Raw genomic sequence first — 72,089 nt, 5'->3', positions numbered from 1 at the left:
TTGGAGTTCTTGACCTTCCGCACTTGTCTGCTTCCAAGATGGCGCGGATCGGCTTTGCATTTGGCGTTTCAGGCATTGTTCGGCTTAGCCGAAGAAATAATTCATTTTAAGATAGGCTGTGATGTATTGATCTGTTTTACTTCCAGTAATTGTCATAAATATAATCACATATTGGTCTTTGCTTGTGGGTTTTGGTCTTTCAGTCATTAAAAGTTTCATTTTTCTGCAATTGTAGTGGGTAAATTATGCATTTTTTTACTAAAAATTGCATATTTTTAAAGTAAATACTCATTTTGATACATCATTTTTCAAGATAAATAAGCTTAAAGTTACATAAAACATACTATAAGCATTAACTAGTGATATCACAGTTGATTTCATGAAAATCTGATTGAAATTTTCAGAAGGAAGGCAAATTTTGTAATGTGCCTTTTTTCTTCAAAATTCCGGTTTCCGAGCCAATTTCTCCGCAAAGTAGGTCTAATGTTTGAAATGTTTCTGCGGGACAAAATTTTCTTTGCGATGACAATGTCTTGTGTAACTTTTCTCGCAAAACGCTAAGTTACAAGATTTTTTGGAAAAATTTGGCCTAAATTAAATTTTGATAAGATTTAGGTGTCACCCCGTGTAGAAGTACTCCGGGTCGTTGTATCCTAGAAAGTAGTTCTTTGAAATTTTTGAAGTTCCCAATTTAACGCTATCCTGACTTTGACATGTTATATTCCAAATGTATTTATTGATACGTGTACATTTTTGTCATTTCTGATGTCTTTAACAGTTGTTTTATGTGTGTTTTTCAGGATTACATTTCTGTGCGGAAGGATTAAAAAACTACACCAGACTGGTGGCCATGACAGATGTCAGTGGGAAATTTAAACATGGACTAGATACTTTGATGTGTAGCAAAAAAGTTCATCGTTGATGGTGGTGTTTTTCTGTGATATATTGACTGGGATAGTATTACTCTTCAGAAATACAGAGCTGTCAATGCTGCAATTTTGTTGTGAAATTCACAATCCATGTCCAAAAGTGCTTGTTTTACTATACAGCAAAGAAGGAGAAATTGTACCGGGCCGACACCTTAAAGTAGTAATCCGTATCAGTCCGTACCAATCCGTAAGGCTCACGTACGGATCGATACGGATTACTACGTTTGTATCCGTAGCTAGACGTAGCTATCCGCGCCGTATGTGTGACAGGGGTATAAAGGAAATGCGCAGAAAACCGTCACAGGTCTGCAATAAGCAGTGTTTTTGCTTCTATGTTTCTAAAATAGGTAGTGCCTGCTTGAAGTTTACATTTTTAGTTCCACTGCCTATACTTACTTCTAAATGCCAAATAGCTAATCATTATTGCCAAATGATAAATGCTAATGCATATACTTTATGATCTGTATCTCTTTAAAGACCTGCCCCACGACTATTCAAATTCTATTGTGTGTATGCAAATCATGATTACAATAGGTAACAGTTAACGGCCACGCGCCATACTTTAGCACGAAAAACCACAGGTATTTTATATAGAATTTTATATAAAATAGACTATTTTTCACAGGCGGCCCTATAATCAGCATTTTCATGCTTTTTCGGTAACAATTTAAGGTTAAAATGTAGGACTGGAGCAGGTCTTTAAGTAATGAATGTAACTTGAAAAGATATAAATAAATGTTTTATTTGTCTGATTTGAACCAGTTGCTTGTTTTACGGTCATTGGAATATTGGGCCTTACATTTTACCGTAAAATGTTTTAAAAAAAGTTTAAACAAGGACAAAGTTATGGAACGAAAGCCAAACACCATTCAAAACATGTATTTGGCCTTTGATATGTTCATCTCTTTATTTGAATAAGGATTTAACAGAATTAAGTTTTTCACATTAAACAATTAACGATCTGCATTTATAATTTGACATTTACCATTTGATAGTCAATATTCGACATAAAACACTTATTGAATTATTAATAGACAGCAACATTATATCTTGACAATTGCTGAATGCATGAATAAAATGTACAATAAAATAAAATAAAATAAGCCGTGCCATAAGAAAACCAACATAGTGGGTTTGCGACCAGCATGGATCCAGACCAGCCTGCGCATCCGCGCAGTCTGGTCAGGATCCGTGCTGTTCGCTTTTAAAGCCTATTGGAATTGGAGAATCTGTTAGCGAACAGCATGGATCCTGACCAGACTGCGCGGATGCGCAGGCTGGTCTGGATCCATGCTGGTCGCAAACCCACTATGTTGGTTTTCTCATGGCACGGCTCATTAATAAGATATCTGTGCAAAATTAACAAAAGAATGGTGATACTTATACTCCATATTCGTAAACATTTTCTGCGAAATTCTAAAATGAAATCATTTGCTGCGGTATAGACAAGATGTATTGCATTCATGAATTTATATATAGAGAGAAAAAGTTGAAATTTTTACTTAATCTCAGTTTCCCGACGTAATCATATAAGAACGGTGACGTTATTACACGGATACGTTAATTTTATTAATAAAAGGCATTTCAATAGTGCAATCAAATGAGAAGTGTTCTTGGATCTTTTCAAAAAAATTGAATGTAAGTGGCATTATACGCATCTTACTGCACATAGTGTGTTTTTGGTGAATGTTTTATAAAAGCAATTTTCGGTTGCTATGCATTTAAATGTGTTAAATTAACGATAATGTCACATTAGTATTTGAAGTAAATGTTTTAAAAATAAAGAAATCGGGCTAATAAAATAATAATAATTTCTTCAATCTTCTATGCAGTGATCTACCTTACCTATAGGAAGAGTTTTCTGAAGTGAAAGGTAAGCAATGTTTACGTGCAGGTTGACTTTTCTTTGTCCCAGTCAAAATAAGAAAAGTCATATTTGGATAGTTATTTCGTACTGGTAACAGGAAGAGTTTGGGGTATTGGGTTCAAAGCTATAATTTTCTCCACTCTTTTTACATACAATTTTTTTTTCAGCTGGATTTTTACTTAATAGAAAAAAATGATCATTTCGGCATTTTGTTCGAAAATAGCGTTACTTTCCTTTTTTAATTTTCAGCTCTTTAATTTCTTGTTCAAGCCAGATGCGTATGATTAAAGACATGAACATGTTCTGGAATTCGGCCTTTTTAGTGCCAATGCTACTTTGTCAGAAAAGTTTTGCATTTACTTATACAAGCAAAGATGGTGTCAAATTGAGCTATAACTTTAGATTCAAACAATCGTGTCGTGGTGAAAAGGATAGAATTAGCATATGGCCAGGAATTGTACTTCCGGAATGTGTAAAAGAATGCGGAATGCGTCCGAATTGCGGAGCTCTTAATTATAAAAGACGATACAACGCTTGCTATCTTTATTCGTCGGAAGAAAACGAAGGAGACAGAAGTAAAGAGAGTTGCGTAGAGGTCAAGGCATCAGACATTGAAATTATAGAGGTAACTTTTTAGTATTTTAGGGTACATGTATAAGAATAATATAAACAGTCATAATAGCATTTTAACAGATTGAATTTCAAAGCTCAATGTGTACGTGTATACGTCTGTACGTTATGGCAACCTTTATTTGAGCAGCGCCGTGATAAAACCAACGTAGAGCGATAAGAGCGATTTTCCTCATGTGTAGGATACCTAAGTCAAGTAGGCTCGCCATGCTGTGATAGATTTCCGACTTTCAGCATTGATTATTCACAATTGTAAGAAATGTTGTTGTTGTTCTTTTTTAAATTAACAATATCTTAGATAAGTGGTAAAATTACTGTGATATATTTTATTTGAGCCGCTCCATGGCAAAACCAACATAGTGCATTTGTGACCAGCATGGATCCAGCCTGTGCATCTGTCCGTCAACGGTTTCTCTAATTGCAATAGGATTTGAAAGTGAACAGCATGGATCCTAACCACAAAAGCGCAGACTGGTTGTAATTTTCCGCGCAGCTTGGTCTGGATCCATGCTGGTCGCAAATGCACTATATTGGTTTTCTCATGGTGCGGCTCATTTAATAAAAGGTTGCTGTTCATGAGGGTATGAGGTTTTGAAAACCATTTCTAACTATGATATAAGTTGAGTTGACTTTAAAATACACTTGCGGTATCTAGAATATAAGTAGATCGATAATTCATCAAATGACATCAAAATACTGAAAGACTGCATACTTACTGGATGGCTTGTTGTTTAATATACCAAAACTTTTTGCCCAACGTCAAGATTATTACATGACATCAGAAATAGATTTCAAGGACCAGCAGACTTTTGTTATTTACAGACAAGTCAATAGTATAAACTATGGAACGTCGATTTATATAAAGACTCAATGTTTCCCAGTAGATTACTGAAATATAACGATTTATAATGTACTGATTAACTCACTGTTCTAAACAAAAGCCTAAAATCTAGGAGATATACTCAAAATATACCCTTATATCAAACAATAAAAACAAAGTTTTGGCGGTAGAGGTCTCTTTATTGTAAGGGACGACCACTTTGCAGGTGATTGACAGGAGACGACTGTCAATCACGCAAAATAACTGTTTAACAAGAAAAAAATATGTTTATGAAATACAGAAATACAAAAATAGAAAAATTAAAAGAAACTTATTAAATAAAATAAAAACAACGAATCAAAAATTTGACTCATATTGAAATATTTGGAACAACAACATTTAAATCAAAAATGATTTGTTTTGTACTTTGGTAACTCTAATACATACAATACATTGTTATTATCATCATCATTATTATCATTATACAAGATTTATGTACATGTACTGAACTTAAGGACATATCTTGCAAGTATAAAGTTTTGGTGAATGCGTCTTTTTTCTTTGTTTTCTCAGAAACCTAGTGACGCTTGTACTGCAGACACGACCCCTGACTCTAGCGAACAAACGTGTAATAAATACACAGGTATATAGTTTACTTTTTCGTCCTATGAACACTCTATCTTTCCGGTGAATAAGCATATACTTGTTTATATGTCTATTTTTTCGATGTAAGAATCCCTGTATAGTATTGTGATATTTTCCTTTGAACCTTCAAAATGATGAAAGTCTTTCAAAATCAGTATAAGTCTTTTAACTTTGACTCCAACATTGGGACGAGCTGTGAGAGAAAAGCGGCGTTTCTGAAGTGTTTAAAGCAGCATGCCTCCAGATCGTTCGACAACAACAAAAATATATTTTTTAGATATCATGAAATAAATGCTTTATTTCTTAAGAAGGCTTTAAAACTTAATTACTGACAAACTTTCTGTTTCGGAAACACTTGAGAATTTGCTGTTTACTACTTTTTACGGTTTAAATAGAGAAGCGTTTGTCACGCTTTTACTCCAGGTAAACGGTCTCTATTATAAATATCTATATTTTGAAGTCATTATTCACTACTTCAGTTATAGCGCTATTGGTTACGCTATTGCCGCGGCGTCCGGGGTTCGATTCCCGATGCGGTCATCTATTTTTCTTGATTTGGAACCTTTATAATAGGTTAGAAAGAAAAATTCATATTCTAATGTTCATAATATGATCAAACTTCAATTTGAAAGAAAGATTATTTTTTTGGCAAATCTGGAGGCATGCTGCTTTAAACTGTACATGTATAAGATATTGAAATTATTGAAATTTTGGTCTTGTTTTTCAATTATCTATTTCTCTCGACGTACTGACAAAACTACGTTAAACTTAGGTGACTGATACACATGTTTTCAAGGCAGAGGACATTGTCTTATATTTGCAAACTCGCCGAACAAGTCACCTTTATTGTAAAAGTGGAAAATGCTAAAAAATAGAATAAAAGTTTCCGACCTTCAGGTAAATCTCGCAGTAAAAACTGTCGACCGATAATGAAACAAAAACTTAACTGATGTCGTATTGATAACTTGTTTCATCCGACAACGTGTCTTCGTCGACATCTTCTTTTGGTGCCTATCGATGTCGGTTTATACAGGTTCTCATGGAAAGTGAATTTTCATTTTTTTTCTGCACAATGCATGTACAATGAACTATCATTAAATGGTAAAGTTATAGGAAAGATGAACGATGTTTGTGACAGCATCAATATAAATGTAATTTATTTTCTCTTTTTATTCAGAATGCATGTGAAATTAACTAAATTAAACGGTAAGAATATAAGAAACATGAACGGTTTTGGTGACAGCATAAACAGAAATGTGATTTTTTTTCTCTTTTTCTTCAGAATGCAAGTACAATGAACCACCATTAAATGGTAAGATTGTAGGAAACATGAACCGTGTTGGTGACCGCATACAATATAAATGTGACTTTTGTTCCCTTTTTTCTTCAGAATGCAAGTTCAATAAACCACCATTCAATGGTAAGATTGTAGGAAACATGAACTGTGTTGGTGACCGCATACAGTATAAATGTGATTTTTGTTCTCTTTTTTTTTCAGAATGCAAGTTCAATACACCACCATTAAATGGTAAGATTGTAGGAAACATGAACCGTGTTGGTGACCGCATACAGTATAATTGTGATTTTTGTTCTCTTTTTCTTCAGAATGCAAGTTCAATGAACCACCTTTAAATGGCAAGATTGTAGGAAACATGAACGGTGTTGGTGACCTCATACAGTATAAATGTGATTTCGGATATGAGGTACCAAGAGAATCTGAATATGCCGTTTGTCAGCCTGACGGAAAATGGAGTGTGATTGTCGATGAATGCACAAAAAGTAAATAACCATGATGGTGGCAATTTTCTGCCAACCATATATTCGCTGAAAATAAATCAAGATATCATTTAACATAAGTGAATGTGTTGGTGGCAGTAACAGAAAGGAAAACTACCCGTTCTCGAAATAATTATTTGGTTTTTCCCTACTTCCCGAACGGGGATCTTGTTACATCTTGTTACTAAATATACACGAGGAAGTGAAACTTCCCGTTCGTGAAATAATTATTTGGTTTTTCCCTTCTTCCCGAACGGGGATCGTGTTACTAAATATATAACAGAAAGGGAAATTTCCGGTTCGTGAAATAATAATTTGGTGTCTCCCAACTTCCCTAACGGGTATCTTGTTACTAAATATAGATCGCCATAAGAATATACAGTATATCATTGCATATAAAGTGCGCTACTGTTAACCCAAACGATGCAACTAAAATCCTATTGTCCAACATCCTAATAAAAATTGTAATGAAACAGTTAAAGATTGGCCTGATTTCAAGGACAAAATAATTTATATTTACAAATCTTTAACAGTTATTTAAGGAATTTCAAATATATTTATATTATTGTTTTTTTCTCAAAATTAACATGCCCGAATCCATTTCATGCAATAGCAGGGGGTCAAACGTCTGCTAATTCAGGCACTTTTACTCTGGGTAAACCGGTTCGATCTGGGTAATGATCAAACTTGGTGAAAGTAAGGGGAGCGGTGGTTTAGTGGATAAGGTGTCGGCCGCTCAACCCAGGAGTCGTGGGTTCGAGCCTCACTGGGGTCACGACCATGACTTCTCATATGACACCAGTACTGTTTTTTCCAGGAAGCGGGCTCGAGAGTGGTTCCAAAAAGCTTGAAGCTTTCATCACAATCGAGCTAAAACAAATTAGTATAAACTAAACTAAAGGCTAGCAGAGATAGTTTGAAAACGTGGCTGCTAGAAGTGGCTTACCAGAAGTAGAAATATAAAATTATAAACCGTATCATATAACCCATCTCTGAAAAAAGTACGTTTGTACGAAATGGTGAAAATAGTCAAACGTATATGTCACATTTCTGATATGTGATATTTTCGGCCGTATTTGTAACAAATGTGTGAAAGCACTTTCTGTTCACGAAAATATTTAGAGTTTTAGTAATTTTGTAGTAAAATCCAATATGTTATCATCCAGCAATAGAACCTGGTGTACGCTATAATTCGTAGAAGCTGTTGTTTTTATCTTAAAAAACAGCAGGCCGTCTATTTAGTATGATAAGTAACGCCAGATCATAGAAAAGCGGGTACATATGTACCAAACTGTGAGTTTTAACAAAGTAATTCTCCGCGGAATATAAAATTTTATAAATTAACGATATACAAACAGTGTCAATCAGAAATACTTTTACATTAATGTTTAGGTCACCCACAAATAGCGTGATATTCTACGGCAATCTATCATTAACAACAGCTTTAGAACATATCATTTAGAAGAGATACATGCAACCAAAAGATAATTCATATAAATTATGATTCGCCCATTGATGAAATGTAAAACGGTGATGAAAACCGAAAAGGCGACGAAATGTTAAAAGACGTTGAAATACGATAAAATGTAAAATAGGCTATAAAATTTGAAAATTCAAAGAAATATCAGGTTTGCGTAAAAGCATTCTTTTAAGAAATGGCGATCAGCTTCTGTAACGTCTCGATATTAGAAAGCAGTTGAGCATATACTGTAGAATAGAAGTCTCTACTTGCTGACATACATTTTACTTTCAATTTATGTTGAAGAGACAAATGTTGCCCTTGGGAAACAAACTGTCATGTCAAGCGTACACGATGACCACGATGGTGCAAAAGGCGTAGATGGCAATACTAACCAATATTTCGGGAAAGACTCTTGCTTTCATACTGAACTACAAACAGACCCATGGTGGCGAGTGGATCTTGGAGATATTTACGATATTTTCCATGTAACATTATTCAATCGCATTGGTGATGAATGCGAGGGAGTCGAATGTAGTAAGTTAGCTCCCTTTGTTTCTTTCCGTGGATTATATATTTACAAATATTTACAAAAAACTTATATTAGTTGTTTCCAAATCTGAGGCTCTAGTAACCTTTCCCACTGGCACTAAAACCGCAAATTTAGCTTTGAGTGGCCTATTTTTATAAATATGTGCATTATTTTTCAATTTATAAAGAAATATAAAAGAAATGGGGCCTTCTTATATATTACGTCCCACCCTCTGTTCTTATATTGAAACATGGTAATGAACGGAATCCGATATCGCTCCGTTTCCCCGGTCATAACTTTCCATAGAAATAAGCTATCGCTGATACTCATGTACTGATAGGAAGGTCTTACATTTATTTAACAATGACAACAAGAAATCCCCACCAAATAACGCTATTTTTGCAGAAATCAAGCGAATTTTATCGCTTTCGGAATAATTTACACCTCGATAACCCATCAACTTCCGCTTTTTTCCGTCATTGGACGGAACAAAAAGAGTCAAATGGCGCGATATTTGAATGTAAAAAATCCAAACAAACCAGAACAGTATATTTTTCTGTATAACTCCTTCTGGAAAAGTCATGAATGAGAAAATATCCAGAACGATTTGTCCAACAGAAATAGTATAGCTGTATTCTGCTTTTATGAATAAAATAAGATAATTTTTCAATTTGATTTGCCATGGTATTATGATGTAATTGATTGGGCAAATACAATTGAAAAATTATCTTATTTATTCATAAATTCAGGATACCGCTGTACTATTTCTGTTGGACAAATCGTTTTGGATATTTTCTCATTCATGACTTTTTCCAGGAGTTATACAGAAAAATATACTGTTCTGGTTTGTGTGGATTTTTTACATTCAAATATCGCGCCATTTGACTCTTTTTGTTCCGTCCAATGTGATCGCTCGCACTGGGTAAAAGCGGAAGTTGATGGGTTATCGAGGTGTAAATAATTCCGAAAGCGATAAAATTCGCTTGATTTCTGCAAAAATAGCGTTATTTGGTGGGGATTTCTTGTTGTCATTGTTAAATAAATGTAAGACCTTCCTATCAGTACATGAGTATCAGCGATAGCTTATTTCTATGGAAAGTTATGACCGGGGAAACGGAGCGATGTCGGATTCCGTTCATTACCATGTTTTAATATAAGAACAGAGGGTGGGACGTAATATATAAGAAGGCCCCATTTCTTTTATATTTCTTTATAAGTTGAAAAATAATGCACATATTTATGAAAATAGGCCACTCAAAGCTAAATTTGCGGTTCTAGTGCCAGTAACCTTTCCTAACATTCCGTTACAGAGTCGCCATCAAGGGTGGGAACTTTTATTTAGTCTCCCATAGATATTTATAAAAATGTACAGTGTTACAATCAAACGTTAATGGTAAAGATATTTTAAGAGAAATTTAACTTTTCACACGTTATGGGAATTTTGCATGACAAGCATGTTAGACGTTATCAGTTCAAACAAGAAGGCCATGGTGGTCCTAGATCGCTTAACTCTAGAGTTATACATCACAGAAAATTCAGGGGCGGCAAATTCAATTGTCCGTATTGCCCAGATTTTCCCAAAGCTTGTACGGACAAGTGAAATTTGACCAGAATTTACTATATAACTATCATACGGACAATTGAAAATAGCAAATGACAAAAACGGACAAGCAAGTAAAAATCAGATTTCGCCGCCCCTGTCTGAAAAGTTCCAATTATAGTAGTGAGTCATACATGATACATTACTTTGAAGTTCTGAAGGCCTGCAGATTCATATCAGATTTTTTTTTGGTTGGATTTAACGTCGCACCGACACATGATAGGTCATATGGCGACTTTCCAGCTTTAATGGTGGAGGAAGACCCCAGGTGCCCCTCCGTGCATTATTTCATCACGAGCGGGCACCTGGGTAGAACCACCGACCTTCCGTAAGCCAGCTGGATGGCTTCCTCACATGAAGAATTCAAATCCCCGAGTGAGGCTCGAACACATCGATTAGGGGCAAGTGAATTGAAGTCAGCGACCTTAACCACTCGGCCACGGAGGCCCAGATTATTTTCAAAGTTTCCAATACTGTCATATACAAATATATAAACCGCCTTGTTGGCAGTGTTTTCTTTTCTCCTTTTCTTTTCTTTTCTTTTCGGGGGCGGGGGAGGGTATTATTGCTTTTTTGAAGAACCAAGATGTATGAACAATTTTAGTAGTTGATATCATTGGTGTAATATATGTCGGGTGTGTTTTAAAACTGCCATATTTTTTACATTAAATCCATCAAAGACAACAGACCAAATGAAATAGAATTAAGCATTCCAGGAGATAAATATGCGTTTTGCAGAGATAACCTTTTCATGAAAACGTAAACAAAGTTTACTGCCGGATTGTGGATAACCGACTTCAAAACGAAAAAGCAAGTATCCAAAACTACTGCTCAAACAAGTATATTTCTTGCCGTTTTATGATAGGTCTTGGATCGTCCTTTCAACATGGGTAGATTTGTTAAAACCTAAAATGTTAGGAAAGGGTCATAACAATACTATATAAGGTATACCTAGGGAAACTGAGTTTTTCCTTTTATGTAAGTTTTACTCTGTTAATTCATAACAATGTATGTCTGCCTTGTATCACGTTTGTAAAGAAGTATGTCAAATAGTTTGTGATTGGGAAGAGTTTATGGACATTGTTGGCAGTCGGCCAGGTCAGGTTGACGACTTTATACTTATTAGTTACATGTGAGTAGAACAAGAACTGTTAAAGAACAAAATCTGTGTACACATTTCGGGTCTAAATGTTTTACAGATCGTCGGGCCAGCGACTTAAGGTTGAGTATGGGGATGACACTGGAGTCATTGTACATTGTTGGCACTGTGCCAGATCAGATTGAAGATATTCATACCTTCCATTTCCTTGAGGGTCAACAAGCAAGATACGTTAAAGTGACACTTGAAGGAGAAAAAAACCTGCATCTTTGCGAAGTGCAAGTGTTTGGATTTCCAAGTAAGAATTTAAAACATTTGCACATATATCGTAAAAGCTATTTAAATGTAAAACTTGCCTACATCCGTATAAGTAATCTCAAAGCATATGTTTGGTAACAAAAGACAAAATTTAAAATCCATTTAGTAGCATTATATGTCACTCATTCTTTACTAAATTATATTAAGGTTATGGACCTGTAATGACACTCGGCAATTTACGTAATTTCCAATTCTGCATCGGTATTCATCGGCTTTTATCGCCGCGGCTTCTCGAACCAGCAGGGAAATGGCGATATCACATATCGAAAGTGCGTAATCGGAAATACCGGAATTGCCTACTACAATTACAGGTCCACTACCTTAAAAAAGAAAACTGTATGATGAATCAGAAGCCATTTCCTGCTAATTCAGGGACTTTTACTCTAGAAAAACCGGTTCGATCTGGACAATGATAAAACTTGGCGGGAAAAAAAATCGCTTGGCATGAATGCATTACATGTACATTTAAGCTAGCAAAAATAGCTTAAAATGTTGCCACTAGATTGTACTAGAAGTAAAAAAAAACGTATCATATAAGCAAGCTCTGAAAATAAGATACGTTTGTACGGAATGGTGAAAGTAGTCAAACGTATATGTCACATTTCTGATATGTTATATTTTCGGTCGTATTTGTAACAAATATGTGAAGGCAACGCACTTTCTGTTTACGGGATTATTCAGAGTTTTAGCATATGTGTTGTGAACTCCGATTTGTTATCATCTCACTGAGGCAAACCAGCAAAAAAGGGGCAGACTGTCTATTTAATTAAGAAATAATAAGTTCCTTAGCGCGGTTTATCGTTTTGAGGTTTTACGCGTAATGATATATCACGGCGGCCGTAGGCCTGAGTGATATATTGTTTCGAATAAGAACGAAAGCTCGGGTAATTCTACGATAAATCACACTTGGGAACCTATTATTTCGATTCTAACACGACATACTAGTATCAACAGTATTAGAAAAAAATGGAAACTACTTTTTACGACTTTTTGCACTTGGATCGGATGACGTCATTGCACGTGAGTGTTTTATTGCAGAATAACCCGAGATAGGTTTTGCTTTACGTGTCTGTAGGTTTTTTGGTTAAATACAGCCAGAATATAAAACAGTAGGTACCGGTACATTTGCACCAAACTGTATGTAGAATTTTAAACAAAGTAATCCTCCGCAATTTAAAACTTAATATAATTAGCGATAAACAAAAAGTGTGAGGCAAAAATACTTTTACATCAACGTTTAGGTCACCCACAAATAGATTTATCTACTACGGCAAAACTATCGTTAACAGCAATTATAGAACGCATCATTTAGAATAGATGCATGCAACCAAGAGATAATTTATATAAATTATGATTCGTCCATTGATGCAATGCAAAAAGGCGATGGAAACCGAAAAGGCGATGAAATGTGAAAAGGCGACGAAATGTGAAAATGCGATGAAATACGATGAAATGCGATGAAATGTGAAAAGGCGATAAAATGTGAATATTCAAAGAAAATCAGGTTTGCGTATAAATAATTTTTTTAAGACATTGCGATCAGCTTCTGTAACGTCTCGATACTAGAAAGCAATCGAATATATACCGTAGAAAAGTAATCTCTTCTTTTTGACAGACATTTTACTCATGATTTCAGTTCAAAAAAAAATGTTGCCCTAGGTAAACAGACTGCTATGTCAAGCGTAAGTAACGGTCGCGATGGAGCTAAAGGCGTAGATGGCAATGCTAACCAAGAATTTGACGAAGATACTTGCTTTCATACTGACCCTGGCACACAACACACAGGCGCACTGAACCCATGGTGGCGAGTCGATCTTGGAGCTATGTATCATATTGTCAATGTAACATTATTCAATCGCATTGATGGATGCGGGACTGGTGGATGCGGTAAATTAGTCCCATTTTGTTTTCATTCAGTATATTATGGGCTGGTTTGATTACTTAATATTGGTTAAAGGTCAGTACTGAAAATCTTTCTTCGTAAGATAATTATGAAAACGACAATTTCATGTAGCATTTACGTAACTTATAGAACGTATCTTTTTTTTCTTCGCCTATTTTTTCATGAAATCAGCGAAAGAATGAAAGGCAAATAAGGAGTTAGATAGTTCCTACTGAAATGCCGGTCAGTGGTGGCCTGCTGCCCTGAAATGTGGCATATTTGCTCTTGTCATCACAATAAATCCCTACTTTCGACTTCGATCTGCAAAACTCGCCATCTTTGGAGTATATACATGAAAACCGTCTCATTTCATGCAGAATGTATCCTAGCAATGAAAAAATGTTTAATTAAAGCAGTCGTTCTACACGAATTTGCGCAAAAAAAAATTGGAAAATTAGGATCTAGATCTATTTACTCTGGACTCATTTCAACTTCACCACGTAAGCACAATTTCGACCGAATTACTAAGTAAACCTTATTCCTATAAGAAATATTTCCTATCAGATATCGAAACTTTTTCAGCATTATTTTCAGAAAGATGTAATACCAAACATATTACTAAGTGTCATTGTAAAAATTCTAGACTTTACAGAAATAATGACATTAAATTAAAAAAGAGAAAAGTGGAAACTTCACAGGTCGCCCAACACGACAAAAACGAAAATGTTGCGGGCTCGGTTTGATTGAGTCTGTTCATGGACGGTAGTGGAAATGCATGCTACCGTCCACGCCCTCTAGCCCCGGGTTGAGCAGAACTCAACATTTAAACATGTTAAAAGTACAAAAAGCAATTTAGAGACATCCGCAGATGTATTCAAACGGCGGTGAACATAGAACCTTCAATGATACACATGTAGAGGCGTGTAATTTCATGAAGAGCGGCGTTTGGTCCCCAGATAAAGTAAAGGGTTTGCCCCAAACGAGAAAACAATGGGCAGAACTAAACAAACTGGAATTTAGAAAGGGGATCTGAGGCTATGAAGCCTGCGTATCACAGGAACTGTCAAAAGACAAAATTAAAAAGCAGGCACCATATCCAAGGGGTGATTATACAATACCCAAGGCTATGAAAGCGGGAGTATTGGAACCACCCAGGCCGAAATGGTCATGTTGAGAAACTAAACAGTACCAAAAACACGACATAAAAGTCGTGCTGAACGATCTGAGAAGATCAAAATATAACAGCCCTGATTGAATGTACGGGGAGACTTTTTACGGCCGCAAGCCATCGCTACCCATTTACTACTGTAGATTAAGGCTCTATGGTTGTTTTACTGTAAATTTAAGTAAGTTTCAATTGTTTGCATTATTTTTTACTTAGGTTCTGAAATATGATTCATTCCGTCGAGAATAAGGCCCGGTCAGGTTGACGACTACATACCTATCATTTCCCTGCGGGTCAAGCAATATATGTTCAAGTGACAATTATAGGACTAAACTTTTGTGCAAGTTTGGAGACTGAGGTAGTGAACCCGTAGTGGAAGTCGGCAATTTCCGTGTGATTGCCTATTCTGGTATGCCTTTCGGCATCCTTCGGCTATAACAGAAAACTGCTTTTTCCTAACAACCGGATCATGCCGAAATAGCATACGGAGAAATACGTAATCGAACGGAAAATACCGACTGTCATTACGGACCAACAACCTTAAATGTTTTACAGGTCGTCGGGCAAGTGACTTGAGGTTGAGTATTGGGACGTCACTGGAGTCTATGAATATTGTTGGCAGTGTGCCAGGTCAGATTGACGATATTCATACCTTTCGTTTCCCTGATGGTAAACAAGCAAGATACGTTCAAGTGACACTTGAAGGACAAAACAAGATTCTACATCTTTGCGAAGTGCAAGTATTTGGATTTCCAAGTAAGAAATTCTTAAAGTTCCACAGATATACTGAAAAACTTTTAAAATGCAACAAATAAGCAACCAGTTGTCGTCAAAAAACTTTTCGTGTACCTCTCAATCGTAAATAGTTTTAGAATAACAGTAACCAGTATTCATACTCATTGAAATTTATTGAAAATCTAAGCTTTTTAAGCTTGTGTTTTATCCTTATTAAAAGGAGGCTTAAAATATTTCACCAGAATATTAAAACAAGTCGTTTCGTGTAGAACCTAGGAATATATTTGAGCCGCACCATGAGAAAACCAATGTTGTGAGTTTGAGACCAGCATGGATCCAGACCAGTCTGCGCATCTGCGCAGTCAGGTCAGGATCCATGCTGTTCGCTTTCAAAGCCTATTGCAATTAGAGAAACTGTTAGCGAACAGCATGGATCCTGACCAGACTGCGCGAATGCGCAGGCTGGTCTGGATCCATGCTGGTCGCAAACCCAATATGTTGGTTTTCTCATGGCACGGCTTAATTATGTCCAAATTAATGCAGTTCACTCCATATGTGCTTCAAAGTGGAAAAGTGTAGAAATTCCCCTTGTCAATACTTTAAATGAAATAAGAGTTTTCAGAACGGACAGTCGCAAGAAAAGTTATTCTTTATTATGTCATTCTTAGTACATTGTACTAAATTCATCGCAGATCGGAAAACATTATATTAGCGCTAAATATTTTTTTCGTTTTCAAGCATAAAATATTTTAGATTTAAACCGTTTAAATAATACGTTTTCTTACATTAAGAATAATGCTACTTAGAATACTCACGATAAGTTTGCCAGAACTCAAAATGTATTGCGTTTCCAGAAAAGTTTCGTTATCTACTAGTATTATGCAAATATAAGGTCTACTAGTCTAATTATACTTCAAGCTACTGGCTGAACGGGGCTAACATATTTACGTAGTCACTTTTGTTTCTTTTATTTTACGTAAAATAGTATAAATATTAAATACCTTTATAGCTTGTAAGCTCTTTCACTTATAGTACATTTCTCGATATAAATACTTTAATAGGCATTACACGGATTTTACTGCACATAACGTGTTTTTGGTGAATGTTTTATAAAAGTAATATTTCGGTTGCTATGTATTTAAATGTGTTAAATTAACGATAATGCCACATACGTATTTGAAGTTGATGTTTTAGAAATAAAGAAATCGGACTAATAAAATAATACTTCTTTTCTTCAATCTTCTACGCACTGATCTCCCTTACCTATAGGAAAAGATTTCTGAAGTTGAAGCGAAGCAGCTCTTACGTGCAGTTTGACTTTTATTAAAATGACTGCCTCAGTCTAAATAAGAATAGTCATATTTGGAAAGTTATTATTTCGTACTGGTAACAGGAAGAGTTTCGGGTGTTGGGTTAAAAGCTATAATTTCCTCCACTCTTTTTACACACACATCTTTTTCAGCTGGAGTTTTACTTAAAAAATGCGCACATTTCCACTTTAAGAAAAAAAACAATAAAGGATGATTTAACGTCATGAAAAACAAGAAAAAATCTTTAAAATCCAAATATGCGCATATGCATACTCCACACCGCGGATGAAGGCGTACTAAATCTCTTTAGATGAAAGATGTGTAACTACAAGTCCATCGTGTCCTCTCTGGAATAATCAAAGCAAAGAGAGTACTGATGGAGCTGTGGCCTCTCTAGAATAAGTATCAGAAGTGTTCAACTATAAAGGCAGTTGTTAAGTACATGTACCCCTGACGGAAACTGTTCTTCGTCGAAAAAAATGACAGATTTAAAATAACATTAAAAATTTTGCCTCATTAAATATAAAGTAATTTAATTAACGATTCGATTTTCAGGTTTTTATAGTGTTGAATTGTGAATCATCAATGTTAACATTTCCTTTTTTATATAAAAATCTAACTGTTTGGATAATTTTAATACCAATGCTTTTTTCTTTCTTTCAGTTCACTAAATTATTCAACGTACGATTCAAAATTGGAGGAATTGGCAAGCTGGACTTAAATTGACTAACTATAGGCTATTCGACGCCTTTATAAAGCAACCGGATTTTTAATTGGACGTGTGGTTTTAAGCACTGAACCAGACAACTGACTTTGATATTGCACGAATTAGGACAGCGACATCCTGTAGTGTAATTCGAATAATTATATAGAACTTGCCCTGGAAAATAAAGTTGTAAATTACGTTTTATGACTGCAATATGGAGTTCCTCAAATAAAACATTGTATAAACTGCGCTCTGTATCCCACGAAATTCTTTTATATTTGCGTACAATACCTCGTATAAATTTACTTAAAGATTTGTTCTTGTACTTCAGCGTAAATATTTGGAATAAAAAACCTGCTGAAATTAAGGAATCTTGGACATAAAAACATTCAAAAATTTCAAGCAACAATTGTTCGTTCACTCCTCCTATCGCCCACATACTTTCCCCTTGCAATTTCGCTCCCTTGATATGGCATCCCCTCCCCCATTACTATGAGTAAGTTATCGTGCTCACCTTAATTTTGGCTGCCCGAATCCTAAGGCGGTGCCCGATTTTTTTTCCTGCTTATATGTGTGCATTTGTGTACTTGTTCGTCTGTGTGTCTTGGGCAGTTCTCTACGGTGTTGTTTTTTCTTACTTGTTTAATTATCTATGTAAGTTAGCTGTGTGTATGTGTTTGTCTTTGTACATGAGTGTCTGCGCTACTGTGATTTACGTTGTAGTATAGCTGTGATTAATGAACGCAGCATTCCCTTTGTATATTCGTCCTTGTTCTACTTTCCCGTTCAACCCCTCCCCCACCCCTTGCTACCACGTACCCCTTCCCCATCCTCCATCTGTAAATTACACGAAATCAAAATGTACTTTTTGGATTTTTGAAGCAACTTGTCTGTAATATTTTTCCGTTGCAGCTTCTTTTTGTTGTGGGCCTTTTTTGTATTTGCTTGGCTCTGAGACTGTGTTTGAGGTGTTCTGTGCTTCCGAGAGCCTATTATCTTTCGTGTTTCCTACAATTTCTAAATGTTAATGTTTGTATACATATAATGATTTTTGTTGTTTTTCTCTCTCTTTTACATATACGAGTGTCTGTCAAACGAATAAATGGGAAGCAGTATAATATAATTATATACTGTTGTTTTTTGTTGTTGTTTGTTTTGTGTGTTTTTTTTTTGCAAGTGATTCGTGTAAATGTAAATGTTCGTATTCATGCATATTGTTGTTCTTGTTCTTGCTCTTCTGAGCTGAAGGCCTTCCTGGAGATAGTTTGTATTTTATTTTAATGCTATGTACACTCTGCATAACCTTTATTGGATAAAGATTTTACATTATTACTATCAATATTATTATCATTAAAAATGTGTATAAGAGCTTAATGTTCCTATAGACGTTAACTTTTATATGAAGAATAGATATAACAGTTGTCTGAATAGATCTTACGCATAATTATATGGTTACACAAGAACTACTTTTAAAACTGCATGATAAACGTTAGCAGCCACATTTTCAACTATGGCATTATGTACATTTAAAACAATTAAATTCAAATTATCTTATAGAGCCCACTGAAATGCATTATGATTCTTTTAAAACAATTAAATTTTAATTATCCCACATTTTTGTTTTGTTTTGTTTTTGTTGGTTTTAACGTAACATCAACACAATTATAAATCATATGGCGACTTTTCAGCCTTTGTGGTCGCGGAAGACCCAAGGTGTCCCTTCACATTTTTGTCATCACGGGCGGGCACCTGAGTAGAACCAACGATCTTCCGTAAGCAATCACGGTGGCTTCCTCACATGAAATATTCTACACATGTGGGATTCGAACCCACGTCGGTGATGGTCAAGTGACTTAAAGTCAGCAACTACTCGCCAATGGATGCCTCTAAATATCTTATCGAGTTCATTGAAATGCATTTTGAGCCTTAAAAGCAAATTATCTTACAGAGAGCAATGTAAGGCTTATTGATTCTATCAATTCAATTTCAATAGTTTATTTGGCAAAACATTTACAATGTTCATCGCTAGTCCTTTATGACCGTATTGTGAAAATGCAAAAAAACATGAGCATTGCATGAATGTGTATGTATTACAATACAAATACAAAATTACAGCCATCCTCTTATAGCAAATGCTTGATAATAATACTACTTAGACAATCACTAACAAATGTTAAAACTTTAAAAAATAGGCCACTGACAATAAAAGTTTTGTTGGCAAATGTTTCATATATCTCTGTAAAATGGACACACTAACAGAAAATGATATTCATTCTTAATTGTTTTACATGTCAAACCATATGTTATAAAGCAGTTAAATTAAAATTATCTGATAGATCTCATTGAAAGGCATCATGAGCCTTTAAAGCAATGAAATTAAAAATATCTTATAAAGATTATTTGAATATATTATTTTTTTGTAAAGTTATCAAACATGAAGTATCTTACATAGCTCACTGAAAAGCATTATGAGCATTTAATGCAGTTGTACCTTATAGAGCTCATTGAAAGGCATTATGATTCTTTATGTAGTGCGGGCATAATGGACGGATGTAAAATTTTGTGCTCTGGAAAAAATGGACTTTAACGTGTTGCAATAAAATTAGATAGATGTAAAATATACCAAATTAAATCAAAAAGTTATGCTGATCATGATGCTGGAACTATTTTTGTAAAATGATTTGTTATTTGGAAGTTATTTGGGAAAATATGAAAGACAATAGTAAACAATAGTGGTGAGCGATTGTTCACATTCAAATATCGTACACTATACAATTGCCAAAAGCAATAAAATACGGATTTGAATGGACATAAAGGACATAAAGGTATATGTCAGTTATAAAAGTTTTATAAATGTACAGTATGTACATGTAAACTGTTATGCCCAAACGTAAAAACAGTGGTAGTGGCGGCCGTAGACGTCGTAAAAAAAAACATTTTTACACTGGTTCCCAATCTAGCAGTTCTGGTAGTAGTACAAGTGTACCGAGTGTTAATGATAGTGTAAGTGAGGCTTTGCGTGGTGCACATAGCGTTTTACATGCAGCTTCGGTCTCAGACTTTAGTGCCCTTGATAACTCTGTATTTGACACTAGCACCGATAGTAAAACAGTCAGTAAAGCAATGGATGGCAAATCAGCAACAAACCCCTCACCACCAACACCTATTCCCGTTGATGCCAAGGGAGTTCCTTCAAATGCTGACATAATGAATTTTCTCAAGGTCATGAATCAGAAACTAGAAAAATTAGACAATCTTGAGGTGAAAGTTAGTAATGTTGAGTCGGAGCTGAGTAAACTTTGGCTCTTTGTGCAGGACAATACTAAGGCTTGTAATGAATCCGTGAATAAAGTTACTGACAGAATGGATGGTTTAGAATTCTCTCTTGGGCAAGCCCGGAGTCATATTGAAAAACTTCAGAAGGAAAAGGTCGCGATGCAAGAAACAATAGAATACATGCAATCCCAGTCAATGAGGAATAACCTGATATTTTCTGGCGTCGAAGAATCTGATTCGGAGAAACCGGAAGTAACTGAAGGTAAATTGCGCGCAGTACTTGTCGATAAAATGAAGTTAGCAAGAGACTACGTGGATTCTCTGAAACTCGAAAGAGTGCATCGTACAGGCGATATGTCAGCGTCCAATCCAGGAAGGAGAACTCCAAAATACAGAAACATTGTTGTTAAATTTACGTTCTTTAAAGATAAAGAAATTGTCCGTCGCGCGAGCTCATCGTTGAAAGGTACCGGAATATTTATCAACGAGCAGTTTCCCAAAGAGGTTGCAGAGCGCCGGAGGGCACTTATGCCCCTGTTGAGGAATGCACGTGAGGAGAAGAAAAAGGCTTGGATCAGTTATGATACCCTTTATATAGATGGTGTCAAGGTGAAAGTACCAGAAAGCGCCAACGTAGCAAATGGCGCGAGCAGCTCGAGCGAGACGATGTCGGCATAACGGGTTGCGGAGGCTGAACTAAAGATTCTGTCATGGAATATAAACGGTCTTAGTAGACAAAAATTAAGTGACGATGATTTTTTAAATACTCTCTACAAATATGACATTATATTTTTGTACGAATCTTGGTCAAATGAGCGTTCACAACTAGATATTGAGGGATATAAATGTTTTAATTTCTACAGGAAATTTCAAAATCGGCGATCAAAACGGTGTAGCGGTGGTATTGTGCTGTATATAAAAGATTCAGTAGCAAAAGGTATATCCATAGTAAAAAACGATTATGACACGATTATCTGGATTAAAATAAATGGTACATTTTTTCGTTTAGATAATGATATTTTCCTTGCGGGAGTTTACATTTGGGTTGAAAGCTCTCCTGCGTACACTGTTGTGAATGTTAATTTATTTGATATTTTGCAACACGATATAAACACTTTTCAAGAATCTGGTAAAGTAATTTTAACAGGCGACTGGAATGCACGCGTGGGATCTAAAAGAGATTTTATTGTTTGTGACAGTAGTGTTTCTTCTTTAAATGACGATTGCTACAGTCCTGATAGTCAAATGGAACGGAATTCTATGGATAAAGGATATAATACACACGGTTTGAAATTAATTGACTTGTGTAAATCGTTATCAATGCGCATTGCTAACGGGCGGCTGTCAAATGACCCTGACGGGTGCTTTACATTTTACAACAATCAAGGATCAAGCACAATAGATTACCTTTTATTAAACGAACAAGATTTTTGTTGTATAGAAAACTTTTGTATTGAACCGCTGTCTGAATGGTCGGACCATTGTGCGTTGTCGTTTGGTATTATATGTAATTATGATGTAACATTACAATCGGAATATGAGAAAGAAAGTATTTATTGGTCAGAAGATAAGAAGATGTTGTTTAGAAGAAATTTGATAGGGAAATTACCGGTTTTAAATGATATAATATCGCAGGTTAATACGTCTTCATGTAGTAAAGATTCAATTAATATGTGTATTGAAAAATTTACAAATGTTATAAACGAGGTTGCTAAACCATTGTTTAGTAAAAATATAAAAGTAAGTAAGAAACAAACGTTACACAATAAAGACATTTCGAAACGGTCAGAATGGTTTGATACTGACTGCCGTGAAGCAAAATCAGCCTATCATGAAGCTTTGTTAATTTTTAATATGTGTAAGTCTGATGAAAATCGACTTAAGATGCTTGATTTGAAAGGGTTTTATAAAAAGCTAGTTCGTAACAAAAAGAGGAAATATGAATATGATAAAATTAAACAAATCGAACATTTAAGGCACTCAAAACCAAAAGATTTTGGAATTTGTTTCGTAAGAAAAAGAAGAATACTGGCAGCTCTATATCTGTTACAGATTTTTATAACTACTTTTATAGCCTACAAAATGACGTAACAAACGTGATTAATGAAGAGGCAGAATCATTTGCTAAAGACCATATTTTTGATAGCGAAGACTGCAGATTTGAAGAATTAGATCGTCCTATTACAATGGAAGAGTTGCAATTAGTTATTAAGAAATTAAAATCTAACAAGGCACATGGAATTGATAATTTAATAAATGAATATTTTATTGCAAGTTTTGATATTTTGTCGTCTCACTTGAGTGATTTGTTTAATGCAATTCTCAATTCTGGTCATTTTCTCGTCCAATGGTAAAAGGGAGTAATTGTACCTGTTTTTAAAAAGAATGATCCTTGTGAAGCTAGTAATTACAGGGGTATAACTCTGGTGAGCTGTTTATCAAAAATTTTTACAAGTGTTTTAAATAAAAGAATAAATGATTGGACTGAAAATAACGATATTTTGAGCGATGCTCAATTCGGTTTTCGAAAGGGTCGGTCTACTGTAGATGCTATCTTTGTACTAAATGCTATTATTCATAAGGTTTTAAATGAAAAGGGTAGACTGTACTGTGCTATGGTGGACATGAAACGTGCCTTTGATAGTGTGTATTTGAATGGCCTCTGGCTAAAATTATACAAATCTGGCATTGATGGGAAAATGTTGAGAATTGTTAGAGATATGTATGCTCAAGTCAAAGTATGTATAAAGGGATGTAACTCTTACTCAGAGTATTTTGAATGTGCTGTAGGCTTAAAACAGGGCGAAGTTCTCTCCCCTGTTTTGTTTTCATTATTTGTTGATGACCTAGAGTTATTTTTACAGAACAATCCCAGTAGTGGTTTAAATATTGATGATATAACATTTATACTTCTGTTGTTTGCTGACGATATGGTTATTTTAGGTGATACAATTAATAGTTTACAATCCAGTCTTAATTTGCTGTATACTTATTGTAATAAATGGGGTTTAGAAGTCAATACTTCTAAGACGAAAATTGTTGTATTCAGAAAACGTGGGCCAGTAAAAAACGATGAAAAATGGTATTATGGTAATCAGGAATTGGAAGTAGTAAATGATTTTAATTATCTAGGAACAGTCTTTAATTATACCGGTACTTTTGTATTACACCAAGAAAACTTAGCTGGTAAAGGATTAAAGGCGTTTAATGTATTACAAAATAATATTAGATATTTGGATTTGAAGCCGAGCGTAGTTTGTCAGCTTTTTGATGCATTTGTCGGAGCTACTTTAAACTACGGTTGTGAGATTTGGGGTTTTGGAAAAAGCAGTGAAATTGAACGTATTCATCTTAAATTTTGTAAGCAATTGTTAAATGTTAAATCTTCAACTAGTAATATGGGTGTATATGGTGAGCTTGGACGTTACCCGTTATATAAATAGGCAAGTAAGAGTAATAAAATACTGGTGTAAAATTGTTACTTCAGAAAATATTCTTATAGCCAATCTTTATGATTACTTGTTAAAATGTAATAAAAGAAACAATAATTGGGCATACAATGTAAAATCACTCTTAGATAACTATGGTTTTTCTTTTATTTGGGATAATCAGTTTGGATTAAATTTAGATAAGTTTCATTTAGAATTTAAAGAACGCTTATTGGATGTGTTTAAGCAAACATGGTACCAAAATATGTATGGGTGTAGAACATTATTTATTTATAGACATGCAAAAGACAATTTTGGATTAGAAAGATATCTTGATGTTTTGCCGCGTAAATACAGATATGTTGTATCAAAATTAAGGTTATCATCACATGCATTAGCTATTGAAACTGGACGTCGTACTGGAATTGTTAGAGAAGAGCGTTTTTGTACATTATGCCACAGTAGAGATATTGAGGATGAGTATCATTTTGTATTAGTATGTCCAGTGTACAATAACCTTAGGCATGTTTATATCAAACCTTATTATTACCGTAGACCAAGTGTTCAAAAATACGTTGATCTTCTTAAATGTGATAAGAATAGAATAATGCTCAACTTAGCAAAGTATATCTATTATGCATCATCCTTAAGATCAAGTTTATTGTAATACTTGATACCATACATTCTTAATGTATTATTGTTTACTCAGAAACATTTTGTAGAACATATGTCTTATAAACATTATGTCATTTGTTCACCCTCCATCTATTTATTTATTGTTAAAACTGTCCGCATTACATGTCTTTTTGTTGACAAATATTTATATGTATACATGTATCACAAAAAACTGTATAGTTTACGTGAATAAAATTATCTGTCTGTCTGTCTGTCTTTAAAGCAATTAAATTGAAGGTATCCGATAGCGCTAATTGAAAGGCATTATGAGCCTCTAAAGAAATTAGATTGAACTTATCTTATTGAGTTCCAAATGTAAAAAAAAGAACATCTTGCAAAAATGAAATAAAAAGATGACTGTTATCAGAACATAAATGATTAATTCTATGCTTTGTAAAAGACGGACTTAAAGCATTTAATGTTTTAACTTGTTTTTCGTCTCACATGCTTGTGGTACATATAACTGAGTACACCACTGAATAAAAATAAAAGTCTCAGCCTCTGTAAACATGGTAATTACTTGGAAAAAAATATTACCTTTGGCACTTTTTGCCCCAACCCCACCTCGCCCTGAATAGAAACGGATCCACCATTTCATATTACTAATTTTCCCGCTGAATTTCCAATAGAGAATGCACAAGTTTCAGCATATACGATTCAACTTTTCCATTTAATAAATGCAACTTTTAAATAGTTATACACAATGAGACGCACCCTATCGTGCGATATGATGGTTAAAAATGGCTATTGAAATATTTATGATTATGTTAAATAATTCAACATAGGTACGAACTGTTTTAAGATGTGATACAGACCAATTTATTGCAAACAAAATGAACAATAAACTAGCAGAAAAAAACTGTTTTATTAGAGGAAAAAATAAAACTCATACATATATATGCAGCATGACAGACTCACACAGTCTGTTGAGATCAAGTAATCTGTAATTAATTTCTTTCTTCATACTGACACTGATACTTTCTCAAAACACCATTTACTCTCTAGGCACATCTCATCACCGGCAATGAGATTAATGGAACTATTTGAAAATCACCTGTACCAGATATTTGATTTTTTGTAGAAAAAGAGATAAGAGATATTTTATTTTTTTCCAGAAATTGCTATTAAAGAGGATTTTATGGTGGAGATATTTGTTTTGAAGAACTCTAACGACTGATGCCAGTCTAGTAGCATAATTGTTGTTCTGCGTCTAAAGCAAATATAGCAATTAAAACGACGTCAAGACATTCTATTCTTGGACGCCGAAGTATTTATTTGGCCACCAACATTCCCACAAAAAGTTGTACTATGCAATAGGCAGTTATGAAACGTGGGGGCCTCCGTGTCCAAGTGGTTAAGGTCGCTGACTTCAAATCACTTGCCCCTCATCGATGTGGGTTCGAGCCTCACTCGGGGCGCCGAATTCTTCATGTGAGGAAGCCATCCAGATGGCTTATGGAAGGTCGCGGGTTCTACCCAGGTGCCCGCTCGTGATGAAATAATGCACGGAGGGGCACCTGGGGTCTTCCTCCACCATGAAAGCTGGAAAGTCGCCATATGACCTAAAATGTGTCGGTGCGACGTTAACTCCAACCAAGGAAAGAAAGAAAGAAAGTTATGAAACGAGGAACTCTTTTCAAGATATATTTGCTTTGTATAGTTAGCCCCTCGTGCAACATTGACCAAAGTCCATATTCTATGGCATTGAAGATCATTTTGCCGCGTCTATCGGGACTCTTCTGTTCTATTGGTCAAGACCCATGTGCTCTGCTGACTGAAACATCTATGTAGTGCTGACATAGATCTGTTTGTTTGTCGTCAAGGACGACAAAAACCATGTGCCGCGTCAACCAAGAATCCTATATCTGGCCGCCCAGGGCCCTCATATCGAGACACACTTGTCGTGCCTTCTTTTTTGCCGACTAAGACTCCCTAGTCGTCTGCTCGTTTCAAGCTTTTAAATATATGTGGATTCTAAGATTCCAGTATTAAGTATCAATTATACCTTGGAGGTTTGATAGCTGAGTTGTAGGTGTCTGGGTCGTAGGTGGCGGAGTCGTAGGTGCTGGAGTAATAGATGGTTGCGTTGTGGGAGCTTGCGTTGCCAATGGAGCAGTCATTAAAGCTACTGGTTGTTTAAGTGTGGCATGAGTTCTCGCTGGAATTATTTACAGCATTTATCTTCACAGTTTCAAATATACTATTAATTAAACATGTAAAATATCGCTTCATATAAAACACTGTATTTGATATGAACAATGTGGTGTTTTATTATTCAAAGTTCAAAAATGTCAAATCAATTGACTGATTCAAGCATTTCTATTTATAGTCTTTATGGATTAACACATCAATATCATTTCTACAATGTTCTGTTAGTGAATAGAATGTTAATAATTTCTCGCTAAGTGGATGGTAAGCTCATATTAGATACTAAACTTGTTTATATTTATCTGCTGAACTACCACGATTTTCTAAGTGATTGATTAGTACAAATGGGTTGAAATGTTTGCCTTTCTGGTATCAGGGAATCTAATATAATTCAAGCGTTTTAGACTCTTGGCTAGTTTTGGAATGTGACTTTATTAAAAGACAAACGGATGTTAAGTATAGGCTCTTTCAAAGTGTTGAAAGTAGACTAAACTAACACTACACTCTATTGAATTTATTTACCTGTGGAAACTTTTGATATAGACTATAATTGGGGAACTCTTATAATCATTGGAAAACGGACAATACAAGAGTTGTCCATTTTGCTTCAGATATTTTGAGAAAGTCATTTTTTAAATATCAAATATTTCTATTTTTACATGGAGAAGAGGAAAACTAAAAATATATTTAGTAAATTGGTGCATTTAGCTTTCCTTTTACTCTGAAAAAAATCTGTAAAGGTGAATTTGAACATTTTAGCCATCTCTAATTAAGTGTTTCACATTACGCAATTAACGATCTGCATTTATAATTTGACAATTTCCGTTTGATAGTCAATATTCGACATTAAACACTTATTCATTTATAACTATTTCTGATTCTAACGCACGGATACATATAATTTATTAATATAAGGCAAAATAATACTATGACAATGACTGAATGCATGAATAAAATGCACAATAAAATTAAATAAGATATCTGTGCAAACTAAACAAAATAGTGATATTCATACTCCATATTTGTAAACATTTTCTGCGAAATTCTAAAATGAAATCATTACTGCGGTATAGATGAGATATGTTACATTTCTGAGTTTATATATAGAGAGAAAAGGTTGAAATGTTTACTTAATCTCAGTTTCTCGGAATAATCATATAAGAACGGTGAAGCTATTATACGGATACGTTATTAAATTAATTGATAGCAATTCAATGGTGCATTGGATGAGAAGTGTTCTTGAATCTTCTCAAAAAAAGTTGCATTAATAGAAAAATTGATCATTCCGGTATTATGTTCCGGCATTTTATTCGAAAATATCGGATATTGAAATTATAGAGGTAACTTGTTAGTATTTTAGGGTACATGTATCAGAATAATATAAACAAACATTAATGCATTTTAACTGACTGAATTTCAAAGCACGTCAAAGAAGTCTGTACGTTACGGCAATATTTTTATATAGTACTCAGAAAAAGCGTGTAATGAGAACTGTGCAAAAACACGTAAAACTTAAGAATGAGGTTTTACGGGCAAGTTTTAAAAGCATGTGATACTGACCTGTACAGACGTGTTCTTAATTTTGACACCTTAAACGTCTTACATGTAACCGTACACGTATGTAATATCAGCAAAATGAAAATTATCTTGATGCACTCATTGTGTGAATAAATTCCTAAATGCTTCTATTTTAAAGGCACTAGTCTCCAGATTTTGGATAAAAATGATCTTTCTTTCAAATTGAAGTTTGGTCATATTATGATCATTAGAATATGAGTTTTTGTTTCTAAACTATTTTAAAAATGCCAAATCAAAAGAAATAAAATGACCGCGTCAGGAATCGAACCCGGACCGCCGCGGCAATAAGAAGTTTTCCGCTGTCGTTTTTATCAATAACGCTATGAAGGATTTAGTGTTCAAGGCGCGTTAAATATATATATTTATAATCGAGGCAGTTTACCTCGAGTAAAGCGTTACAAACGCTTTTCGATTTTCATCGTAAAAAGTAGTAAAAACAACTAATTCTCATGTGTTTCCGTAACATTTTGTTTGCCAATAAGTTTCAAAGCATTTTTAAGAAAAATAGCATTAATTTTCAAATATCTAAAAAAATATACTTTTTTTGTCGAACAAATACAAACGTTGAAAATTGCTCGATTCACATAACATTTTTACATATAAATTCTCTATTACTTGATAGATTTTAGTAAAACTAAAAAGCGCCGAAGCGCGGGAAAATGCGTGCTTTCTGTGCCACAAACGTCTGTCAGACATTCCTGATATTTTTCTGAAATACTAAGCCCAAATATTTTTTCTCGGACTAAATGTATAGGTAACATACACACTGGAATTTGGGTGAAGTGTTTGAAGAACGTATTGACAAAGTCTGGCAGACTTTTTTTTGCCAAGGAAATTTTTTTCTGCCTTCGACGCTTTTTATGTTATTAAAATTCATCAAGTAACAAGAAAATTACGAACACAAATGTTACATGAATGGAGCGATTTTCCCCATGTGTCCGATACCGAAAAGTCAAGTGGGCTGGCCATGCTGTGATAGATTTCCGACTTCTAGCATTGATAATTCACAATTGTAAGAAAAAGTGGTGTTTTTTTTAATAAACAATCTTAGATACGTGGTAAATTAACTTTATTATATCTTATTTAATAAAAAGTTACTGACCATGAGCATGTGAGCTTTTGACAACCATTTTATCCTATGAGATGACTTAAAAGGATACATACGATATCTAGAATATGTGTGTTTTTTTCGGGCCCTACTTAAAGGTAACCCCATTTATTTGCCTCGTCAAGTGGCTAGTAAGGGTCGAAACACATCTCTTAGTAGACTTACAAAATATTATAACATTATAACATAATAGTAGATACATGTTATGTGCAAATAATAGGGTTTTTATTCTTGCTTGAAAAGAAAAGCAATAGAGCCCAAATTGTATTTTTCTAATGATGAAAGAAAAGAAAATTAAAACATTCAAACACACTAAGTTAATTAATTTCTTTTCTAAAGATATGTCTATGTTGAAAAAAAAATCTCACACTTGTCTGCTTTATCACTATTTATATATTAACCCTTACCCTGATAAATTTCTATAATGAACTTGTCCATCCTTCAATTTGGACAGTAACATTATTTGTAAAAGGTTCATCAAATGATATTAAAATACTGAAAGACTGCACCCTTACTGGACGGCTTGCCGGTCAATATACCAAAAATATTTGCCCAACGTCAAGATTATTACATAAGATCAGAAATAGATTTTAAGGATTTCGACTAAACCCCGGTAAATCTTTGTTATTCATAGACAAGTCAATAGCATTAACTATGGAACGTCGATTTATATAAGGATTCAATGTTTCCCAGTGGCTTACTGAAATATAACGATTTAATATAACCGGATTAACTCACTGTTCTAAACATAAGTCTGAAATCTCGGGAGATACTCAAAATATTCTCTTATATCAAACGATGAAAACAAAGCTTAGTCGGTAGATGTCTCTTTATTGTAAGGGATGACCACTGTGTAGGTGACTGACAGGAGACAACTGTCAATCACGCTAAACCACCGTCTAATGAGAAAAAAGAATGTGTATGAATTGCAAAAATAGAAAAGAACCAACAAAATAAAATAAAAACAACGAATTTGACTCTTAGTGAAATATTTGGAAAAGCAACATTTAAATCAAAAATGATTTTTTTTGTACTTTGATAACACTTATACATACAATATATTATTATTATCATCATCATTATTATTATACCCGATTTATATACATGTACGGAACTTAAGGACACATCTTTCAAGTATAAAGTTTTGGTGAATGCGTCTTTTTCCTTTCTTTTCTCAGAGCCCTCGTTGCGACTGTACCGGAGACAAGACACTTGACTCTAGCGAACAGTCGTGTAATAAATACACAGGTATATAGTTTGCTTTTTCATCCTATGAACACTCAAACTTTCTGATAAATAAGCATATACTTGTTTATATTTTATTTTTAGATGTAAGAATCCCTGTATAGTATTGTCATGTATTCCTTTTAACCCTCTTTTAACTTTGACACCAAGATTTAGACGAGCTGTGAGAGAAATGTTTCTGAAATGTTTAAACTATACATGTATAAGATATTTAAATTAAAATTATGTTCTTCTTTTTCAATTATCCCTTGATCTCGACGTACTGACAAAACCTATGTTAAACTTAGGTGACTGATACACATGTTTTCAAGTCAAAGGACATTGTCTTATATTTGCATACTCGTCCAACAAGTCATCTTTATTGTAAAAGTGATAAATGCTAAAAGAAATAGCATAAAAGTTTCCGACCTTCAGATAATTCACGCAGTAAAAACTATCGAACGATAATGAAACAAATACTTAACTGATATCGTATTGATAAATTGTTTCATCCGACAACCTGTCTTCGTCGACATCTTCACTTGGTGCCTATCGATGTCGGTTTTTACAGGTTCTCGTGGAAAGTGACTTTTCTCTTTTTATACACAATGCATGTACAATGAACTTTCATTTAAAGGTAAGATTATAGGAAACATGAATTGTTTTTTGACAGCATAAATATCAATGTAATTCATTCTCTCTTTTTATTCAGAATGCATGTGTAATTAACCGAAATTAAATGGTAGGATTATAGGAAACATTAACGGTGTTGGTGAAAGCATAAATATAACTGTGATTTTTTGTCTCTTTTTCTTCACAATGCATGTACAATGAACCACCATTAAAGGTAAGATTGTAGGAAAATTAATGGTAAGATTGTAGGAAACATGAACCGTGTTGTTGGTGACCGCATACAATACAAATGTGATTTTTGTTCTCTTTTTCTTCCGAATGCAAGTTCAATAAACCACCATTCAATGGTAAGATTGTAGGAAACATGAACCGTGTTGGTGACCGCATACAATATAAATGTGATTTTTGTTCTCTTTTTCTTCCGAATGCAAGTTCAATAAACCACCATTCAATGGTAAGATTGTAGGAAACGTGAACTGTGTTGGTGACCGCATACAATATAAATGTGATTGTGTTCTCTTTTTCTTCAGAATGCAAGTTCAGTAAACCACCATTCAATGGTAAGATTGTAGGAAACATGAACCGTGTTGGTGACCGCATACAATATAAATGTGATTTTTGTTCTCTTTTTCTTCAGAATGCAAGTACAATGAACCACCATTAAATGGTAAGATTGTAGGAAACATGAACGGTGTTGGTGACCGCATACAATATAAATGTGATTTTTGTTCTCTTTTTCTTCAGAATGCAAGTACAATGAACCACCATTAAATGGTAAGATTGTAGGAAACATGAACGGTGTTGGTGACCGCATACAATATAAATGTGATTTTTGTTCTCTTTTTCTTCAGAATGCAAGTTCAATAAACCACCATTCAACGGTAAGATTGTAGGAAACATGAACCGTGTTGGTGACCGCATACAATATAAATGTGATTTTTGTTCTCTTTTTCTTCAGAATGCAAGTTCAATAAACCACCATTCAATGGTAAGATTGTAGGAAACATGAACTGTGTTGGTGACCGCATACAGTATATATGTGATTCAGGATATGAGGTACCAAAAGAATCTGAATATGCCGTTTGTCAACCTGACGGAAAATGGAGTGTGATTGTCGACAAATGCACAAAAAGTACGTAACCATGATGGTGGCAATTTTCTGCAAACCATATATTCACTGAAAATAAATCAAGATATCACTTAACATAAGTGAATGTGTTGTTGGCAGTAACAGAAAGGGAAGCTTCCCGTTCGCGAAATAATTCTTTGTTTTTTCCCTACTTCCCGAACGGGAATCTTGTTACTAAATATAGATTGGGAAGTAAAATTACAATTTTTGTCTAATTTCATTCAAATGGCCTAGTTCATAAGAATATACACTATATCATTTCATAAAGTACACTACTAACGTAAAAGATGCATCTAAAGTTGTAGTGAAACAGTTTAACATTGTCCTGATTTCAAAAATCGCTTGGACATGCATGCATTACATAAACATTTTAGGCTAGCAGAGATAGCTTGAAAATGTGCCCGCTAGAATGTACTAGAGGTAAAACAAAAAATAACCAAAAACCGTATCATTTAAAGGTCCATTACTAAGGGAAAGTGAGTTGGCAATTTTTTCATAGCCAGTGCATAGACTTCTGCAAGACACTAAATAATGAAGATTGGCAGGTCAAAATTTACAGAAGGTCTTTGGAACTCAAAGAAATGTATGTGTATTATGTTGAAATTTCAATGAATCGACAGAATGACCCCCCAGGTCTTTTTAACTTTCTTCATACTTCATAGAAAAATAATTGTACATATACTGCGATTTATTTCGAATTTCTACATACCAACTTTCATTTTCCAATAAAATGAAATAGTTTCTGTGCTTTTTAAAAGAAATTAAAATGTTCACTTTCCTTAATATTGGACCTTTAAGCGAGATCTGAAAAAAATACCTTTGTACGAAATGGTGAAAATAGTCAAACATATATTTGTCACATTTCTGATATGTGATATTTTCGGCCGTATTTGTAACAAATGTGTGAAAGCCACGCACTTTCTGTTTACGGAAATATTCAGAGTTTTAGTACTTTTATAGTAAAATCCAATTTGTTATCATCTCGCTGTGGCGAGTCAGCAAAAGAACTTAACGTACGCTACCAGCTGTGGAAGTTGTTAAATTTAGGATATCTATTTAGAATATGTTACATACAGCCAGAACATAGAACCGCGGGTACATATGCACCAAACTGTGTGTTCAACTTTAAAGACCCACCACAACCTAGTGACCTACTTTTAGCACCCACATGGAATTTGTGAAAATCATTCTGATAATATCGGTACCTACCAGAGGAATGGTGGACAATTCAGGGTCTCCCTAAATTAATGTGTTTTCACAACTTCGTCTGCGAACATAATCAGTCAGTCTCTTTTCAGTACAGTTTTAAAAACATAGATAAACATTTATCTTACCCTATATAAACAAACTGTCGGCTTAACTCGGCTTAATACATCGAATACTGTGCAAATTGCTATATTCATTAAATAAAATGTTTACACGTTAAACGCATTGTCTTGGCCTAATATATCTCACTAGATACTTGTATTTCTCATTTTTATCATGCAAATCGTGTATAATTACCATCGTGGAAATACAAAAGAATACAATTATTCTGTGGCGCTTCTTTAACAAAGTAATTCACCAGAATTTAAAATCTGATAAAAATTATTTTCACATCAACGTTTAGGTCACTCACAAATAGCGTTATCTACTATGGCAAAGCTATTGTTCATAGTAATCTTAACATTTAGAAGGGATGCATGGTACCGAGAGATGATTTATATAAACATGAGTAGACCGTTGATGAAATGTAAAAAAGGCGATAAAATGTAAAAAAGGCGATAAAATGTGAAAACTCAAAGAAATATCAGGTTTGCATAATAGTATTTTTTTCTTTTGAAGACATGGCGATCAGCTTCTGTTACATCTTGATACTAGAAAGCAATAGAGCTAATACTGTAGGACAGAAGTCTCTACTTGCTGACAGACATTTTACTTTTAATTTTAGTTAAAGAGACAAATGTTGCCCTAGGGAAAAAAACTGCCATGTCAAGCGAATTCAATGGTTACATTGGAAACAAAGGCGTAGATGGCAATACAAACCAAGGTATTGACAAAGGATCTTGCTTTCATACTGACAAGGAAACAAACCCATGGTGGCGAGTCGATCTCGGAGCTATGTATCATATTGTCAGTGTAACATTATTCAATCGAATTGATGTCTGCGAGACTGGCGGATGCAGTAAGTTAACTCCCTCTTTTCTTATTCAGTTGATTATATATTTACATATATTACAAGAAACTTTGGTAAGTAGTAAAGTACCTTTCTTTACGTTCCGTTACAGCCTCAATCAGAGATGGGTACTGTTATTCAGTAAATATTAATAAAAGTATACAGTCTTATGACTAAATGTTAATGCTTAAGATATTTTAAGAGAAATCTAGCTTTTTACACATGTTATGGGAATTTTGCATGACGAACATGTTAGACGCCATCAGTTGAAACAAGAAGGCTATGATGGTCTTAGATCGCCCATCACCGTTTGAGTCAGTTCACCTCACAGAAAAGTACCAATTATGGTAGCGAGTTATATCGAAGTTTGGAAGGCTTGCAGATTCATGTCAGAAGATTACTTTCAAAGTTTTCAATATTGCCATATAAGGACAATACCGGCTTATTGGCATTGTATTTTTTTCTTATTTTTTCTCTTTGTTTTTCTTTCTTTTTTTCTTTTTTTTTTTTTTTTTTTGGTTTTTGTTGTTGCTTCTTTGACGAATCAAGATGGCTTGAACAATTTTAGTAGTGGACGCCAAATCTAAATTGCATAGCTATTATTGATGTAATTACTTTAGAATTAGGTCAGCTACTTTAAGTTCCAAGCCTACTATATATACATGTGGGGGAAAAATGACAACGCGCTCTGGTGAACAATGTATTGACGAATCAAATAATTTTAACAACCTTTAAGAAATGATATATCCCAAGCAGTGACTTGTCTTTAAATAAAATCATTGAAATTCAAATACGAAGGAATTATATCACAAGGGCACATAATTATACGCATCTGAACGACAAACAATGGTTTTATTCAACGACAAATCACTCTTTGTGATATATCATTTATATATAATTATTATCTACATTGTTATTCTCCCTCGGTTTCTTAATGCTGAAGATTTTACTTCATAGCCTCTATCCTATATGCAGTGATTTTGAGCATATGGATAGGTATAAGGAATAACAAGATATTTATTCGTTATGTAAAGTGGCTTCCCATTGGTGTAATATATGTCGGATGTGTATTTCATACATTTAATTTCAGTTCTTATCCATAATAACAGGCCAATATTAGATAGATTTAAGCATTTTGGGGGAGAAATATGCGTTTTACTTATATAGCATTATCATACCGGATATATATCCAACACTAATGGTCAAACAGGTATATTGATTGACCTTAAATATTAGTAAATGCTCAAAAAACAACATACTATATAATGTGGACCTAAGAAAATTAAATTTATTTTCTTTTTGTAAGTATCCTTTTGACATATTATACACATACAATACTAGTAACTACAAAGGAAAACCTACGATTTTCTCGCATTAAAAGGTTTAAATTTGCAATTCACATTCCTTACAATTTATGCCGGTGTAATGAAGTATTTCGACCCCCATAGAATAATGACCCCCCGGTCATTATTCTATAGAAAAAGTGACCCCCCGGTCATAGTATTATGACCTCCAGATCATAGTACTATGACTCCCCTACGTGAAGTAAACTGAACCTCACGAAGAATATTGACTCCCATAAAAAAACGACCCCCTTTCATTTGGTCAAATTTAGTGATAACTCGTATCTAAGGTCTAATTGCTGCGGGGGAGGGGCATATAGATTTGCCCTTGTCCGTCCGTCCGTCCGTCCGTACGTCCTTCTGTTTGACCATTAGCCCCAGATACCATCACTTGACACAGAAATCAGAGCATTCCGCAACGGGAAAAGGGATTCTATTTCTAGACGCTGTATCTTGGTGTATACATTTTTTTCAGGAAAATAACAATTCACAATACGTTCACAAAACACACCAGTGTCAATATTCCCTGCAAATTTCGGTATGAAGTAATTCTTCAGAAGAAAACTGCACAAAAAACTGCTAGCATAGAACTTAGTATTAATAGAAGTTGCAATACTTAGCAGTGGCAGTAAAGTACGGTAGCGGCAACAATAGAAAGTCGTAGTAGTAGTAGTAGTAGTAGTAGTAGCAGTGGCAGTGGTAGTGGCAGTTGCAGAAGCAGCAGCAGCAGCAGCAGCAGAGGAATAAGTGACAACAACAACAGCAGCAGGAGAAGAAGAGGTAGATGTACAAGACGTATTAGTGGAAGCAGGTATAGCAGTATCAGTAGTAGCAGTTGTAGTAGTAGTAGTAGTAGTAGTAGTAGTAGTAGTAGTAGAAGTAGAAGAAGAAGAAGTACATGTAGTAATAGCAATAGAAGTAGCGGCACCAGTAGTAGTAGTACAATCAAAATGTTAACTATTGGCAATGGAGGGTATTAGAGTTGTAGATCTAGTAAAATTGTCCGTTAGGTTTGGTGGGGATCACTTTTTAAAAGATATTATCGTCGAAAGTCTTTTTAGGAGCCGGTGTTTTACACGGAAAGATTAACTTTTTTTAAATAGAATAATGTCCGGGAATCGATATTGTATGAGAGTTCGAATGTAGTAATTTCGGCAGTGAGTATTTTACATGGAAGGAATCACTTTTTCTATAGAATAATAACCGGGGTCGTTATTCTATGAGATTCGAAGGGAGTCATCTTTAGGGAGTCAGTATTTTACTTGGAGGGGTCAGTTTTTCTATAGAATAATGACCGGGGGGTCGTTATTCTATAGAGTTTTCAAAGGGAGTCAGGTTTTTATAAGGGGAGTCAATATTTTACAGGAAAGGAGTCACATTTTCTATAGAATAATGACCGGGGGGTCGTTATTCTATGGGGGTCGAAATACTTCATTACACCGGCTGTAAATCAATAGAATTGCATGTTAAATCAGACTAAAATGAAATGAAAATTATAACTAGACCAAGTTACGAGTAAGACTAATATTCGGATGTGTCCAATTTCTCAGATAAAAATCGGGAATACCATAAGAATGTCGAACATACAATAAGAATAACGACATAAACAATAACAATAATAGGACTTAGAATATGAATGACACGACATTCAATAGCAACATCAAAGATACAATAACAATAACGAAATATAGAATAATAATAATGACTTTTACCATAAGAATATCGAATATATAATAAGAATAACGACATATAGAATAACAATGGTAAGACTTAGAATATAAATGACACGACATTGAATAACAATATCAATGACACAATAACAATAACGAAATATAGAGTAACATACGAATAACGACATATACAATAACAATAGCAAAGTTTAGAATATGAAGGACACGACATTGAATAACAATAACAGCCATAAAATAATAATAATATAGATAATATAATTTAGCAACGTTTGCCGTGCCATATTTGAGTTTAAATGTTTTACAGATCATCGGGCTAATGACTTGAGGTTGGGTATTGGGACGACACTGGAGTCTATGAACATTGTTGGCACTGTGCCAGATCAGATTGACGATATTCATACGTTCAGTTTTCCTAAGGGTAAACAAGCAAGATACGTTCAAGTGTCACTCGAAGGAGAAAAAACTCTGCATCTTTGCGAAGTGCAGGTGTTTGGATTTCCAAGTAAGAATTTATAACAGTTCCACAGATATCTCAAAAGCTTTCAAAATGTAACACTTGCATATATCGGTGTAAGTAAACTCAAAGCATAGGTTTGGTAACGAAAGACAAAATTTAAAGTTCATTAAGCAGCATTATATTAAGGTAATGAACCTGTAATGACACTCGGCAATTTACGTAATCTCCAAATTCTACATCGGTATCCATCGGCTTATATCGCAGCGGCTTCCTGTACCAGCAGGGAAATGGCGATACCACATATAGAAAGTACGTAATCGGAAATACGGAAATACGGAAAATGCCGATTACGATTACGGGCCCACTACCTTATAGAAGAAAACTGTATGCTGAATCAGAAGCCATTCCCTGCTAATTCAGGGACATTTACTCTAGAAAAACCGGTTCGAACTGGACAATGATAAAACTTGGCGAAAAAAATCGCTTTGTCATGCATGCATTACATGTACAATTTAGGCTAGCAGAGATAGCTTGAAAATGTGCCCGCTAGAATGTACTAGAAGTAAAAAAAAACCATAAACCGTATCGTATAAGCGAGCTCTGAAAAAGAAAAACGTTTGTACGAAATGCTGAAAATAGTCAAACGTATATATATGTCACATTTCTTATATCTGATATTTTCGGCCGTATTTGTAACAAATGTGTAAAAGCCATGCACTTTCTGTTTACGGAAATTTTCAGAGTTTTGGTACTTTTGTAGTAAAATCCAGTTTGTTATCATCTCGCTGAGAACGAGCCGGCAAAAGAACCTGATGTGCGCTACAATCTGTAGAAGTTGTTGATTTTTCCTAAAAACGGTAGACTATCTATTTAGTATAGTCACAGCCAGAACATAGGACAGCGGGTACCGTATATTTTTTGCTTATATGACGCACTCGCTTATAAGACGTCGGACATTTCCATGTAGTACACACTTATAAGATGCTTTCCACTCTCTGAACTGGAAATATGACTCCTAATAATGCGTCTTATAAGCGAAAATATACGGTACATATGCACCAAACTGTGTGTGAAATTTTAACAAAGTAATTCAACCCGGAATTTAAAATTTGATAAAATCAGCGATAAACAAACAGTGTCAGTCAAAATATTTTTACATCAACGTTTAGGACACCCACAAATAGCTTTATCTACTACTGCAAAACCATCGTTAACAACATAGAACATTTCAGTTAGAAGAGATGCATGTAACCAAAAGATGATTTATATAAATTATGATTCGGCCATTGATGAAATGTAAAATGGCGATGAAAACCGAAAAGGCGATGAAATGTGAAAAGGCGACAAAATGTGAAAAGGCGATGGAATGCGATGAAATGTAAAAAGGCGATAAAATGTGAAAATTCAAAGAAATATCAGGTTTGCGTAATAGTGATACTTAGAAGACATGGCAATCACCTTCTAAACACTTCTGAAACTTTTGCCTCATTAAATATAAAGTAATTTACTTAACGGTTCGATTTTCAGGTTTCTATAGTGTTGAATTGTGAAACATCAATGTTAACTTTTCCTTTTAATATAAAAATCTAACTGTTTGGATAATTTAAATAGCAATATTTTTTCTTTCTTTCAGTTCGCTAAATTATTCGTCGTACGATTCAAAAGTGGAGGAATTGGGGCAAGCGGAACTTAAACTGACTAACTACAGGCTATTCGACTTCTTTATAAAGCAACCGGATTTTTAAATGGACGTGTGGTTTTAAGCACTGAACCAGACATCTGACTTTGGGTATTTCACGAATTAGGACAGCGACATCCTGTAGTGTAATTCGAATATATAGAACTTACCCTGAAAAATAAAGTTGTAAATTACGTTATATGACTGCAATATGGAGTTCCTAAAATAAAACATTGTATAATCTGCGCTCTGTATCCCACGAAATTCTTATTTGCGTACAATACCTCATATAAATTTACTTAAAGATTTGTTCTTGTACTTCAGCGTTAATATTTGGAATAAAACACCTGCTGAAATTAAGGAATCCTGGACATAAAAAACATTCAAAAATTTCAAGCAACAATTGTTCGATCACTCCTCCTATCGCCTACATACTTGCCCCTTGCAATTTCGCTCCCTTGCTATGGCATCCCCTCCACCTTTACTATGAGTTAGTTATCGTGCTCACCTTAACTGGGCTGCCCGAATCCTAAGGCGATGCCCGATTGTTGTATTTTTTCCTGTTTGTATGTGTGCGATTGTGTGCTTGTTCGTCTGGCTCTTTGGCGGTGCCCTACGGTGTTGTTATTTCTTACTTGTCTGATTATCTATGTAAGTTAGTTGTGTGTATGTGTTTGTCTTTTGTACATGAGTGTCTGCGCTACTGTGGTTTACGTTGTAGTGTAGCTGTGATTAATGAACGTAGCATACCCTTTGTATATTCGTCTTTGTTCTATTTTCCCGTTCTACCCCTCCCCCACCCCTTGCTACCACGTACCCCTTCCCCTTCCTCCATCTGTAAATTGCACAAAATTAAAATGTGCTTGTTGCATTTTTGAAGCAACTTGTCTGTAATTTTTTTCGTTGCAGCTTCTTTTTGTTGTGGGCCTACTTTGGATATGCGTGGCTCTGAGGTTGTGTTTGAGGTGTTCTGTGCTTCCGAGAAATCTAGCCTATTATCTTTCGTGTTTCCTACAATTTCTAAATGTTAATGTTTGTATACATATTATGATTTTTGTTGTTTTTCCCTCTCTTTTACATATACGAGTGTCTGTCAAACAAATAAATGGGAAGCAGTATAATATAATTATATACTGTTGTTTTTTTGTTGTTGTTTGTTTTGTGTGTTTTTTGCAAGTGATTCATGTAAATGTAAATGTTCGTATTCATGCATATTGTTGTTCTTGTTCTTGCTCTTCTGAGCTGAAGGCCTTACTGGAGATAGTTTGTATTTTATCTTAATGCTATGTACACTCTGCATAACCTTAATTGGATTAAGATTTTACATTATTACTATCAATATTATTTTCATTAAAAAAGTGTACAAGAGCTTAATGTTCCTATAGACGTTAACTTTTATATGAAGAATAGATATAACAGCTGTCTGAATAGATCTTACGCATAATTATATGGTTACACAAGAACTACTTTTAAAACTGCATGATAAACGTTAGCAGCCACATTTTCAATTATGGCATTATGTGCATTTAAAACAATTAAGATCAAATTATCTTATAGAGCTCACTGAAATGCATTATGATTCTTTTAAAACAAATAAATTTTAATCATCTCACAGTTTTGTTTGTTTTGTTTTTGTTTGTTTTAACGTGACATCAACACAATTATAAATCATATGGCGACTTTTCAGCCTTTGTGGTCGCGGAAGACCCAAGGTGTTCCTCCGCATTTTTGTCATCACGGGCGGGAACCTGAGTAGAACCAACGATCTTCCGTAAGCAGTCACGGTGGCTTCCTCACATGAAATATTCTACACATGTGGGATTCGAACCCACATTGGTGATGGTCAAGTGACTTAAAGTCAGCAACTACTCGCCAATGGATGCCGCAAAATATCTTATCGAGTTCATTGAAATGCATTTTGAGCCATAAAAGCAATTATCTTACAGAGAGCAATGTAAGGCTTATTGATTGTATCAATTCAATTTCAACAGTTTATTTGGCAAAACATTTACAATATTTATCGCTAGTCCTTTATGACCGTATTGTGAAAATGCAAAAAAAACATGAGCATTGCATGAATGTGTATGTATGCCAATACAAATACAAAATTGCAGCCAGCCTCTTATAGCAAATGCTTGATAATAATACTACCGTGACAATCGCTTAACAAAGGTTAAAACTTTAAAAAATAGGCCACTGACAATAAAAGTTTTGTTGGCAGGTATTTCGTATATCTCTGTAAAATGGACACACTAACAGAAAGGGATATTCATTCTTAATTGTTTTACATTTCACACCACATGCTATAAAGCATTATGAACCTTTAAAGCAATGAAATGAAAAATATCTTATAAAGGTTATTGAAATATATTTTGATTTGTTAAAGTTGTTAAATCTGAAGTATCTTACATAGATCACTGAAAAGCATTATGAGTATTTAAAGCAGTTGCACCTTATAGATTTTTTGTTTGTTTTGGGTTTTACGCCGTTTTTCAACAGTATTTCAGTCATGTAACGGCGGGCAGTTAACCTAACCAGTGTTCATGGATTCTGTACCAGTACAAACATGTGCACCTTATAGAGCTCATTGAAAGGTATTATAATTTCTTCGAAGCAATTAAATTGAAAGTATCTGATAGTGTTCATTGAAAGGCATTGTGAGTCTCTAAAGCAATTAGGTTGAACTGTTTGCCTTGTTCTCGGTGCTTCCGAGGATCTACTTTTCAGATTTTATCATCTTATTGCTTTCTAAATAAAAAAGACCATCTTGCAAAAATGAAATAAAACGATGACTGTTATTAGAACATGAAAGATTAATTCTATGCTTTGTAAAAGACGGACTTCATACATTCAATGTTTTAATTTGTTTTCTTTTCACAGGCTTGCCGTACATATAACTTATTACACCATAGGATCAACATAAAAGTCTCAGTTTTTGTTCTATATATGGTCATTACTTGGAACAAATATTCCCTTTGGCACATTATGCCCCAACGTCACTTCTTCCTAAACAGAAACGGATCTGCCATTTCATAATACTAATTTCCCTGCTGATTTTCCAATAGAGAATTACAAGTTTCAGAATAATTATACTGTTTCAACTTAAATTTCCATTTAATAAGTACATCTTTTAACAAGTTATACACAGTGAGACGCACCCTATCGCGCGATATGATGATTAAAAATGGCTCTGAAATATTTATGATTTCCGGTGAGGAATAGGGAATCATTTCCGTTAAATAATATAGGCACGAGCTGTTGCATGATGCAGACAAATTTATTGCAATCAAAATGAACAATAAACTAGCAGAAAAAACAACATCTTTTTTATTAGAGGAAAAAATAAAACTCACATATATGTATCTTGATAGACTAACAAAGTCTGATGAGATCAAGTAATCTGAAATAATGTAAATTTCATTCTTCATACTGAAAATTTCTCAGAATACCATATTCTCTCTGTGCTCATCTCATCGCCTGCAATACGATAAATTGAGCTATTTCAAAATTATCTGTACCAGATATTTGATTTTTCTGTAGAATAAGAGAGAAAAGATATTTTAATTTTTTCCAGAAAGTGCTATTAAAGAGGATTTTATGGTAGAGATATTTCTTTTTTTAAAACTCTAACGACTGATGACAGTCTAGTAGCATGAGTGTTGTTCTGCTTCTAAAGCAAACATAACAATTAAAACGACGTCAAAATACCTCCTATTCTCGAGCGTCAAAATACTAATTTGGCCACCCACATTCTCACAAAATGATTTACTATTCAATAGTCAGCTATGAAATCAAGATACATTTTGTTTGTATGGTAAGCCTCTAGAGCCACATTGACCAAAGTCCATACCATACTCTATGGCGTTGAAGATCCTTTTACCGCCTCTTTCGAGTTTGCCGCGTCTTCCGGTACTCTTGTGTTCTATTGGTCAAGACCCGTGTGCTCTGTTGACTGAAACACTTACGTAGCGCTGACAAAGATATGTTTATTTGTCGTTAAGGTCGAGTAAAACCATGTGCCGCGTCAACCAAGAATCCTATACCTGGGCGCCCATGACCCTCATTCCGAGACACATTTGCCTTGCCGACAAAGACCCTTGTGCCGTGCCGACTAAGACAATCGTTTCGACTGCCCGTTCCAAACTTTTAAATATATGTGGATTCTAAGATTCCAGTATAAAGTATAAATCACACTTTGGAGATTTGTCTTCTCGTTGGAACGATTGATGGCTGACTCGTAGGTGTTGTCTGGGTCGTAGGTGGCGAGATCGTAGGTGCTGGATTAATAGTTTGCTGGGTTATTGGAGGTTGTGTTGCTATACTAATGGAGCAGTCGTTAAAGCTACTGGTTGTGTAAGTTGGGAATTACATGTATTTGTCGCTGAAAATATAACATTTATCTGCACAGTTTCCAAAATAATTAAATGTGTAAAATGCCACTGGCTATTTTAACACCGTATTTAATATGAATAATATTATTTAAAGTTCAAGTCCCCCTATGTCATGACAATGTCACTCATGTCTTCTGGTAAGTGGACGCATACTTCACAACAGCGGGTGTTATGTGTTGGCCATAAAAAGTCGCCCCGACTTCGTCTCAGTAGGTACATTTTTACCTATATGGTGACTATCAAACTTATAACTTTCCGGATGAATCACGAAGTTATAGTATGAAAACACAGATCATTCACAAGCTGTTTACTTACGTGTGAAATAAATAACTTATATTTTAGGTATTTGCCTACAAATATTTGCGGGCAAATCATTACGTCACTAAACGGTATGGTTGACAGGTAATATATCTGAGATGAGGCTGCAAACTTATATTATGGAGCAATTTTTAGATTCAGTTACATAATAATTGACATTCTGATGAGGCTTTGTTTAAGCCAGAAATTCTTGGAACAGAGACGAATTGGATCAAGCTTTTTGTAAGAAAAAAAATACGTTATCGGCTAGTAAGTCTCATAATGCTGTTTGTGCAAAGAATAATGTTCGGCTTGTTATGATTTTATTTACTTCACAACAGCGGGTGTTATGTGTTGTGTGGTGGCCATTAAAAGTCGCCCCGACTTCATCTCAGTGTTGTTATATTTTCTTGTCCTTCGGAATCATTGATTTCAACTAATTTAGATTTGAAGATTGAATACTGCTTAAGCCGGTGCAAGGGGGCGTGGGCAGTGTTGCATTTTCCATTACTGCTCATGAACAGACTCAATCAAACCGAGTCTGCAATTTTCACTGTTTGCCTTGTTATCGGTGCATCCGAGGGATCTACTTTCCAGATTTTATTTGGACTTCCTGGTATGTCGCGATATGACTTAATTTGTACCAGTGGGACTCCTTTAAACCAAGATTGTGGGCATTATTTATGTTTAAACGGGTCATAGATAAGTATTTTCCTTGCCATAAACATTACACATGTCGTCAGTATCTTTGTTTCCAAGGGCAACGGTGTTCTTGTGACTGGTGATGACGTTTCTACTGTTCGTAATTCTATACATTAACTTGTTTATTTTCTGTGATCCTTTATCAAGAGTCAACACTGTATTTTCAATGTTTTAGTCATGTTAACACCGTCATTTAACTGAATCAGTACTCCTGTTTGGTACCAGCAATGATTCTAACGTTCTCTACAAGGAACGCGCAACTTCCTCACATAAACCGGTGTCGGAGAACGTATGTCATCAGATATATTTGTCGTCTGCTCTTGAGTTTTCAACATTTACAACACAAAACTGGTACAGACTGCCAGAAGAGAAGCAAAAGTACGATATGCATCACTAAGGCAACCAGCCAGAGGACGGAAGATTTAATTGCTGCTAGAGTGACAACTGCACGTTAACAGCTTGTGTTTTCCTAGTAATATACACATATCTAATATTCCAAACTTTTTCAACCTAAATTTACAAGCTAAATAATACCAATTAACTTTTGTTTTATTTCATATATACACTACACTCATGTTATATGGTGACTTCTCTAACATCTTTTAAAAAGAAATATAAAAAGTATATCATATCTTGCAGTTGACTGCGTAAAGAATCTCTTTGTTTATATCGGCTAAATTATAACTATGCCATTATGATATAATTGATTATTATGACTTATTGATTGCCTAAATGTAAATTGTATAAATGGATACTTAATGGTAATATCTACTTTTAGGGGTCTAAGAATGAATGTGATATTAATAAGGATGAATGTGATATTAATTTAGGCTATGTGATAGTGTAAATTGTATTTGGTTGTTGTTGTTTTGCAGAAGGCCACATTTAGAATGAAGATGTATCTTTTGTACTTTGTACTAATCTTTAGCTTCATGTGCTACCTTTTATAAATAAGATGTTATTATTATTATTATTATTATTATTATTATTATTATTATCAAAACATAATTAATTCAATACCCAGCTGAACTGACTGAAGGTTAAACACTTTATCCAGAAAAAAATGACATTTTAACGTTACCACATGATCACATGATCAAGTGTTTAATCTATATAAAGGGTCGCCTTTGGATTGCTCGCTCTTTTTAATATTGATTTCTGCAAAAGAGGTAAACAATGACTTATACTTTAAACATTGATATGAATTTAATTTAGAAATACCTACCCACCCTGCCCTTTTTCCTGTGCTTATATTTTATATTTCTAGTGTATTATCCTTCGTCTTGACTAGGCAATGCAAGAACAAACATAAGAGACAGTGAATAAACCGACTTTGACAGTTACAACAATCTGTCATATTTGAAGGGGCAGAGAAGCTAGCATAAAACACTTGCTGCCGTTGCCGAAAAAAGAAAATTCAGTCTGAATTTACATTTACAATTATAATTATCTTATTAGTATATCTGAATCCAGCCATAATAAATTATATACACCAAAATTAAATAAATGAAATATAGTAAAAAGTTTATATTCTTAGTCATTTTTCTTCCTGTAATATCTGGGTTGAAATTTATTTAACAAATGATTTAAAACTTTACATTCCGATTTGTGGATGAAAAATTCCACAGAGTTTCGAATGCAATAGAAAAAATTCTTAAGGGATGTGAAGGTGCTTTCAGCTGAACTTTTAGACAGTATAAACCGTTGCAAGACTCCTTTGAAAATAGCTTTCGTCATAAATCAGAATCCCATCTGTAGTGAAATTGTGGAAGAGTTCGACTACAAACCTTCGGATACAGAGTGATCTCTCGTAAACGATTTAGAAGTCAACTCGTCCCCTAGATAACTCATCCCCAACTCAACTCGTCCCCTAGATAACTCATTACCAACTCAACTCGTCCCCTAGATAACTCATCCCCAACTCAACTCGTCCCCTAGATAACTCATCCCCAGTTCAACTCATCCCCCATTTTGGTCATTTGGTATCCCATGACGATTTCAAATTGGTCATTTCGTCCCCAACATTTCGGTCTCTCCTCTTTAGTCTTATTTTTGTCAAGGTTTCCTAGATCGTGATTAATATAATTTATGAAATTACGATGTAAAATATGTGTTCTGTAAAATGTGTTCTACAAAAAAATAAAATACTTTAAAAACTTCCTTTTGTTTTGCTTTATAAATACCCGATCGTATGTAAAAGTGCAGTGCATGCACGTTTCGTAGCTTTAAAGGTCCAATACTAAGGAAAGTGAACATTTTAATTTCTTTTAAAAAGCACAGAAACTATTTCATTTTATTGGAAAATGAAAGTTGGTATGTAGAAATTCGAAATAAATCGCAGTATATGTACAATTATTTTTCTATGAAGTATGAAGAAAGTTAAAAAGACCTGGGGGGTCATTCTGTCGATTGATTGAAATTTCAACATAATACACATACATTTCTTTGAGTTCCAAAGACCTTCTGTAAATTTTGACCTGCCAATCTTCATTATTTAGTGTCTTGCAGAAGTCTATGCACTAGCTATGAAAAAAATTGCCAACTCACTTTCCCTTAGTAATGGACCTTTAAATATGCATTGGCTAATGCGGCCTTGTATCTTTTTTAAAGATCGATAAATCCAGTGTGAAACTGAGACATGCGCAAAAGTAATCTGTAGATGCAGACTGGAAAAAAAAACAGATAGTTTCAATCGCTCTGACATGGAAGCAACAACACTAGCTTACGCGTTCGTTCTTGTGATTATTTTCGGTAGATTTTGTTGCGTTCTTTCCGCCGTGGAATCAATACGTCTTGCCAGAAACAAGGAGTTTGATGGTTTGACATGCCCGGTTTCTAAAACGATTTTTAACGAAGATCGCGTGGACAATAAAATACAATGCGCCTCGCTGTGTACGGAAGCGTCCTCGTGTGTTGGAGTTTTTCACCATTCACAAGCAAAGGATTGTGTAGGTTGCAGTTCCTTTGACAAAGACGACGCACCGGTATCGGAGGGTACGCAGTTTTACGCAAGATTCAAAAAATGTAAGTGTCTCGATTTAACTATATCAAATAGAATACTCTGTACGTAAACTTTAATGATAAGTTTTGATAAGTTTATTTTTCAAAATTCTATAAGGCCAAATGGCCCATGAGGACTAACAAAACATGATACATAACAATATAGTGTATAACTTATCAACACAATGATATTGTTAGGCGGAGAAGGTATACAATAAATTGACATTTACAAAAATATCAAACATTTAAGAACACATGATAATATAATACTGCAGATTTCAATAAAGTAATATCAATCAGTGCTTAAGCAGAACTTATCACAATTTGAATATTAAACATGTCATAGATTTTTGTCTTTTTACTTATTTAATTGTTTAGTAATTAGTGGATACATGAATAAGCATTTGACTATTAGATATGTTAGGGGCCTCCGTGGCGGAGTAGTTAAGGTCGCTGACTTCAAATGACTTGATCTCACAGATGTGGGTTCTAGCCTCACTCGGGGCGTTGAATTCTTCATGTGAGGAAGCCATCAAGCTGGCTTACGGGAGGTCGGTGGTTCTACCCAGGTACCCGCCCGTGACGAAATAATGCTTGGATGGACACCTGGGGTCTTCCTCAACCATCAAAGCTGGAAAGTTGCCATATGACCAAAAATTGTGTCGGCGCGACGTCAAACACAATAAAATAAATATCAAATATGTTATATTATTGTTTTATACTAAGAGGGTAAATGTGGTAGCATTCGAATATGATAAGACTCAAATAGGTAAAGCTATAAGACCCATCCGTGCGTCGACATCCCGACTTGGTTATGTTTTTGAATGTAAGCTTGTATTTCAGTAACCGCTTGCTTGAATGGAGTGAAACTTCCCACACTTATTCACTGTGATAAACTGACTTACAATGCATAGGTTTAATAACTGTATTTTGCTTTTCAACAAAAAATATGCCCCTTTTTCGGCTGAGCAGTTTTTGGCAATGCATGTAGATCAGTTGCAATTAAGCATATTTCAAATAAGATATTTTGTTAAGCAGGAAAATATAGAAATCAGTCTGTATAATATAAAAGGAATACATTATACATGTCATATATACTAGTTTTAATAGCTGCAAGGTACTATAAAATTACGGTTTTGATTGTTTTAACATGTTTGGATTTTGCACATAATGTGACACCAAAATGCTATGAAAGATTAAGTAAATCAAACATTATACATGTAGCTTTGACCATTAAACGATAATACGTGGCTTTATTTATTTTTAAACACCCTTGTGATATGTTATTTTGTTTCTTGTATAAATATACATAAAATTATATGTGTTTAATTCTCAACCAAGATTATGGGCTTTATTTAAGTTCAAATCTATTCTGCAATCATTAACACTATTATCAATTTACTCAGACAAATAAAACTTAAAGTTTTGATGCACTTTCAAGAAGACAGTGAAACTTATTCCTGAGGCAACATAACACGAACTAAGTTTGTTTGCAACATCATGATAGAATTTAATTTAAATGTGAGACTAATGATCGGTTAAATTTAAGCATTCTATTCGTTATCAGTTTGACAGCATGAACAGTTCTGCTACAAAAACTGGAAACACGCGAACTCAATTTTGGAGAGGGCCATATTTACCAGATACACTTTATATATGATCATCGTTATCGTACCTTTCAAATGAACCATTGGTAATCAAGTATTGCTATAGACAGTGTCAACGGGCACATGTAGCGGTTGTCCATTACAATGGAGCGGTGGTCTAATGGTTAGGGTTTCGGCCGCTCAACCCGGGGGTCATGGTTCGAGCCCCACTGGGGTTGCGACCATAACTTCTCATATGACACCAGTACTGGGTTTTCAAGGAAGCGGACTCGAGAGTGATTCAAATAAGGTTTAAGCTTTCATCATAATTGAGCTAAAATAAATTAGTATAAACTTAACTGGCACATGTTTACCTGATATTACTTCGATGACAACTTCATCAAAAACCAATGTGGTATTTTGCTAAATCGAAGGTAATAACATCTCTGGTGATTCTAGTCAGATTTCACCCATAACTGATGTGATGTTGCTCATTGCGGAGCTGGAACGGTCGTCTGCGCATGTCCGGAAGTGATTATCAATTTGAGCGCACGACAAAAATACGCAATTTATTGCATGTCTGCACGCATTTAGTGTATAATATGTATAATACACTGACTAAAAGTTAGGGTTAGTATTACCATGATTACAAACTATATACATTTAAGATACTTTTCATTCAAATTGCTTGAATCGGGTATATACCGGAGTCTGTAATTCATACATTGAGTCACAGTCTAATTGATGTACACTGCGATCAAATAATCATACATAGAATGGCCGAATATTGACAAGATTGTTATAAACTTTAATGTCTTCAGAGCGTTTACAAGTTCAAAATACGGAGTCGTGATGGTGATATTTAAAATGTCACGTTTAGCCCTAGATTTCTTGCTAAATAAAATTTCTTTGACTGGGATTACTAGGACAGTCTGATTGAAGATCGAACTTGGCCTGCCAATACGTGTATGATTCAACAGACTGATCAATGATTGAATGTATGTAGATCTACCCTAGTGTGTTTACAAAGTGTAATATATGGAATTTTCAGTTATTTCAAAGCTTTTAGATAAACAGAAAAACAATCGTTTGGTCATGCATTTATTACATGTATACTTTAGGCTGTAAGTAAGCTCTGAAAAATACGTTTGTACGAAATGGTGAAAATAGTCAAACGTATCTGTCACATTTCTGATATGTGATATTTTCGGCCATATTTTCAACAAATCTGTGAAAGCCACGCACTTCCTGTTTATAGAAATGTTCAGAGTTCTGGAACTCTTGTATCTGGTACAATTAGTAGTTACCGTTTCGCAAAGGCGAGTCAGGACAATATTGTGATGTACGCTACCATTCGCGGAAGTACAGCGGGTACATATGCACTAAACATGGTGTTCAACATTAACAAAGTAGTCACCAGTCTTGAAAAATTGATAATATCAGCAATAAACAAACAGCGGTAGTCGCAAATACTTTCACATCAATGTTTAGGTAATCCAAAGAAAGCTTTATCTACTACGACAAAACTATCGTTAATAGTAATGTTAGACAATATCATTTAGAAGATATGCATGGAAGAGAGAGATGATTTATATAAATATGAGCCTTTGATGAAATGTAAAAGGCGGTGAAATGTGAAAATGCAATGAAATGCGATCAAATGTTTATAGGCGATGAAATGTGAAAATTAAACAGGTGTCAGGTTTGCGTAATAGTAACTTTTTGAAGACATAGAAAATAGCTTCTGTAACATCTCGATACTAGAAAGCAATTGGACATATATTGTAGAACAGTAACCTCTTCTTGCTGACAGACATTTTACCTTTAATTTCAGTTGAAGAGACAAATGCTGCCCTAGGGAAACAGACTGCCATGTCAAGCATAGCTCTCGGTCACGATGGAGCTAAAGGCGTAGATGGCAATACTAACCAAGATTTGCACGAAGGATCTTGCTTTCATACTAATAATGAAATAAACCCGTGGTGGCGAGTCGATCTTGGAGCTATGTATCATATTGTCAATGTAACATTATTCAATAGAATTGATAGTGTCTGCGAGACTGGCGGATGCAGTAAGTTAAAACCCCTTATTCTCAACCAGTTGATCATATATTTGCTATATGTATTTACAAAGAACTTATATTTGGTCTAAGATCGCTCGCCTCTAGAGTTTCACCTCACAGAAAAGTTCCAGTTATGTTAGTGAGTTATCAACGGCACATTTCTTCGAAGTTTGGAAGGCTTGCAGATTCGTATCAGAAGGTCATATATCCCAAACAGTGCTTTGTCTTTAAAAAAAATTCATTGTTTGCAGTTCAGATGCGAAGACATTATATCACAAGAGCGCCATTCGAGTGATATAATAATACGCATCTCATTTTTCTCACATTAAAGGGTTTAAATTTGCAATTCACGTTCCTTGCAATTAATGCAGACTGTAAATCAATAGAATGTTTTATGTTATATCAGACTAAAATGAAATGAAAATGATAACTAGACATCTAATATTCGGAAATGTCCAATTTCTCAGATAAAAATCGGGGATTCTAACTGAGCGATCGCCATGTTTTCTTACGACAAGATTTGCATCGATAGGACAAATGTAACTCTGTTAATTCTTAGCAATGTATATATATCTTGTGTCATGTTTTTAAGCAAGATATTAAATAATTAGGGACTAACCGTTGGGAAGACACAAAAGTTATAAACATCGTTGGCTCTGTAAAAAAAGGTTTATACACGACACGTCAGGTACATGATTGCAAATCTATTACTTTCCTGCAAAGCAAGAAATGTTCAATCGCCTACTGTAGAACTAAATTTTTGTACATGTTTCGAGTTTAAATGTTTTACAGATCGTCGGGCTAGTGACTTGAGGTTGAGTATGGGGACGACACTGGAGTCTATGAACATTGTTGGCACGGTGCCAGGTCAGATTGAAGATATTCACACCTTCCATTTCCCAGAAGGTAAACAAGCAAGATACGTTCAAGTTACACTTGAAGGAGAAAAAAGCCTGCATCTTTGCGAAGTGCAAGTGTTTGGATTTCCAAGTAAGAATTTCTAACAGTTCCACAAATATTCTGAAAATCTTTTAAAATATAAACCTTGCATACATCGGTATAAGTAAACCCACCAACACCATGTGACGTACCCACTCTTTCCAACCACAAAAAATTCATGTAAATCATTCTGAACACACAAGTATAATACAGTACAGGCAGACACTTTAGCCCCTCCCTGAATTAACGTTTTTTACAGTTTATTTGCAGACTCATTCAGACAATCGCATTTCACTATAGTTTTAAAAAAAACTTAGAAAATAATAGTCTTACATTGTAGGAACAAAATGTAATCTAACCTTAACTGAATACACCAAGAAGAGTACACACTGCTGCAATTATTAAATGAGCCGCGCCATGAGAAAACCAACATAGTGGATTTGCGACCAGCATGGATACAGACCAACCTGCGCATCCGCGCACTCTGGTCAGGATCCATGCTGTTCACTGACGGCTTCTTTGATTGCAAAAGGCTTTGAAAGCGAACAGCATGGATCTTGACCAGACTGCGCATCCGCGCAGGCTAGTCTGGATCCATGCTGGTCGCAAAGCCATTACGTTGGTTTTCTCATAGTGCGACTCAAATAATACATATGTTAATTAAGGCATTACACACATTGTCTTGGTCTAATGTTATATGTCAATATATATGTCAGATTTTCAGTAGATACTTGTATTTCTCGTGCTTTTCATGCAATCATATATAACTACCATCATGGAAATACAGAAGAATACAGTTATTTTTCTGTGCTGGGTCTTTAATTTATCATTGCATGCAAGTTAACGACGCAAGGAAGTAAAATACCCATTAAACGAGCATGTTTGCATCCGTATGATATTAAAACATTTCCTTTCTTATTTTAACATGCATGTCATACATGTCTGTCTCAATGAAATCAGCCATTCGGCACATTTTTTAATCTGTCGTCCTAGTTTAAATATATTCAAGTAAAAAACGAATGCACATGAAGTATAGTATTTCTAGTTCGCCTAACCAGGAATAATTTGTTTCACTGTTCCTATATACGACACTGTCAGATACATTTCAGTACGATATTTCAAGGATGAAGCATTTGAAGCTCGATCAGTAATATGCAGGGGTTTTTTTTGTTGAGATCGTTGGAATATGATAATGCGTGCATATTTTTATTGATAGAACTTCAAACGCAAACGCTTTTGGATGAACGCGTATTTAATCTCTTTATATGAAAGATGTGTAACTATACCTCCATCCTGCCCACTCTAGAATAATCAAAGCACTGAGAGTACTGATAGAGCGGTGGACTCTCTAGAATATGTGTGTGTGCTCGGGTTTAATGTCTTTTTCAACAATTTTTCAGTCATATAAACGACGGTGTCTACTTGTAGCACTGAGCACAATGCCCAACTTTATAGTGCTGCCTCACTGGAATATCACGCCGAAGACACGTGACATGATACCCCACCCAGTCACATGACACCGGGCTTACCAGGCCTAGCACTACCCTCTTAATGTTGAGCGCCAAGCGAGGAAGCTGCTAATATTATTTTTTACGTCTTTGGTATGACGCAGCCGGGGATCGAACCCAAGACCTCCCGCTCTCGAAGCGGACGCTCTACCACTAGGCTACAGAGGCGGTGGACTCTCTAGAATAAATATCAGAAGTGTTCAACTAGTACTCCAAATGGAAAATGTTCTTCGTCAAAAAAAATGACAGATTCAAAATAACATTGCAATTTTCCCTCATTAAGTATAAAATAATTAATATCAACTTACTAGACGATTCGATTATCAGCTTTTTATAGAGTTAAATTGCGAAGCATCAATGTTAACATTTCTTTTTATATATATCTAAATCTAACTGTTGGAATAATTTTAACAGCAATATATTATTCTTTGTTTCAGTTTACTAAATCATTCAACTTACGATTCAGAGTTGGAGGGATTGGCAAGCAGGACTTAAACTAACTAACTACAGGTTATTCGACTCCTTTATAAAGCAACCGGAATTTCAGATGGAGGCACTGAACCAGACAACTGACTTTGGGTATTGCACGAATTTTACGTGGAGTGTAATTCAAAATACGTAGAACTTACCCTGGAAAATAAAGTTGTAAATTGCGTGATATGACTGAAATATGGAGTTCCTCAAATTAAACATTGTATATTTTCTACACTCTGTACCCTCGAAATTCTTATTTGCGTACAAGACCTCGTATAAATTTACTTTAAGATTCGTTCTCGTACTTTACGTTAATATTTTGAATAAAATACCTGCTCAATTAAGGGATCCTGGACGAAGAAAAAAATCAAAAATTTCAAACAACAATTGTTCGTTCACTCCCCATACCGCTCACATACTATCCCCTTGTAATTGCGATCCCTTGCTTTGGCATCCCCTCCCCCTTTACTATGAGTAAGTTATCGTGCCCGCCTTAATTTTGGCTGCCCGAATCTTAAGCCGGTGCCCGATTGTTGTTTTTTTTTCCTACTTATATATGTGCGTTTGTGTGCCTGTGCGTCTGTGTGTCTTGGGCGGTGCCCTACGGTGTTGCTATTCCTTGCTTGTCTGTTTATTTATGCTAGAAAGTTGTGTGTGGGTGCGTGCGTGTGCGTGTGTGTTTGTCTTTGGGACGTGAGTGTCTGCGATACTGTGGTTACAGCTGTAGTGTAACTGATCAAGGAATGTAATATTCTTTTTGTATATTCATCCTTGTTTTACTTTCCCCTTCTACCCTCTCCCCCACTCTCTCTCTACTCCGTACCCCTTCCTCCTCTATCTTTATTTTGCATGAAATTAAAATGTACTTGTTGGATTTTTGAAGCAACCCGTCTGTAATATTTTTCCGTTACAGCTTCTTTTAGTTGTGGGTCTACTTTGCGTGGCTCTGAGGCTGTGTTTGTGGTGCTCTGTGCATCCGAGAAATTTTACCTATTATCTTTCATGTTTCCTACAATTTCTAAATGATAATGGTTATGTATACATATAATGATTCTTGTTGTTTTTCTCTCTATTTTACATATACGAGTGTCTGTCAAACGAATAAATGGGAAGCAGTATAATATAATGATATACTGTTGTTTTTTGTTGTTGTTTGTTTTGTGTGCTTTTTTGCAAGTGATTTGTGTAACTGTGAATGTTCGTATTCATGCATATTGTTGTTCTTGTTCTTGTTCTTGTTCTTGTTCTTGTGAACTGAGGGCCTTACTGGAAATAGTTTGCATTTTATTTTGATGCTATGTACACTCTGCATAACCTTTATTGGATAAGATTTTATTATTATTATTTATTATTATCATCATTATTACTATCAATATTATTATTATCAAAAAGAATGTATAAGAGCTTAAAGTTCCTTTAGAAGTTAAGTTTCATGTTAAGAATAGATATAACAGCTGTCTGAATCGATGTTATGCATAATTATATGGTTAGACAAGATAAACTTTTGCAGTGAGTAAGAGCAGCCACATTTTCAACAATGGCATTATGTGCGTTTAAAACAATTAAATTTAAATTATCTTTTAGAGCTCATTGACATGCATTATGATTCTTTTAAAACAATTAAATTTTAATTATCTCATATTTTTGTTTGTTTTGTTTTTGTTTGTTTTAACGTAACACAGGCACAATTATAGATAATGTGGCGACTTTTCAGCTTTTCGTCCCGGCGATATATGACCGTTTTGTGCCGATTCGCCGTAAAACCCAACTCTTTCATTAAGCTTTTCGTAGTTGAGGAAGACCACAGGTGTCCCTCCGCATTATTTCAGTACGGGTGAGCACCTGAGTAGATAGAAATGACGATCTTCCGCAAGCTATCAGTATGGATTCCTTCATATGAAAAAAAACTACGCCCGAAGTGAGACTCGAACCCACATCCATGAGGAGCATGTGACTAAAAATTAGCAACCACTCGCCAATGGATGCCTTAGTCTATCTTATACAGTTCAATGAAAGGCATTTTCAGCCTAAAAGCAATTAGATTAAAATAATTTTTACAGAGCATTGAAAGGCTTTATGATTCTATAAATTCAATTTCAATAGTTTATTCGGCAAAACATAATACTCTGTTCATCGCCGGTACTTTATGACCGCATTAAGAAACTACAATAAACATGGGCATAGCATGAATATACATGTATAGGCATACATGTAACAGGTATGGATTACAATACGCATACACGATTGCAGTCGGCCTCTTTCAATCAAGCAAATCCTTGATAATAATAGTATTGGGACAATCCCCAAACAAAGCTTAAAACTTAAAAAATAGGCCACTGACAATAAAAGCTTTGCAGGCAGGTAGTTCGTATATCTCTATAAAATGGACACACTTACAGAAAGTGATATTCATTCTCAACTGTTTTGCAAATCAAACCACGTGTTATAAAGCACGTATATTTGACAAAAATTGAACCAGATGTCAAGGAAAAAGTATTCGTCCCAGGAAAAGTATTTCAAAGAAATCATATATTAACAGCATGTGAATCGTCTTGTTGATACGCGATTTTTCTCCGCTTAACACATGGGCGGTTCCATTGAAAAACAGTAGTTTTTATGCAAAAATAATCGAAAAACAGGATGACATTCTTATTTCTAAACAAAACATATAAAGTGTGATCATTTATCTTATTAGCAAGATCATTGCCTATACAATTAACATTGTTCCGATTCAAAATATGACAAATATTTGTTTTCGAATTGTTATGCAGACAGCAAAGGCATCAAAACATGTTTACTTGAAAGTTAGAAGTATTAAATTAGTTCTCTTCTGATGTAAATGAATGCGTAAATACTGGCATTTATAACGCAAGCCTTTATGCAAGTTGTCTTTTGTCTTCTACAGACAAAAGTATTGATGATTAATGATGCATATGTCATGGCCGCTAGGCAACATTCAAGCAAACATACTTTTCCAAATATTAATCAAAAATACAGCACGTGTTTAGATTAAGAATGCTGAGCCAGATCATTTGAATATTTCATTAACTGTTTGATGTGTTTTAAAGTTCGAAATGATTTCAATTAAATCGATGTTGCTTATTGCAGATATCGAGCGATCTTCTGCGCATGTCCAGAAGTGATTATCAATTAGGTTACATTCTACCAATTCAAGTCTTTATTATTTCATATTAACAATTAAATATTCAGACCTCATTCAGCACTTTTGAGCATTTCAATGATATGAAAACCATATACAGTCATTTAGTATGACATGTCTTCTTATCAAAAATAGAAAAACATTGTTATGTTGTATATAAGAAAAAAAATCTGTTCTGAGAAACATCACCCCGTGAAAACAGCCGTTTAGCAAATGCGCGTAGGTAGACATTTTTCGCAAAGAAAAAAACTTATTCTAGGAAATTCACAATGAAAATGGTCTAGATCTTTTCTCACCACAAGAAGCAATAAAATTAAGCCAAAAATATAGCTGTCACCTCCTCATGTCACTCATTATACTAGATTTCATCCATAGCATGGAACTACATTTTGAACTACTTCACATGTAACACTGAGTATTCACTTCCGGTTTGGTGTAATCCGTCCATTACAGCGCAAGGCAGAAATACTCAAATTATTGCATGTCCGCACGCAATTAGTATATAATATCTACAATATACTGACTAAAGTTTAGGATTAGTATTACCATGGTAACAAAATATATACATTAACGATACTTTTCATTCAAACTGCTTAAATCCGGTATATACCGGAGTCTGTAATCTATACGGGCGTTCCAGGTCTGCAGTGAGTTACAGTCGCAATCTTTACAATGGTGCTATGTTAATAAGATGTAGTGCATCTAGATTTATTAAGATAACAAAAAAAATGTTAAACTCTTCTGTTTTATCTTCAAATAGATAAGACTTTCTTATCAATATTCCAAACGAGACAACATTTTGCATTTTGTATGGGAGTCTCGTAATGTACCAAAATATATCACAAAATGCTTTTACATTATAGATCCGATATTAGAAAGATTTCCTGCCCGACCCTCATTCCGTGCTGATTCTGGTATTAACTCTTACCCTGCTAAATTTCTATAATGAACTTGTCCATCTTTCAATTTGGACAGTACCATTAGCTGTTGAAAGGAGTGCTTAATAAAATGATACTGACTGAATGTCGAACAGTGCAGATCATGATCAGGCTGATTAAGAACTACGCTGGTCACAAAGGCAGAATCAATCGTGTCCAGCATGATAATGGTTAACTCACAGCAATTACCATAAACCGGCGTTACCGATTGAACACGGTGAAATAACACACTCTACTGATTGTAACTACAGACAGATTAGCAAAATATTGCCTGAAAACAATGTGTCTGCAAATTGAATATTTATATTTACTGATAGAATAATGTGACACACTTGGACAAACTCGGGTTACACGTTGTATTACTGTGCTGAACTGTTATTTTCAATTAAACACATTAAATATGGATACACATGAACAAAGCAGAAACATCATTCAAAAGATTGAAATGCAAACGTTTTGAATATCTGGAAATTTATACTGCGATATTACATTGTCAATATAGACTCCGCAAAGTCATTTATATTCACAATGTAACTTTATTAAACATGTTTTATTTTAACGAATATGTTTGTATTTAAACCGCCTTAGGTCGAAACTTTTTGAAAATACTGTGTTCTTGCAATAGGAAAACAGTTTCGCCATTGCAAAATAAAAGAATATGTGTTACTTATATAAATTGTTAAAATTCTTCATAAACATATCAAAATAATTAATTTGACTAAGCATAACATACTTTGCCGTTGCAAAAGATAACTTTTCTATAGTTAATTTGGTGTTGCTACGACAAATGCAATCTTTTATTCTTATTCAAGAAAAAAAAAACATTGTAAATTTTAATCAGGTAAGTAAATATGACATAAAACGGTATTCAGTCTTGTAAAGCGCATATAAATATGGGATAAATTTGCAAAATACCGACATGGCACAAAAGACCCGACATCTGTTGTTACATGGTGACTGTACACTGGTCCTGTTGCTGTTACATTCTTCACAACAAGAGAATCAGTCCATTGCCATACCGTATGGTTGCTGATTTCCACCATTGCGTGTTGGCGGGGCGAAAACACTAAAAAAACACAACAAATAAAAGGCGCGATACCCACCAAAACGAACACTGACAAGTAAATATGTCGTATCGGCGCCCACTAAAAGTCGAGTTTTTGCGTAGTACTGAATGTGTCGTATTTGCGTGTTTTCGTCACGCCTATAGTCCACGGCCATTTGCAATCCCGCTTGAAAGTAGTTGAGAAATATAGCCACATATACCAAATTATTCCTTGGTCTAAGACAAAGACAATATGTATGTATCTCTTCTGGGGACCGCGACTGGATCAGAAAATGACGTCATCAATATGGCGGCCTATTACGAAAATAATACTGCTGAATAATTTCTAAAAAAGTCAGTAAAATTGCTTATAATATCGAATATCATGTCATTAAACAAGCCAATGGGACATTTCAAATATCTATATTTACACTTTCTCAGGAAACAGTATATTCAATTTATTTTAACTGTTTAATTTGTACCCCACCCACTTAATTTACAATGCATTTTTACACGTCGCTTCTACCTCTTGATATTAAGTATTTTCGACTATTCTTATCGTGTTAAATTTGAAATAGGTAATTTCCGAAAGTTACAAGAAATATAACATACAATAAGGGAATATATGTTACCAGTATCTGCTTTTAATAAGTACCTAGAATGAAAGGAATTTGAAATGTAGTACAAATCAATATCGGCACAAATAGTTGTCTATACACTTATTATAAGATTATGTGCAAATTACATTGTTTGCAAGTTCATTTTGATTAGATTTAAGCATGGTCAAGACGATTATGCCAGTAGAAGTTTAACAGAATTTTTTTAATTAATGCAAGTGTTAAATTCATGATAGTCTTCTTAATTACTCTGAATTACTAGTTAATTATATTCATTAAGACTTGACATCAACACTGAAAGTGTTTTACTTAATTCGTCCTCAGCCCCGCGACAACAAAGCTATCTACAAACAGTATTATTCCTTACCCCTAAATTTAAAACGTTCTGAGTTTAATATGGGTTTCCGCAATTACGTTCAGCTAATTGCAGAAGGAATGGCATCAGGGGCATGGGGTAGTCATTTCATTGTCTTTTTTCATCATTCCTTCTCTGCAATTGAAAGTATTACTCAAAAGGTCCGATATGTGATACACTCTGCAAGTCCTCTTTAAACCGTAACACTGCAGCAATGCATGTATAGTTTAGAACATGATAAATACATGAACAAAGTAAAGCATATAGACAGAAAGCTCAAAACGTAAAATAAAAGAAAAGTACGCAGTGCGGCAACGCCTTGGAACGGTCAGTTGTATAACAACGCTGCTGTGCTTAAAACAGTATTTTAGCAACAATGCTCACACTCTTTATCCCCACCATATTCCAATGTGATAGAACAGTATACATATAATTAAGCCCTCGGCTGCTGAATGTCTTATTCACGAAAGGAAAACTAAAGGCATGTTATGTGAAAAACAAGTTTGATTGGGTAAATATCTATATGAAAAACTTCTGGTCCTTTAGTTTTACGGAGTTCATTTAGTATTATCACAGTAGAATTCCGCTTAAGCTGGTGCTAGAGGGCGTGAGGGTATTTCACTTTTCTAAACCTCTCATGAACAAACTTAGTCAAACCGAGTCTCCTATTATTTTGATTAGTTGAGTTCTATACTTTCAAGGGATCTTCTTGAATCTTTTAACAAACCATTTGCACATGTTCTCCATGCCGTTGCAGAAAGCAGAACAACAGCAGAATATTATTAAGGATCCGACGAATCAGGAAAGCAAAAACATATCAAAGCAGCTACATGTAAGTATTAGTGGGCTTTAAGAACTATCATGGCGTCATCCACCTCTTTCGTTAGATACGATCACATATGAAAATCTAGCATCCAGCTGACAAAGGACTGAACACCAAATATGCAATATATCTCGAAATAAGTGGGTCAAAGCCGCATATGATAAAACATTTCATCATTTTACCAAATACATTTGGGCAAATTTCCATTGAATTTGATAAATTACTATAATTGTTTTGATACATTTAGTAACAGAAGTGTTTTAAATTGCTATTGAACGTAAAAAAACACGCACTGAATTACGATACTGACATTTAGTAGAATATTTTCGCAGTTGATAATAGCGGTATTTCTGCAAACAGGACATATTGATAACGTTCATTGAATGCTTGAAAGTCGCTCTTACAAAGATATGACGATTACATAAAGGTAAATGAAAATGTATTTATTAAACGTCACATATAACCGACAGAACACATGACCTACAGCTATTGTGAGACAAACCACGCATCTAGTAACAGACACCTACCTGGTCCGATATATTTCAAAAGATTGTATGGGGAACATACCCCACCCCATCTAAATAGAATAAAAGCTTGGGTAAATCAGTGTACTTAAATCAATTTTAAATATGGAGATACGTGTATGTCAATCCCAAGCGATGTAGTATTGTAGTCTACATTTCATAACTGTACCTCCCTGGCATAAAAATGTCAACTATTCGAGCAACAACTGATTGTCCGTATATGAAAACATCATCAAGAATTATATCAAAATGCGTTTAATTTAAGCAGTTCCTTTGTCATTCATTAGATTATTAGGTAAATAGGTATAAAAAGTAAAGAAATCATATGAAACAACTAAAAGCACACCTTGTAATTGTTGGATTTTAAGTTTTCTAGGAATGATTTTTTCAGAGTCTGCATATACTTTGTCGCAATATCGTTTCACACGGGGTAAAATATCAGTTAGGCATGAAGCTTAATGTGACTGTATATGCAATTAAGGAATCCATCATAATCTTGCTGATCATCTATGCGAACTTCGAAAATACAAACTTCAGGGATGTGATTAATGGCCAAATCCTGTTCATTAGAAGGACTCAAGTTGTAGGTTTAAGTACTATAAATTTCCTTATGTAAAACGTAAATATACTGTAGGCGTTAAACGACGATGACATCATAGACCACCTAGTATGCTGGACTAAAACGTACAAAGAGAAATCTTCTAATGGTTCCTTTCGTCGATGTCTTTAAACTCAGGTTTACGGGGAAGTATGTATTAATTGGATTTATCAATTTTAATAGGAGAATCTGCGCTATAAAATAGTTTACGTTTTAAAGCTGTTATATCATTAGAAACAACATTCTAAAGATTGCACCATGTAACAGTTTTATTCTTATTATTGATTTTGCGTTCCGACCACATTGTCGGGGCGTTAAGCCGATCTGACACACTCATACAGATAACAAGGGTATATAAATATATATAATTATTTTATTTGACTATAGAAGTGATAGAGTATTAGACTATTTCTATTTTTAATCGAGCATACTGCGCCGTTTAACAGAAATACGCTCACTTAATATCGTTATTTAGTCATTTTCGTCATTTTCTGATATTTATGGATATTTTGTCATTTTAAGCATAATTAATTCCATCTTATTTTTCATAAAAATGTTTCATCTGCTAGAATAAACATAACCTTCACTAAATATATCATTTTTACAATCATAACATAGCTTTCAAAGACGTTGTCACCTGTAATTATTCAGCAGTCATACATTTTCTGCCTTTCTTATTTTCTTTTTAGCCGCCATATTTATGACGTCATAACTTTTTCCAGTCGCGTGTCTGGAAAGAGATACATGGGAAATTACGATAACTCACTTCAATCTACAATGTGGTATAGGTCTCTATATTTCTCAATATTTTTCTCACGGCGACCCATATTCCCACAAATCGACGTGTACTACTACACGAAAACTCGACAAATAAGGTATTTGTCGTGTTTTCGTATTGTTGTGTCTTCGACCCGTCAACACGACAACACGAAATGGCAGAAATCAGCCACCATACATACGTTATTGCCTTAACCAAACATCTTTATTGTGCCATGGTGTCTTGAATCCACGACACAGTTACAAAAATTCTCCACGAGTACCAAAGTTATGTTTCGCGCCATAATTTGAGCTCACTGGATAAGCCGATACCATCGATTTGATATATCAAAGACATTCGGTAAGTAAAAGACATATTCTAACACGACCAGCGGATAACCTACATACATGTAGAGCAAAATCTATCTATACAACAACGTCATTTTTAATAACGGGGCCAGCAAGCTATACTTGGCTTACTGCATTAAAACAATTGGAAAATAAATAAATGGACGAGTTGAACGTGTTTTGAGAATGTAGGCATGCACGCTTACTTTAACCATTACCCCGCTAAATTTCTAAAATGAATTGGTTCATAATTCAATTTGAGGTGGGGGAGGGGGTACCAGTTGTTTTTCAAAGGGGTATTCACTGAATATTTACTGACTGAATAGCGAAGAATGCAGACCATGAACAGCCTGCTTGGACCCGCCGTTTGATCTTGGTCTGTACTGGTCGCAAAGGCAGAATCACTTGCCGCCAGCAGACTAACGGTTAAACAGCATCATGTATTTCGTAATCAAATTGCAATTTATTTGTTTAAAAAAGATATATAGATTATACATATTGATTTCTTCTTCTTTCACACTGTTTTAAAGTAGTCGACCGGAAATGACACTCGGTAATTTCCGTATGATTACGTATGATTCGGCATTCTTCGGACGCAGATATAGCTGAACGCGCACGGATAGATTCCCGATTGAGGCAGTGCCTTATTACATATTAGATCTCCAAAACAACAAGTTTGTGAACTAACTAGGGTTGTTTACAAAGCAAATGTACTAATAAACTTTGATAATGTGGCAGTTGACCTCAATACAATCGACACTGTTTATTTTCCAATACAGGTAAAATCCAATATTTGCTTTACAACAGATCTATGACGGATTATCTTTGAACACCCCTGGACTTATTGGACTCAACTGCCACATTATCATAGTTTATTAGTAATATCTGAGCGTTAGAGCACACGTTTTCCACGGGTAACGTACAGTAAAATCGTGTCTCAAATACCGACAAGACCTTTTCATGCTTTATCGTCTGATTTACCACGTATCGTCGTTCAAATGCTTGGATATTTATCAACTCCGGATAACGTCATAATGATTCAATTTCTGCCCAGCTCAATTCTAAACCGCAGTAAATCAGACGATAAACGGCCTGAAAGCCTTAAATATTTGATAATAAAATCTCCGTAGGGGTTTTGATGAACAAATATTCGATAATATTTGTAAAACAGTAACCTTTGCACGATTTCTTGCATTGTATTTTGTGAAAGCAATATATAAATATTAATGGAAATCCGATGAGCAGGTAACAAAAGCGAACGACTAGCATTTCTGCTAGGCGCGCACAAATTCGTATGAATTAATAATATTTTGAAACATATGAATTCCAAGAATTTGAATGGTTTAAAAAATGATTTAACATTCAGAATCAGAAAGTGAAATATGACTGCCAGAGATTAATTCATTTACTATTTTATTTATGAGGCATTTCTGAAAATTGTCTGCAATATGATATGCGTAATACATTGATAGGATGTTTTGCAGATTTTGATACTGATAATATTTAGAATTTATGATTCGAGGTGTTTAAACTATTTCTTCAACTCAATGACAGTTTTTACGAAACATTTCTTGCAGGAACTGAAGTTGTTAGAAAAGAAAACGAAACAGAGATTTGAAATTCATGACAAATAAAGACTGAATAGGGATGAGAATGCGTCTTTCATAGGTTCTTTTTAATATGAGCCGCGCCATGAGAAAACCAACATTTTGGCTTTGCGGCCAGCATGGATCCAGACGAGCCTGCGCATCCGCGCAGACTGGTCAGAATCCATGCTGTTCGCTTTCATAGTCTATTGCAATTAGTGAAACCGTTAGCGAACAGCATGGATCCTGACCAGACTGCGCGGATGCGCAGGCTGGTCTGGATCCATGCTGGTCGCAAAGCCACTATGTGGTGTTTTTTTTCATGGCGCGGCTCATATAAAGGAAACAAATAGGCTGCTCATTCTAACAGTCTGGTATCTGATATATATTGACAACTGCGTGTTCACTGTCGCGTGCAAGTCGCGTGAGGGGCACATAGCACCATTCATGATGAACATTTTCAGAATTTCGGACTTTTTTGTATTAATGCTACTTTGCCAGAAAATCTTTGCGTTTACCTATACCAGTAAAGATGGCGTTAAATTGGACTACACCTTTAGATTCAAACCATCGTGTCGTGGTGAAAAGGATAGAATTGGCATATTGCCAGGAATTGCACTTCCGGAATGTGTAAAAGAATGCGGCATGCGTCCGAATTGCGGAGCTCTTAATTATAAAAGACGGTACAACGCTTGCTATCTTTATTCGTCGGAAGAAAACGAAGGAGACAGAAGTAAAGAAAGTTGCGTAGAGGTCAAGGCATCAGACATTGAAATTATACAGGTAACGTTTTAGTATTATTTTTACACAAGAATGATGCATTTTGTTGAAGCAATCAAAATAGCACAAATCACCCCGGCCGTTATGCTCTACAATAATGTATTATACGAAGGAATTTAACTGCTTTTATATTTCTGTGGTTTAGAATTACAAATATAATTTATTTTAATGTATAATATTTTTACATTGATTTTACATTATGTACATTACATACCATGGTAAATTAGATCAATGTTAAAAAATATGTGCTGTCCTCTAAGAATTAAACGTAATATTTTTTTCTTTTTTTTTGGCTATTATATGTACGCTTTTTTGTTTCTGAATTTTGAAACTTGGTTGCCCAAATACAATCTTTAATCAAACGGCTTATGATGAAGTCTAAATTGTTAAATCATGAAAAAAAACACCAAAAAAAAAAAACTTCCAAATTATTTATATTTCTCGGTTCCAATAAAGAGAATATTGAAATCAGAACCACACTGCACTTTGTCGGAGAGCAGCGTTTGGAAAGCTTGTGTTGACAAAAAAAAGTTTAGAAAGAAACTGAACCATCTGTAGTGAACGTTATATATCAAAGGCAATATTATTCTGATATAATTAATTGTCCGAATCATAAATGAAATAAAAGCAAACCGAATTCTTCCTTGCGAATGCGAAAGTTTACAGTTTGTGCATTCAAGTCTTTTTTCAGAAACCTCCGACTTGTGCGAACTGTGACCAAAGCGACAAGACATGTATACCTAGTGAGCAAACGTGTAAACATACAGGTAAGCGGCTTCCTTTCTCAGTAATGGAACCCATATCTATATTTTCGGTAACATTTCTTTTAAAGCTTTTTAAACGGTTAACATCGTTAGAACTCTTTTGAATTATGTAAAATAATCAGCATTCTGCTTTTATTTTTGACTTTAGCACTCGTATAAGCTTGGAAAGATAGGCGGTTCTCATATAAATGTTCAGTGATAAACATTATCAAATATATAACTTTAACGTCCGGAAGTCAATAATCTTAATAAATTCAGAAGTTTTTGTTTTACATCAGCGGGAATAATTTTATTTGAACTGTTGACGCTAGAGTAAATGGGAAGTTGGCTAGTCACAAACGCGTTTTCCTCCAGTTTTCTTGTTTTCAATGCTGTTGATCTTTCTACAGCTGTGTCTTTATTTTTCAACTTTTTTGTCCGCATTTTTAATTTATTATACTATCTTATGGTCTGTTATATTATTTGTTCGACGTGATTATCTTCTGGCGCTAATTTTATGAAGGTTATATTTTAACTGATGGTTTATTCATGTACCGAGATCCTTTACAAGTGGACATTGAACTTGTTGTAAATAGGTTTAGAAAGTTGTCCATATATTGTACGAGAATAGTGTTGGTTTAGGACGTGGTTGTTTGGCCGAGTCGGATACGCTAAATGCATCCACATTCATGTACTTTATCCGTTTTTTTTTCTGTCCTTATTTATTTTTAAAGTTTTGTATAACAGAACCCATGAACCTTAAGTTCAGCACCCACATACTTAAAAGGACACACTTTTCCATTCCCAAAATGAATGCTATATAACTGAAATTCGTTTCTTAACTTTTTTCCTTCATTTCACTGTCAAAAACAAATACATGTGATAAAAGATTTTATTCTATACCTATTTTATCTATCCAATCGCGAACGTTCATTTGCAACACGTGACCGTACAATATATTATGGTATTTGGATGCACGTGTGTACAAAAATCCTGTATTTTCTGTATTTGGACGCACGCGCGTACAAAAAATCCTGTATTTTCTGTATTTGGACGGTTCAACAGTCCCATGTTAATCATACGATAAAGCCCGAAACGCGTGAAAATGTTCCGAATGTAAATCGGATGAAGTTGGCGCTCTGTGTACAGAGTTTGATTATGCTTCTTGAAATCTGGATTTAATTTGAGTTGTTTTTTGTTTACAACACACAAAAACGATTCAAGGGATAACAATGCTATCTGATTTAGATATTAAAACGTTCATAAATAATCAAAAACTTAAATATACAGTAAAAAGGATCATCAGATGTTGGAATATTTGAAAAGTCGCTAAAAGAAGCCGTTCCGGACGAAACCTAGAAATTGGTATTGATCAGCCCTGACTATCTGAATAGCTACCTCAGCATTTTTTGTTTAACGGTTAAGAAACAAAATGGAGAAGATTATAAATGGCAGCGGGCGGTCAGCATCCAAAACATGTCTGCTCTATAATTCAGTTTTCGTCGGCTCTTCACCAAACTTGCTGAGAATGTTTGTGGGCATTACATCTCGGCCAATTTCGATAACCAGCCAAATTGTACCAGGCACTCTTTGATTATAGTCCTTGAATTACTCGAAAAACGGGGAATTTGGCCTTGTCCGCTCTTTTAAGTCGAACAGTTTTCATCCGATCTTCACCAAACTTGCTGACAATGTTTGTGGGCATAATATCTCAGCCAAGTATTATTACCACCCAAATCGCCAAATGGCTGTTGTAGGGAGGTTGCACCATATACTTTTTTTAATGATGATACGCAGAAAAAACAACATTCAATGAATTACGTATATTACGTATGAAGTCAAATAAATATAGAATAAAAAGGTTATTTAAGGTCTAACATTGTTCTGTATAATATATATTTGCACTCGTACCAAGCTGGGAAAAACTAGAAAAGGCAGGAATACAATATTCAGTAAAACATTTTTAATTTAAACTATTATTATAGTAAGATAAAATAGATATAGAATAAAAAGGTTATTTAACATTGTACTGTACAATACGAGATTAGCGGCTCGTCCAATATGGTTTTCTCAGCTGGGTAGGAGTCCAAATATATCTCCGTATTGTACAGAACAATGTTAAATAACCTAATAGTACAGAAAATCATACAAATATATTAGGATAAAATTATATAATATGAAAAACTTGCTTCATCCGACAACCTCTTTTAACCGACACATTCAATGGATGCCGCTTAAGACAGGTTCTACTGTAATTGTTATCTGACTGTTTTCAGAATGTCTACAAAATAAACCTCCGCCGAATGGAAAGTTTTTAGGGAACATGAAGAGTATTGGTGACCGCATACAATATGAATGCGATTTCGGGTACAAGATAGTCGATGGAATGGAATACGCTGTTTGCCTGTCTAATGGAAACTGGAATGTGACGGCTGTCGACAAATGCACAAAAAGTAACTATACATTAACTAGTATAAACATCTAATCAACAATTGGATGTCAGTTACCTACGAAGGATACCAGGTCTTACAATACTACAATACCTGGCACATAAAATCAAAAAGTATTTATGCTTTTTAGTCGATTTGACATAGTGTTTGTTTAACTGAAAATATTTTTAACAGATATGGTCCTTTTTTCTTTTTCTTTCTTTTTTTCTTTTTCCCCCTCTTTATTTACCTCTATTCAGATTTATAAAACGTAAGTAGAACAGACTTAAAAAGACTCCCATTGTATACTGCAGCCCTTAGAAGTCTGTTCATTTTATCAAAAATAATCGGAAAGCTATTTTGTTTGGGTATAACAGATCTCTGCTTAGATAGATACACCGAGATCAGAACACAGAGAGCTCTTGAACCAAAGTTCAAGAAAAAAAAGAAAAATGTTGAAATACGTTAACCCTTATACCCTGCTAGATTTCTATAATGAACTTGTCCATCTTCCAATTTGGACAGTACCATTTACTGTTAAAGGGGCGCTTACCAAAAAGATACTGAATGAATAGCGAACAGTGCTGATCATGATCAGACTGCACGGAAAGGCAAAACCAATCGTGTCCAGCATGGTAAGGGTTATCGCACGGAAATAAACATACTGTGGCAATATGTAATCATTTTACATAAATATTTTGTCACACAAACAGTCTTTTTTCTAGTTCTATGGAAATGTAAGTGTTAACAGGTGTTTCACATCACATTAATTGAAAAATGATGTAAGGAGTCGAGAAAGGATAGGGCCGTTAATAGAAAAGTCTATGAAATATTTCGGCGAAATGCGTAAAAAAATCGATGAAATGTGATTTTTATAAGAGTATAGGTATTTGTGAGGAGAATCATAGATTTGAGCCGCGCCATGAGAAAACCAACGTGGCGCATTTGCGACCAGCCTGGAACCTGACCCATGCTGTTCGCCTTCAAAGTCTATTGCAATTAGAGAAACCGTTAGCGAACAGCATGGATCCTGACCAGACTGCAAGGATAAACAGGCTGGTCTGCATCCATGCTGGTCGCACTATATATGTTGGTTTTGACGCGGCTCAATTTATTGCTACATCTAGGTAATAGCAAGTTAGCAAATTTTGAATAATAGAAGTCCCTACTTACTAATAAATATAACACTTTAAATTTTAGTTGATGAGACCAATGTTGCCCTAAGGAAAACAACGGCCATGTCAGGTGTATGGAACAATCACAGCGGAGAAAAAGGCGTGGACGGCAATACTATCCAAGACCTCAGTGGGCGGTCATGTTTTCTCACAAGTTCAGTTAACCGTCCTTGGTGGCGGGTCGATCTTGGAGCCATATTTGGTATCGTCCGTGTAGAATTATATAACAATTTGGACAATTGCTGCAGTAAGTTTGTTCCGGTAATTGTTAACAGATTTTAATACATGTAAGAAAGTTTGAAACATATAATTTATTATTCATGTATAATAACGTAATAAAATAATACTTTTGAATGGAGATGAAAGACCGAAAATATGAGTTATGTTCTTATAAAGAAATAGATCTATCATTTTAGATTGGATGACAAAGGATTTGAAATTATCCTTTGGTACATCACTGCAGTCTATGGACGTTGTTGGCAGTGTGTCAGGTCGGATAGATGACATTCATACCTTCAATTTCACTCTGGCTCTCGCTATAGAGGCGAGATATGTCCAAGTCCATCTTAAAGGAATGGGAACTCTTACTCTTTGCGAAATGGAAGTGCTTGGATTTCCAAGTAAGAATTTAACCCAAATATATATTTGAGAATGCGTGAATATATCATTATTATCACACGAAAATGTAAAACGTACAAAACAGCCGGTGGCTACATCTGGAAAATATGACTTACAAAGTCTGTTGAGATCAAATAATCTGTAATCAAATTATTCTAACACCAGCGAATAACCTACATACATGTAGAGCAAAATCTATCTCGGGTTGTTCTGCAATAAACCACTCGCGTGCAATGACGTCATCCGATTCAGGTGCATAACACGGTCGTAAAAAATAGTTAGCAGTTTTTCTAACACTGTTGATACTTAGTCTAGTATGTCGTGTTAGAATCGAAATAACAAGTTTCCAAGTGTGATTTTTCGTAAAATAACCCTAGTTTTTCGTTCTTTTTCGTTCTTATGCGAGACAATATATCACTCAGACCTACGGCATCCGTGATATATTCTTACGTGTAAAAGCTCAAAAGACGGGTTATTCTACGATGAACCACACAAGGGAACTTATTATTTCTTAAATAATATTAATTTCTTTCTTCATACTAATACTGATATTTTCTCTCTAGGCTCGTCTCAACAGAGTCAGAGATGAGAGATATTGTTGATTATTTTTTTCAAGAAAGTACTATTAAAGAGAATTTT

At 34.7% G+C, this 72,089-nt stretch overlaps 3 protein-coding genes across 3 annotated transcripts in view; all 3 read left to right on the top strand.

Annotated features, from left to right (window-relative positions):
* The first annotated feature begins 4,792 nt into the window (after positions 1–4,792).
* Positions 4,793–12,088, top strand: LOC123541821 (uncharacterized). Its single transcript, XM_053531147.1, has 6 exons — positions 4,793–4,889; positions 6,174–6,311; positions 6,497–6,670; positions 8,433–8,663; positions 11,458–11,655; positions 12,048–12,088. Exons 1-6 carry the CDS (start codon positions 4,793–4,795, stop codon positions 12,086–12,088), a joined length of 879 nt encoding a protein of 292 aa, XP_053387122.1.
* A 10,332-nt stretch (positions 12,089–22,420) lies between these two features.
* On the top strand, positions 22,421–52,329 carry LOC128551311 (uncharacterized). The gene is made up of 9 exons (XM_053532125.1): positions 22,421–22,489; positions 30,865–30,934; positions 32,074–32,103; positions 32,288–32,317; positions 32,502–32,675; positions 34,603–34,836; positions 38,166–38,363; positions 51,807–52,043; positions 52,286–52,329. The coding sequence occupies exons 1-9, from the start codon at positions 22,421–22,423 to the stop codon at positions 52,327–52,329; spliced, it is 1,086 nt and encodes a 361-aa protein (XP_053388100.1).
* Positions 52,330–66,068: 13,739 nt separating this feature from the next.
* Positions 66,069–72,089, top strand: part of LOC123542151 (uncharacterized) — a 6,655-nt gene continuing 634 nt past the window's right edge. The window contains exons 1-5 of the mRNA XM_045327827.2: positions 66,069–66,488; positions 67,177–67,252; positions 69,505–69,681; positions 70,858–71,079; positions 71,249–71,452. Coding sequence (XP_045183762.2) covers positions 66,153–66,488; positions 67,177–67,252; positions 69,505–69,681; positions 70,858–71,079; positions 71,249–71,452 — 1,015 coding nt within the window. The 5' untranslated portion in view covers positions 66,069–66,152. The remainder of the gene's footprint in view (positions 66,489–67,176; positions 67,253–69,504; positions 69,682–70,857; positions 71,080–71,248; positions 71,453–72,089) is intronic.

The sequence above is a fragment of the Mercenaria mercenaria genome, chromosome 19 (assembly GCF_021730395.1).
Source record: "Mercenaria mercenaria strain notata chromosome 19, MADL_Memer_1, whole genome shotgun sequence".
Taxonomy (NCBI): Eukaryota; Metazoa; Mollusca; class Bivalvia; order Venerida; family Veneridae; genus Mercenaria; species Mercenaria mercenaria.
Note: the sequence above shows the minus strand (reverse complement) of the source record. Positions and strands in the feature narration are given on the sequence as shown.

What these genes read in the sequence shown, in the direction of transcription:
- LOC123541821 (XM_053531147.1), top strand. Translation starts at nt 4,793, where the DNA reads ATGCGTCTTTTTTCTTTGTTTTCTCAGAAACCTAGTGACGCTTGTACT. An exon ending in AACGTGTAATAAATACACAG is followed by an intron (nt 4,890 to 6,173) that starts GTATATAGTTTA and finishes CTTTTTCTTCAG; the next exon opens with AATGCAAGTACAATGAACCA. An exon ending in CAATAAACCACCATTCAATG is followed by an intron (nt 6,312 to 6,496) that starts GTAAGATTGTAG and finishes CTTTTTCTTCAG; the next exon opens with AATGCAAGTTCAATGAACCA.
- LOC128551311 (XM_053532125.1), top strand. Translation starts at nt 22,421, where the DNA reads ATGTGTATTGAAAAATTTACAAATGTTATAAACGAGGTTGCTAAACCA. An exon ending in GTCGTGTAATAAATACACAG is followed by an intron (nt 30,935 to 32,073) that starts GTATATAGTTTG and finishes CTTTTTCTTCAG; the next exon opens with AATGCAAGTTCAGTAAACCA. An exon ending in GCAGGTGTTTGGATTTCCAA is followed by an intron (nt 38,364 to 51,806) that starts GTAAGAATTTAT and finishes CTTTAATTTCAG; the next exon opens with TTGAAGAGACAAATGCTGCC.